The sequence below is a fragment of the Chelon labrosus genome, assembly GCF_963514085.1.
Source record: "Chelon labrosus genome assembly, contig: SCAFFOLD_79, whole genome shotgun sequence".
In the NCBI taxonomy this organism is placed as follows: domain Eukaryota; kingdom Metazoa; phylum Chordata; class Actinopteri; order Mugiliformes; family Mugilidae; genus Chelon; species Chelon labrosus.
This window is the reverse complement of record NW_028181560.1, coordinates 5,854-64,500: the sequence shown is the minus strand read 5'-3', so window position 1 is coordinate 64,500 and position 58,647 is coordinate 5,854. Positions and strand designations below refer to the sequence as shown.

Below are 58,647 nucleotides of genomic sequence, written 5' to 3'. Positions count from 1 at the left end.
TGTTCTATGTGGTCAATAAGCCATCACGTTCATCTGAGCACAATTGTTACTGTAGAGAAACAGAGGAGCTCCTTGTAACTGACAACAACAGCATCGTCTTAATAAACGTGTAATTCTTCCACTGAAGTTGAAGGTGGGCATGTAATCCCATTTCAGAGATCAATTGCAGAGGGAGCGGGAGTGGGAGGACATCTCATTGCATAGAGTGTCACAGAATGTGATTACCCCGGCTGTGAGGACTTACATTCACTTAATGAAGTTGAATGAAGTTGCTCATTAGAGCTTGACCCAACGCCCTTTGATGCTCTCTCTTCTTTTTTACATCGTAACGCGCGTCGCTGCAGGTGGTTTCCATGATGTGTGTTGCGTGCACGCTCAGTGTTTCAATTAAAAACACAACGTTGTCCAGATTTATTTTCTCCTCGTCATGCACGGTGGTGGGTCGGTCGCTCATTTGAGTTCTTTTCTTGGACGTGAAAGGACAAATCTGACCAGAACTGACCAGAAAACTAATTAATAAGCACACCTTCCACTGTTTTTATAACAGAGATGATACAGGTATATACATTCCCCTGCAAACGTACTGCAACAGTGAGGCAAATTTCTTTATTTTTGCTCTAGACTGAAAACATCAGAGCCATTGCCAACTGTTTGAAATGTCAAATGTCCTGAAGAAGAAAGAAACCACTGGTGTACTAAGTAACAGGCATCAAACAGGGGAGACCAAGGAAAACAACAGCAGTTGACAGCAAAAAAAAAATTGTGAGAGCTGTAAAGAAAGACCCTAAAACAACTGTTAGTGACGTCAGCAGCAACCTTCAGAGGCCAGGAGTGAAGGTATCACAATCTACTATTCGCAAAAGTCCAGAAGCTACGGCAGAAGATGCAAACCACTCATTAGCAAGAACAACAGGAAGGCCAGGGACAAAGTACAGAGACAAGCCTCAAACATTCTGGGACAAAGTTTTATGGACTGATGAGACGAAGTGATGGAAAGACTGAAGTTTGGAGAACAAAAAGGATTCATTGATGATGTAACACATCATGGCAGCAGCAAAATGAACTCAGAACTCAGAAGTCTACCCATTTAAAAAAAAAAATGAAACCGAACTGATTGGGAGATCATACATCATGGAGCAGGATAATGACCCAAAACAACAAAGGAGTTCATTGGGAGCAAAAGGTGGTTGGTTTTAGACTAGCCAAGTCAGTCTCCAGACTTAAAGAAGAGACTGAAGGGAGTAACCCCCCAAAACAAACAACAACTGAAAGCATACAAAGGATTTGCAACTAAATACTGAGTCTCATTCACTTTAATTTATTTTAAGTTTAAGTTTATGTTCCAGTACTTTTGCTCGCCTAAAATATTTGGCGTTCTGTTACAAATGATGTCATGTCTTAAGTCGTGTATCAGATCCAGATGTAAATACCCATATTCACATCTGTCTCGTATTCTTCTTTTGACGTCAAACCCAAATGTTTTCGGTCTGCAGCAATAATAAAGGAATTTGCTTCACTGTTCCAATACTGTTGGTGTTATTAAACTATTTGCTTTGCTTTGGTTTTCAGATTAGCTCTTATCCTTGATTGGTTTTTGCTTCGCTCTTTAGCTCATCAAGACTCTTCATCTTGCCCAGTTTTAATGAAGTTGATGGTTTTGTGGTGTGACAGCCAATGATTCAAATGTCTTCATCTCCTGGATGGAAGTGGAAATGTCTGGTATGGATCTTCTCTTTGCTTTGCCATCACATTCGTTAAGCAGTGCAGCCACCACTAATTTACAGACTAAGATATTTCTTAATTTCAAATGAACAGTCATTTCACAACCTAATAATATATATTTTCAGTTTAGATATAGTATGAGAGAGAAACGCATCAGATCCACACTACTGACAAGCCTGAAACAGCAAATGTGTGAGTGGGAGCTGTCCGTGGTGCTGAATAAGTACAAAGCTGCCATTAAACATTCAAACTCTCTAGCTGGCTGTCACTTTAAGGTTTAATCCTCCAAACACATTCATAAACATCTCAACCGCATGGAAAACTAAAAATAAAACTTTGAGTTCTTCGTGTTCGTGATGTCTCGTGTCCACCAACAGGAGGTCACAACTTCTTCTTTTTTGTTACCGCTACATCACCGCCTCGCAGCCAATGGGCTGGCTCAGAGCACACCAAAATGTCAACCGGATGACGTTGTTGCTGGCGTAGGGCTGCAGTTTGATGGCTCCTACTAAATGAATGCAGTGGGAATGGACGAGCAAGACACACTGCCGGTCAGACGGTGCGCACTGTTGACCTTCTTCACACGGCGTCAGGATTTCTTATCAGAATCTCACCTGAGGAGGATTTCTGCTTGTTGGCTTTTCTTTGCAGGGACACGCGCTGGTTGCTCTCTTTAACTGGTATTCTTTATTATAGGACACGAGTGGTGAGTTGCACAAAAATCGCCTGTTTTCCACTTTTTTTTTCTGAACTTCTTTGTGTAAACACTGTTTCTGGAGACAAGGGCTTTGCTTGTTCTGAATAACTGAACTTAAAACAACATTTTAAACTCTTAAAATCAGTTTTTTAAGAAGAGAAGATGGAGTTAAAATTGGTTTTCGGTGTGGGTTTAGATTTAAAACATCCACTTCATTCCCATCGCCTGCTTTAAGTAACTATAGAAAATAAAATATATTAGAGACTAGAGAAAGAATAAAAGCCTTTTTGTGTCTTTTCACCTGTGTTGGTCCCAGAGGACACAGCATGCTGTCGTCCCTGAAGACCCTGCTGCTGCTCTCGGTCCTGTGCGCACCGACCTCCAGCCTGTGCCTCCGCCTCTACCAGAGCCGCTCCGACCTCCTCTGCGACGACCAGATGGGATTCGGGGTCCGGAGCGACGAGAGCGAGCCGGGTTACTCCCCTGTGGACGGCTGGGGGTCCCTCCTGCAGTCCGCGAACTATCTCGCCTCCTCCTCCTCCTCCTCATATCCCTCTTCTTCCTCGTCCTCTTCCTCATCAGCTGAGTCCAGCCGGGAAAAAAGGACTTCAACTCCCACAAACTACCGCTTCATGAGCCGGACCAAGCTCAGAGGGCAGATGCTCCGCAACAGCAGCAAAGGGGACCGGAGGAGCAGAGTGACCCTGTCCCTGGACGTCCCGACCAACATCATGAACGTCCTCTTCGATGTGGCCAAGGCCAAAAACCTGCGCGCCAAGGCGGCTGAGAACGCGCGTCTCCTCGCGCAGATCGGACGGAGAAAATGAATCTCGGGCAAAGTTGAATTTAACAGACAGCCGTGATCAGTGTTGGCCCCTCAAAATGTAATTACACTCGTTTGCTTCTCCGGGGTGTCCCTCACTCATACAGATAACAAATAAAATAGGTTATAATGCAGATGCTCTCGTGGAAAAGCTCCGTGGAAATGTGTTAGTCTCCAAATCAAAGCAGTGTGAAAACAGGGACACCTATCCTCAAATTAAATGTTGGATGTTTTTGTTTTAAAACTAAGCTCCAAATTTATAAAGGTTAAAACATTAGGCTGATAAATGGAGTAGAACTTATTTCTGGCTTAATTATTCATCACTTGTCTTTTATTGAAGGCTCTGTTTGATTTTAATGGTGATTTTAATCACCTTTGTGGTGAAAATAATCCACAGCTTCAAATGAAGGATCAGAAATAGTCCCTGTCACGAATCAAGACAGAATAAATATGAAGACCAGTAAGTAGAAAGTCGTGCTTATGTTAAGATGACTGGTAATTTAAATAAGAGTCATAGTTTGGGGTTTGGTAGACTCATTTTAAATGTGAAGAAACACCTCTTTTTCATTGATTTATTACAGTGTCCTACTTTAAAGGGGGAATTCGCTTCAGTTGAAAATTAAGATCTTGGATTTCCCCTTTTATTGAAGTTGAATGTGATTTATTTATCATCAAATTGTAATAATTCAACACAAAAAGAAGAAAGTGGCTGATTATTAGAGGGGGTTTTCTGACATCCTGTTGAAATGTTTTGCAGTTGCAGGATTTGATGTACTTGCTTCCAGCTTAGATACATTTTCTCCATTTACTGCTTCATTATTTATTTATTTATTTTATATATTATGGTTTCTTTCTGATCAGAAGTTCACGTGGAAGCCCGTGATGATACCCGACTGAAGTGTGAAACATTGAGAGTGGCAAGAACACAACACTGACAATGAAATAATGTACAAATCACATGAAATACAGTAAAATGCAAATGCATGGGAATGTATGTGTTCATCAGATGTCTCTTATTTTTATACTCAAAATAAAGGATTATTTTTCCTCAAATAAAGCAGATGTAACTACACACATTTGCCTCTTTATATACAATATTTTGAGCAAATGGGAGTATTCCTAGAAGCAATTATTCCTTTTTTTTTTTTAATCCACAAACCTGCAGGCTGACCTTCAGCCTTTATCTTACAGATATATTTGCATCACTGTACGTGTAGCAGGTAATAACCAGCATGTCTGGGGCACAATTTTGAGAAAGTGGTGCCATTGCATAATTTGGACACCAGAAAGCACTGGAAAGTTGTTTATATTTTAAAAAATGTCCCATTTTAACCGTCTTGGTCACAATCATTCAAAAACCAAATTTAATAAATCCTCAAATAATGCTCAAATCACTACATTCCAAAATAATATTTGAGTGACCCTCTGATCACTTATACTGAGTTATAGTTATGTTATTGAGCTTATAAAACTGTCACTGCTCAATAATAGTTAATTTCTCCCTGTTTAATTCAAAACAAATACACAAATTATCAAAATCCAAAAGCAGATTTGAAATTAAAGAGTTCAGGACGCAGAACAATGTCAACATCTTGTGGTGCTTTAGGATTACTGCACCCCAGGTCCTGAATCAGATTTGTAGGTGGTGTAAAAAACCCACTGGCCTCTCTAGTAGGGCTTTACTGTGACCTGTTCTATATATATGTAGTATAATTTGACCAGTTGCTCCCATGTTGGACCACATTGCGTGAATTTTTGTCCAATTACCAACAACTCAAAGTGAGCAGCTGCTCCAAGACCCTAAACAATCAAGATCTTGACAGTATTACTACTACTACTACTACTACTATTAATAATAATAATAATAATAAAATACTTACTATTATTTTTAAATCAACACTAAATTAATACTATGTATGTTGCATGTTGTCGCCTGTGGCTGTAGCGTGCCAGCAGCGCCCCCTGCCGCTCATGACGCAGTACGTTTCTGACTGACGTACGTTCCGTCGACGTGGACGTTCAAACCGGAAGTCGGTTATCATTTTGGCTACGTGGAAGTAGCTTGTCCTATGTTCGAGGCTGAGAGAGCAGCTTTTTGCCCTCGTCCGTCTGCTTCATTCCGTCAAAATGATTAAAAAATTTGACAAGAAAGACGAGGAGTCCGGTAAGATTGTTAAGTTATTATTATTATAAAATACTGACAGCGTTTGGTAATGTCAAACGTACGCTGCACTGGCAAGATATTTTGGAAGCTAACGCGATGCAAGCCTGTTAGCAGACTAGCTAAAGTTAACGCTACCTGTCAGTGTATAGTAGATGACCATTAACTGTAGTTTGCTACCAAATATATGGACATTTAGTTGTTTTATTGGCTATTAATATAGTGAGCTACAGTGGCGTTTTAGTTTGTAGCTTTTGTTTGTCATATAACGGTGACAAAAAACAGGTTTAGCATTAGCCGGCTGCATTAGCATTACAAGCTAGGCAGTGTCAGCTGGATGTTGTCACGTCTCATTCTAGTTTTGCTCGTTAACAGACGACTTTTCGCGCAACGTGAGAGCAAAACAACGAACAAAACTTGCAGGAGTGCATTTTAATCTTAAGGAAGCTCTGAGTGCATGCGTATATGTGATTTTCTTTTAATATGTTAGCATAAATTATTGCAAAGTCTGCTTCCTTTAAGTGTCATAGCTTTGGACGAGGTTCAGTAAGTCTGGAGGTTGAATTTATTTCTGCTTGTCTTGACGTTTAGGAAGTGGATCCAACCCTTTCCAGCATCTGGAGAAGAGTGCTGTGTTGCAGGAGGTAACGTCTGCACTTAAAATGGCTGAAAACGTGTCACGCACTTCAGTAAAACAAATAATCTGTAATCTAACATCTCCTTTCTTGTTGTCAGGCACGTATCTTCAATGAAACTCCCATCAACCCAAGAAGATGTCTCCACATTCTCACCAAGATCATCTACCTCCTCAACCAGGTAGATGTTGTTGGATGCTCTGTATCGGTGTCTATCCACCCTTAGTATCGTCTTAACATCCTCTCACATCTTTGTTCCTTTAGGGAGAGCATTTTGGGACCACCGAGGCCACGGAGGCTTTCTTTGCGATGACCAGGCTCTTTCAGTCCAATGATGTAAGATGTCACCCATTTGTTCAGTCTGTAATTAACTGATTGAACACAGATCTTTATGTAGCACGTGTATGTCGTGTTTACATAGGCGTGTAGTCAGTTTATGTTTATGATTCTCTCTCAGCAAACCCTGAGGAGGATGTGCTACCTCACCATCAAAGAGATGGCCAACATCTCTGAGGATGTGATCATTGTGACTAGCAGGTTTGTGGCATCTCCTCTATGCAAACACAAGTTTATTTTAAACATTCTAGCTTGCGGAGTCTTTATTTCTTGTGTGGTATTTTGCAGCCTGACCAAAGACATGACCGGGAAGGAAGATGTGTACAGAGGACCTGCCATCAGAGCCCTCTGCAGGATTACAGATGTAAGTGCTCTTTCATTTTAGGTGTCTTCCTTCTCTTGTCTTTTGTCTTATCAGGCTGTATAAGAAAGATGATGTTCTCAAATTGACCTCATGTTTTCTGTATCTTCCCTACAGACCACCATGCTGCAGGCCATTGAGAGGTACATGAAGCAGGCTATTGTCGACAAGGTGCCCAGTGTGTCCAGCTCAGCTCTGGTCTCCTCACTGGTATGAAACAGCACAGTTCCCTATTTCTTTTTTATAAAATCTAAATCGTTTGAGTTTGTTTTCTGAAACTAATTTGTCTGTTTCAACTTTGCAGCACATGGTGAAGATGAGCTACGATGTGGTGAAGCGCTGGGTGAATGAAGCCCAGGAAGCAGCTTCCAGTGACAACATCATGGTCCAGGTGGGATGTTTGTGTTAGTCTGAGCCATTTATTGTGTGTGCGTGTGTTTTCTTTACATTATATAACATAATATGAATTTGATTGAGCTTGATTTTGAAGCAGCTATTTATGCGTTTCTTGTTCTCTAGTACCACGCTCTGGGGTTGTTGTACCACCTCAGGAAGAATGACCGTCTTGCCGTCACCAAGATGCTCAACAAGTTCACCAAGTCTGGTCTCAAGTCTCCGTTTGCCTACTGCATGCTCATCCGGATAGCCAGCAAGCTGCTGGACGAGACCGAGGGAGGGTGAGTAGACCCGACACACGGGGACATTATATCCGATTGTGATTCTGCAGGGTTGATGTGATGTGTTTTATCTTTGTGTTTAGTCATGACAGCCCCTTGTTTGACTTCATTGAGAGCTGCCTGAGGAACAAGAACGAGATGGTGGTGTACGAGGCGGCTTCTGCTATCGTCCACATGCCCAACTGCACTGCCAGGGAGCTGGCCCCTGCTGTGTCAGGTTACTATTTCACTCATTCTTAATCTTTTATTCTCTGCATCGGCATGATTCAGTTTTTATTGTGAACTCAGCTATTCTTCTACTCATATGAATTACCTGTAAATCTGTGTCTCCCTGCAGTGCTACAGCTCTTCTGCAGCTCTCCCAAAGCAGCCTTGAGATACGCCGCAGTCAGGACCCTCAACAAGGTACAGCTGCACTCTTTGTCCCTCCTCTACATGGATTGTTTCATGTTTTTAAGTTTAAAGGCTGAGTTATTTAGAAGGACTGATATTTTATTAAATAAAAGCAATTTTCAGTCCTTTTATTAGTGTGACAGTACTTTATTTTCAGCCTGTCATTTCACCTTTTAACAAACTATTATTACTAAATGATTGAGCAGCAGAAGATGATAGTAATACTACATAAACTCTGCTGACGTTTTCCTATTTGTCCACTAGGTGGCCATGAAGCATCCATCTGCCGTGACAGCGTGCAACTTGGACCTGGAGAACCTGATCACTGACTCCAACCGCAGCATCGCCACGCTGGCCATCACCACTCTGCTGAAGACGGGCAGCGAGAGCAGCGTGGATCGACTCATGAAGCAGATCTCCTCCTTCGTCTCTGAGATCTCAGACGAGTTCAAGGTCCGACACTTTTATTGTATTCTCTCCTGGTATCAAACAACATATATTTAGAACGAATCTGGAGATCTGCTTAAGTTAAGGCACTACATTTGGAATTTGCAGGAGCGTACTGAAGTGGGACTTTAATAATCTGTGTTATGATAAATAATTTAGCAACCATTATTAAATGAGAAAAATGTGCCTGAATGTTTTTAATCCCGTCTCAACTTCTCTGGATTAAAAGAAGAGAGAAAAAAAAAGGGATTAGTGTCCACAATGAATGTGCTCCCCTTTTTAAAATCCTTTTATTTCTGTTCTAAATCTGTCTTGTGATTTATTTCAGGTGGTGGTGGTGCAGGCCATCAGCGCTCTGTGTCAGAAGTATCCCAGGAAGCACAGTGTCATGATGAACTTCCTGTCCAACATGCTCAGAGATGATGTAAGCTCCTCATTTACAGATCACTGACTAGAGATAAATAACAGATCATGTCATCTGCTGCTGTCACGTTCCATTACAATGTGTTGACGGCTGATCTCTTCCCTCTGCAGGGTGGTTTCGATTACAAGCGAGCCATCGTCGACTGCATCATCAGCATCATCGAGGAGAACCCAGAGAGCAAGGAGACGGGCTTGGCCCACCTGTGCGAGTTCATCGAGGACTGCGAGCACACGGTGCTAGCCACCAAGATCCTGCACCTGCTGGGCAAAGAGGGCCCGCGCACCCCGCAGCCCTCCAAGTACATTCGCTTCATTTTCAACCGAGTGGTGCTGGAGAGCGAGGCCGTTAGAGCCGGTGAGACGAGAGTCTGGGAGAGCGTGTATCAGGGAGGACTTTCTTTATCTAGGACATTTAATAAGCAGCTGTTTGTTTTCTTCTTTCACCTCCAGCTGCTGTCAGCGCTTTGGCTAAGTTTGGAGCTCAGAATGACGATCTGCTGCCGAGCGTCCTGGTTCTAATGCAGAGGTATAAATTTACCGTCATGAAATACATAAATGCATCATGCATTTATACACAAGGCTAAAATGGATCGGTCTGTCCTCACAGGTGTATGATGGACAGTGACGATGAGGTCCGTGACAGAGCTACGTTCTACATGAACGTGCTACAGCAGAAGCAGAAGGCTCTGAACGCCGCCTACATCTTCAACGGTAACGACGTGCATATATATATATATAAAACCATAAATAAGTGTCCAAAGATGTCAAGTGTTAACGTGTCTCCTTGTGTGTGTGTGTCTCTCAGGACTGTCTGTGTCCATTCCCGGTTTGGAGAAGTCCCTCCACCAGTACACCTTGGAGCCCTCGGAGAAACCGTTCGACATGAAGTCTGTCCCTCTGGCTACCACTCCCATCTCAGAGCAGAAGACAGGTACAGCCTTATAGCTGTTGACTGATGTGTATCGGTAAATCTTGCCTGATTCGTGAGCTTCAGGAATCAGTTAAGGAGAAATGTTTTTGTTTTTTTAACCCCCACAGAAATTGCCCCTGTTGCTACAAGCAAGCTGCCAGAAAAGTTGGCCCCATCGCGCCAGGACATTTATCAAGGTGAGACTATAAAAACCATCCTTCACGTGGATTCATCATTTATAATATGTCGATTTATTAATGAAACGCTCACTTTTTTGTTTCCAACCATCCAACAGAACAACTGGCGTCCATCTCCGAGTTCCAGGGTCTCGGCCCGCTCTTCAAGTCGTCCGAACCGGTGCAGCTGACGGAGGCTGAGACCGAGTATGTGGTGCGCTGCGTCAAACACACCTTCGCCAGACACATGGTGTTCCAGTTCGACTGCACGAACACGCTCAATGACCAGCTGCTGCAGAAGGTGCGAGCATTTTTTGTTTTAAGATGAACATTTGTTTTATTGACATATTTCCGACTCTTTTATACTTAAATGTGAATTCTTTTGTTGTAGGTGTTAGTACAGATGGAGCCGTCAGAGTCCTACGAGGTGATACACTACATCCCCGCCCCCAGCCTCCCCTACAGTCAGCCCAATTCTTGCTACACTCTGGTCCGCCTGCCTGACGACGACCCCACCGCAGGTAGGAACACGTGTTGGTTCATCAGTGACTGTAAATGCAGCGTTCCTGCTCGCTCTAGGTGCTTATCAAAATGTCGTCTGTTTGCAGTGTCTTGTACGTTCAGCTGTACTATGAAGTACCTCGTGAGAGACTGCGACCCCAACACAGGAGAGCCGGACGATGACGGTTACGACGATGAATATGTGGTACGTAGTCGCAGAATATGGATAAAACTACTACGAGCCTGTAACTTGAGTGAATGTGCTAATCAGTCTTCTCTATGGTCTGGGTTTTAGTTAGAGGATCTCGAGGTGACGGTTGCAGATCACGTCCAGAAGGTTTTGAAACCAAACTTCGGAGCAGCGTGGGAAGAAGTGGGAGATGAGTTTGAGAAGGAAGAGACGTTTGCGCTGGCGTCTGTACGAACTCTAGACGGTACGTGAAAAATCTAAATTCAAAGTCTTTCTCTAGAAGTTCACACGTTGAATCGCAAGAGTGATGTTGATGTGATTTCTCTTTGGCTGTCTCGTTGTACAGAGGCGGTGGGTAACATCATCAGCTTCCTGGGAATGCAGCCGTGTGAGCGCTCTGACAAAGTACCCGAAAACAAGAACTCGCATGTCCTCTTCCTCGCTGGTGGGTATTGCAGGTTAAATATAAGTCACTGTTAAATAATATCCAGTAAAGTTAATCATCAAACTGTATCCAGGTGAATTAAGCAGCTATCTAACTCCTTCTTTCCTCTCAGGTGTGTTCCGTGGAGGTCATGACGCGCTGGTTCGTGCTCGTCTGGCGTTGGCCGACGGCGTCACCATGCAGGTGACGGTTCGCAGCACCGAGGAGACGGTCGTTGACGTCATCCTGGCCTCTGTGGGTTAAAACTTTGTGCCAACGCAACCGAAAGACCTTTCACCTCTGCACATCACTTCTTCACTGCTCTCGAATTAAACACGTTAATCTCAACCTGGACAACAACGTAAATGTTTTACTACTACTAGAATATATATATTAACTTTAAAAGTGTTTCCTCGCTGTTTCTTTATACGTCTGCTGGTCCTCATGTTTCTCTGATCTGTCACAGCTACAATAAATTCTGTCAATACATGACTTTACTTGTTGTTTTTTTTACAAAACTAATTTTATTTGAAGTTCACATTAACTTCAATCACTGAAAATTATATCAAAACGCAGCTGATTGCAACAAGAAAATGGAGGGAATCAACTCGCAGCTTCAATGAAAACATAAAAAGATCTTCACAAATCAAATAAAATGATCATTTCTGCCTTTAGCTCGCATTTAATCTCTTCAGCGACATTAGCCGTCACTGAACCGTAGCTTTGCTCCTGCTAACAATCATCATGAACGTGATTACTTCAAACTTTGGTCAAATTATTATTTTTTTTTTTTTGAACACGAGTTGCTCTTGAACGTCCCTTCAGAAAGAGTGAATGAAATTAAAATACGCATTTAGGAAGCCGTTGGGGTCCTCCAGCTGAGGGTAGTGACTGATGTGCTCGTCCAGAACGGTGAACGTCGACCTCTGGACCAGCTGCCTACAGAAACACACAGATTTGGATTTGACAAGATTACGACACACTAAAGCACTGACAGATATTTTAACCATAAATATTCAAGACAGTGATAAAAAAAAACACTTGATTCTTTTTGTCCAGCAAAATGTGCACCCAACTTTCCTAAAATACAAAAATAAAATTACAAAAAATCCTAAAATTTGTGTTGCATTTTGGAGACATGTTTGCAGTTTATCTTCTTGAATGCTTCCCAACTCCCTCACAAGAAGAAACTACAGCTGTCTCTGATATAAAAGAGGTCTGTCATTCATTTAGTTGTGGTTTCAAGAGTGGTCTGAGCTCTTGAGGACGACCCCAGAGAAACAAAAGAAGATTCTCAAATGTAAAAAGGTCAAACTTTTAATGTGTTAACTATAAAGATTTTCTTTCAACTTCTCCTCATCAACACTCATCTGCCCGGGGCTGAGGAGCGTTACTGCTAATCTGGGTTTTAGGAATTAGAGGAAGGGGCACTCACTGGTAAAGACGGATGAAGTGCGGATGGGGGTTGACTGGGTCCAAGGGTCCGTAGATCATGTGCACTGAAACGCAAAGAAAGAAGGGATGAAAGAGGAGCATTTCATTAATGTCAAAGAGATCTGGGAAAAAGTGCTCCGTGCATTTATTTATTTCGTCACTCTTGGACTCAGGGAAAAGGCTCAGAGCTGGGCTGCAAGACTTTTGACAAAGTCCAAGAGACAAGACTATAACACTCCTATCCTCCCTACTCTACACTAGTGGTCTGTTTAATTGCTTTTTAATAGATTTCCAGGTAGTTCGCTTTAAAGTGACCATGCAGGGCGACCAAATGTTTGCATCAAGTTTCTTTTTTTGTTTTGTTTTTTGTAAAATTGAAACAGTTAAAGCTGCAAATAAAATTTATTTAGTATATTTTAGAAACGTAATCATCTGAGAACCATGAATGTCTGTTTTGGATTTTATACCAATTCATACAATTTTGTCCGGAGCAAAGCAGTGGACTAACCGGGTTTTAGAGAAGCTCATTTGAGCATTTTCTCAGTCCCCAAAATCCACCAGTCTTTTGCTGAAGTCTTTTTTGCTGCATTCCTCATGAGCTCTGTGTCAGCAGCACACACACACACACACATTTCTACCCCCACTCCCTCATCCGGAGCTCTGGATCGCAGATGGACTACGTGGTCGCTCCTCACAGACTAAGCAGCTTAGCGTCAGCGGCTCTCTGGCTGAGGCTGCCGGGTTAACACACCTCAAGGAAGCATTTGGCCACCCTCTGATTTATTAACACACACGCAGGCAGGCACACGCGCGCCGGGAGATGTGTGATGCAACTGTGAACTTACGTGGGACGAACGTGGAAGTGAGCGCGCCCACCCATCGCTCTCTGTGCTTTAATCTCTGGTTGATGTACTGGAGGATACTAAGAAGGAGGAGGAAATCAGGAGAGAGTGAGTGAACAGGGAGTGGTAATTAAAGCGGCTTAAATGGAATGAAAACACACACACACACACCTGTCCAAGACTAAGTTGCCGTCGTTGTAGCGTAAACCCGTCCACATGTCCCAGAACTCAGTGTCGGTGGGCTGCGTGTACGGACCGAACACTTCTCCTATCCTGATAGACAAAGAGGAAACTCAAATCACCTCACTTCATAGTTTTACACAAAACAGGGATTTATTTTTATTATTTTGTGGCACAAACTAAGCTCGTCTTACCCCTTTTGGAAGATCATATAGTTGGTGATTCGGGTCAGAATAGGAGCCAGAAAACTGGAGTCCTTTAGAAGCTTTTAGGGGCCAAAACAAACACGTCTCTGTGAGAGCCTCAGCAGACAAGCATCAAGTCCATTCTTATCGGCGTCTTAAAATCTTACTTCACTGCACACGAGTGGAAAAGTAGGATGAAGAAAAACAAAAAAAAAAGTGACTCACCCTCTGCAGCAGACGTGGGTGGTGTGTTTCTGGGAATAATCCTGTTGGAAATTAATCAGAAGTGCTTAAGACTTATTAATGCACTAATTCTGATATTTTAGTGTGGACCTGCACCGTACCTCCGTTGGAAAGACAAAGGCTGTTGAATATCAGGTGACCCGTGCGATTTTGGTCGCTCCTAGTTTCGAAGCAGATGAAAGAAGAAAAAAAACACGACAAGGAGAGAGATGGTTAGGAAGTTATTGTTTTACCGCCTGAAAAAACAGCAATTCCTCAAATGACCACTTGGGGGGGGGGGGGGGTCTGCAAAAATGAGTTAATCCCATTTGACTGTAAAGATGGACGAACACTCTGTGACGTCAACCATAAGGTTTCAAAACTTGAGAACGGGGAAGGCTTAACGTTAAGTACAATTAAGGGAGTGCTCCACCTCTTAGCCACTAGTTAGATGGAGTCTGAGCTTTAAATCTGCTCTTCAGGAATCCTGTGTGTGACGTCCATCATGATATACTGTCTTTGGGTTTGACATCTTGCATAAAAAAAAAAAAAAAAAACCTTGGAACACAACCTACCTGTAGAGCAGCTCCAAGGCCACGGTGTCTCCATAGTCGTGAGACACCAGATTCACTCTGTGGTTGCTCAGACCTAAGTGGGCCACCAGGGCCTCTACCACACTGGCCTGCTCGAAGATGGAGTACCTGTGGGGCCGCTGGGGGAAACAAAAAAAGTTTTAATGATTTAATCTACAATAACTGATCCACAGGCTGATGTCCACTTCCTTTCATCTACTGGATTATCTTTTACTCACCGGCTTGTCACTGAAGCCAAAGCCAAGGAAGTCCAGTGCAATGACTCGATGGAAGCGCTGTGTGAGTGGGTCCCAGATCTGAAAGAAAAACAGACACGACACGGATTTAAAGTGCGCTACATTCCTCTGCTGTGCTTTGTTTTGTGGTTTCGCCTCTGAGCGTGTGCACTGCGTACCTTGCTCCAGTCGTAGCTGGAGGTGGGGAAGCCGTGGAGCAGAATGACAACATCAGAGCTTCCTAAAGCACCGTAAGAGTCTGAGGATGGAAGAGGAACACAATGAGATGTTGACGAGAAATGTAAAACATTTAAAAACCTTACGCACACTCTGTCAGTCTAACGGCACATTTAGGCAAATCTTAAAGTAACATCTCACCCCTGTAGAAGACTTTCCTGCCTCTGAAGTGGAAAACCTCGCCGGCGTTGTGCCACTTCTGCAGGGCAGGAGACAGCTGCGGGGGCGGGATGTGCAGGTAGACGGCCACCAGCGGGATGCAGATCAAACCCACATGAATCCACCACTCTCTCATCTTGAGCTCAGCGGTGGGGGAGTCACATTCCTGCCTCTGAGAGATGAGTCACATGCAGCAGCGCAAGACAATTAGAATATTAAAACGTAGGAGCATTTTCTCAAGATGACCCACGACAGACAAAAGATGTAAATTTCATGCACTGGTCATATTTCTAGATTTTGGGTCATTATTTCTTCCATGACGTATCTGCAACATGCTTATTTTAATTGTAATGTACTGTATGCAGATAATTAAATAGAAAAAAATCTGTTTTTGCATATACATACATAGGCTGCACATACAATTTCAGAGAGCTCACAATACAATAAATGTCTTAATTAAATAAATAAATACAAAGAGATTTCATGTTGACATTTGTTAGTTGAAGTAACTAATCAGAATTAATAATAATAATAATAATAATTTACTTTATTTATCTTTAAAGGCCAGATACTCGAATCTTCACTTCCATAGCACAACTTCTGTACATTAAACTTTCCAGCTTTAATCATATATTTTTCTAATATGTTTCTTTATTCTGAGGTGTTTTACAGAGAAATTTTGTCACATATCAAACTTGAATTTTTTAAAGAAACATTTTAGTCCTCAAAAAAAAGCTGTGGAGCGATAGAAACAGAAAAATTGTAAGGTAAAAAACTAAAAGTCAACTAAATGAAAGACACATTTTTAGTATTTTTAATGTGTGATAATAAGCGCATATTTAAACTTAAAAATTTAAATAAAAATTGTAATTCAGAAAATTATTGTCTTAAATTAATATATCTATTAGATAAAATAAAAATAAATGAATAAGTATGTTTAATTTAATGAATAAATTAATGAATAATGATAATAATAATGTATATTTTGCAGAATTCGTGGTGATTTAATTTAAAATAAAAGTAATAATAATAATAATAACGGTGCATGCATTTTTACGGTATGATCTCTATCATACTGATCTCTATTTAAGGTAACACTGACATACATTAGGCTTTTCTGTTTTATTTTATATGACTTATATTCTTAATGTTTTTATAAAGGGTTCATTCAGCCTGTGTTTTATCTATTTATTTATTTTTTCCTGCTCTGTCTTAAAAGGTCTTTATAAGAAGTTCTAGAAATGCTAAGTAGGGAATATTTAACTAGGTAAAACCTCATTTGCATACTTAAATAAAAAAAATAAAAAAATGTAATACAAACAAATATTGCCTCCATGTAAACAATCAACTAGGTGACTTGGGGGAGTCACTGGGTCATTTTTGCCTCCATGTTTGCCTCCATGTTTTCCTCCATGTTTGCCTCCATGTATTCAGGGTGGACTGTGATACTACGAATCATAATTATCTCTCACCTGGGCGCAGTTTTCGGGCAATAAATTATTAAAATGAAACACTGTGGATGACTCACAGCCACAAAAACGTGCAGTTAACTTAAGCTAAATAATCATCAATAGCTCGTGGCAGAAGGCAAACATTGACAAACGCGATCACGGCACTGATTCCGTGTCACGGTAACTTTATCAGACTCATACTTACAGAAATGTTGTAATGCTGTCACTGGCAGACCTTCGCGTTGTGTTCAGGATCCATTACTGCAGAAGAAACTCCTGTGGAGCGGAAACGAACCACTGTCTGGAGAGAGGGGGGAAAAGTCACGACATCTTACTCTGTTCCAATTTCCGCGCCTGACAACCGTTCATTGAAATTGATCCAAGGCCACGAGAGCCCGTGGGCTGTGGTTGCAGTAAATCATGACCGAGTAAGTCCTCACACAATACACAATACACAATCTTTGACGCGTTGCCAGAAGAGCGCAGTAGTGAAGTTTGCCGCCACCTGCTGGTCTGGAGGAGCAATTGCACTTTACCCAATATGAACAACTGCATTATTTATTGTATATATCTAAAACTACACAATTTTATTCTTTCATATCCTTTTCCTTTTATATGTATATATGTTTTTTTATATATATATATTTGAAGATAAATTACACATGAATCTGATATTTCAATTCGAAATAAATCATTCCAATTGTCAGGAAAATCATCTATAGGGTTTTAAATGACCTTGGCCAGGACTGGCAAATTTTTAGGCCAAGAACAAATCATTTGATGCAGAAAGAAGTCTCCAGGGACCCAAAAGTTCCCTCACATGGATCTTCCAAGTAAATCTTGCAACCGCTTACGTCAATATGCAAGAGATTGCACAAACTTGACCAGCATGGGAGGTACAAGGCTAAAGGCTTTTGGTATCTAAAAATAATATTACAGCAAATATCTAAAAGCCCCATTTGTCTTGTGATTATGTTAAAGTAGCAGGCGCAAATGTTTGCTTGTCCAAATATGGCAAAAAAAACTATTTCCAAAATTTGGATTTATACAAACAAAATGTTGGACAAGTTTAAAAATAAACATGGATGGCTGATATCTGTTCATATGTTTGTTTTGTTTTGGTATACCATGATCAAATTGTGAAATTTCCCAGTTTGGGATTAATAAAGTGTCTATTTATCTATATCTGGATGACTGAGAATCTTTACAAAGGTAAAACAAAGGCAACTGGACTCGTTTGTGGTTTTATCAATATGTCTCACCTCTAAATAACTGGTGGGGATTTTAGGTTTTTATTAGAAACATCTGAAATTCATATGACTAGGGTCTGTGAGCAACACAAAAGTCACTTGAATTACAAGATGTTGTTCCTGTGGACTGGAAAGTTTATTAGAAAAAGAGGATACCACCTAAGTTCATCTGAAATAAACCTTCACAGGAAAGTAAGAGCTTGTCTTCTTTGAAAATGAACTTGATCACACCACAGATTACCGGCTCAGATAGTGGTGAAACATTCCTCTCATTCTCATTGTCATTAACCAGAACCACAGCAGTTAGATGCTAGAATGAGTCAGTGTTTTTCTCAGCCCTACATGGTCCTTTTTAAGCCTACAACCACATACTCAAGTTTCACTGGACAAAAATGTTGCTTATTCACACCAACAAATGTTATATTTAACACCAGTTTACCGGCTCAGTTCATTAGCTGCAGTCTGGTGGTTACACTTGGCAGCAGCGCAGCTTCCTTAGAAGAATACTTCTCTGGACTTTCTGGTGGATGTCTGCTTGCCTTCCTGTAGAAACATTCACGTCAGAGAGCAGTCAAACAAACGCCGCACGATAAATGAAAAACATGGCCCTGCCGTTTAGGCTAAATACATTTTTTATTTTTAAAAACCATACACATTACTCGACAAGTTTCAAATGTAAATCCAATCACAATATCCATTTAAAATGCTCAAGATAAACAGACATGAAGTACTTTTATTTCCAAATGTTAAAAGATAAAAAAATAATAATCCATAAAACAGATGGAAAAACATTCATTCCCATTACAGGAAGAAGCTACAGAACAAACTCCTCACATGGACTCCTCTTCAATGTCTCGCTTTGTATGCAATCCTAGCTGCTGTTTTGTCATCTGTAAAACAAGGAAAACAAACTATTTCCTCAGAGAACGTCGTGATTTAACATTTCCCTCCCTGTGCGCGGCCCTCCAGGTGACGCCGGCCAGATGGCTGCAGGAAGAATCTGCAGCCCGCTGCCCCGGCGAGCTCACCCCCGTTGCGGCTGGCAAGCGCCAATCCCAAACATTTAATTAAGTGTGTTAATATGCGAAACTAAAACAGGCCAGTTCTCTTTCACATCATTTGCACCCTGAGATGAATATTCCAGAACAAAACACATTTTAGTGGCCAAAACCCTCCCCCGTAGAACGTGATTGGTGTCAAATCATCCAAAATCGGTTTAGTGCGATGAAAGGTATCATCAGTATCATCATAAAAATACAAAGGTACAATTTTCTTTTATTACGATTTGTATCAAAATTATTTTTTTCCCCAAGGAACGCTATGAAATAAAGTACCCTGTGCAGATAGATACCAGTGTATGCCTAGTGTTTATTCTTGAAAAATGCACGTGTCCAATTCTTTAGCGTTTCCAGTACATCAGGTGTCAAAAATATTTTACAAACAAACCAAATGCAGCGACTTTTATTTATCGATGGTGAAAGGAGGCTTATGGACAGGGCTGAAGGGACTTTTACTATTTTTTAAAAAAAACAAAAGAAAAAAAAGAAAGAAGCCTTTTTCCCCTTTTTGTTTTTGAATTTAAAATGCCAACAAACCATAACTCAGGAGGAGCAAAATTACCTTTTTCCTAAAGAGAATGAAATATGAAAATAACTGACTTGCTTTTTGACGATGTTTCACTATCTACATACACAAAGTCTGAAGTTAAAAGGTTCTTTCTTTACAGATTCCTTTTAAATTAAATACTTTTTCTATGCCTGAGTAAACAAATGTCTGTATTGTACATTGGCAGGGAGGGGGGGCTAACGTTTTGCTGAGAAAAAAAAAAAGAAAAAAATAAAATAAAGAAAACAGAAATTAAATGCACCATTTATTTTGAAAATGATGATCAGGGTCCATATTTATCAAGCATCCAAGGGGGGAGGAAATCAGTCCTAACTGGGCCCCGAATTTTAAGAGTGGGACTAGTTTGGTCCTGCTTTTAGCCGTAGAAGTTGTTTAGCTGCAAGGAGTTTCCTGAAGGTGTTAAATGACGGGACCAGGTTTTTATTGTAGCCAAGGCACATTCATGCTTAGTCTTACTGAAAAATAAATAGATGATGTGGTTATAGTTCACAATTACAGCACTAGTTTGAACTGAAGTGAAAAAGCTGATAAGTTATAGTGCTTTTGGCAAAAAACACATTTTTTTAGCCTTAACATGCATAAATAAGCTCATCAAACACCAACGAGTAAGTGAAGCTGCTTTCCCTTCCCTGCATCGGCCTGTCCTGAACGCAACTGATAACTACAAGATGTTTTATGGTCGCACAAATCTAAAAGAACTTCTACTTCCTTGCAGAGAGCTGACTGACCGCAGGTAAGACTCCGTTTTCCTCCTCAGCACGAGCGGAGGTGAGTGAGATGCTTGCTAAATACGGGCCCGGATGATTCGCTTAAGTCCCTTTTAATGACTGAACCTTTCAACATGTGGAAATTCTTGAACACAACATAATGAATGAAAAGAGAATCCAGAACTCCAGAAGGTTTTGTGCACATGAAAACTATTGAAGAAATGGAAGAAGTAAATATTTATAGCAATGTTAGTGGACAGAGGCCCTAATTGTCTTTCCCGTCCCGTCTCCTGTGAAAACACCTCGTCCGACGGACCTCTTTTCTATACAAGCCTTAGTGTTTATCGGTTTGGCTAGAAGGTTCTATATTATCTACAAATATATAACAAATAAAACTTGCAGGCAAAAATAGTTAAGTTTCAATAGAAACACCCTTTTTTTTCCTGAAAATACAGCAGTATCTGAAATAATCCTCTCATTCAGTTTCTTATTCTGTCCCAGTTTTCTGCATCATACATCAGGAAGCTCTTTTGCCTACAAACAGAAAAAAAAGTATCTACAAACTTTGTAAACAGACCTGCTTTTTCCAAAAACATAAATAACTCAAAATATTAACAGCCGATGGAGCAGAAATAAGTTTTGAATGAGCAAGGGCCAAAGAGATAAATATACAACACCATTCAGATAAAAGAGAAGCTAAAGGTTCTTTCGTAAATTCTTACAGACGATCTTCAAGCCAGGAGGAGGAACCTCCCCTTCTCAATTAAAATAATAGTAATAATAATAGAATAATAAAAACAGGTCACTTTCAATCAGTTTATAATCACCCCTTGTTACCGAGAAAAACAAATGTTACCAAGGAGGGAGGGGTGAAGACAGAGTCCTTGTGTTGCAGCGGGGTATTAATAAGAACCAAAAATAAAAGAAGACCAAAGAATCCACACCAAGCCGTACATTCCTCAGAATGTTTGCTGTTCTTTTAGTCCAGCCCAAGCCAAGCTCACACGAGACTCCGCTCTCCATCTAGCCCTTCGTCTCTCCTCTCCAAGTGTTCGTTCGTTCGTTCGTTCGTTCGTTTCGTCTGAGTTGAGCTCCTTGGTAGCGGGTAGAAAAGAGGTGGTGACGTGTGGAGCGGGGTCAGATCAAAGGGAGGTCTCCAGGCTGTGTAGTGGGCTCCCCGGGGCCGAGGGGGTTCCTGATTTGGGGCCCTCTGGGAGGAGGTGGTTACTGCTCTCCACAGCATTATTGTTCTGGTTTGGGGAGGGAGAGACCGGCGTGGTGGGGTCGATGGTGGTGATGGGTGAGGGTGTGGGTGAGGGAGGCGTGGGTGTAGCGTTGCGGGGGCTGGCGGAGTTGCGCTTGGTGGGAGCGTCGTCCTCAGCGTCGGTGTCGTCTATGAGGGGAATATGGGGCTCAGAGTCCTCTATCCGAAACTCGGGGTGGGTCATAAAGTTGTGGATCGATGATCGCGACTCGGGCTTCTCCAGCCCCTCATAGAGGGAGATGGAGCTGCGGAATGCATTCACCACCCGGATCTGGAGGGACAGGGAGCGGGACAGGCACGCCTTTAGTCACATTCTGTAGTGAAACACTTTTATTTGTTCACTTTAACACCTGGATAACGGCACAGATAAAAACCACTACCGGGTCAATGATAGGTGAGTTTTAGGGGCTTCAAAACCAAAAATCTGTGAGGGGGGGGGACTCAGAGACACGTGCAGGTATGCAGTTATTTCCAGTGGTAACTTTATAAACTAGTATTACTCATCACCTGACGCCTAGTTCATTATCTAGTCTATGTTAGCGACAGAAACCAGTTTAATCCTGTTTAAATGTGTAAACAGGGACAGTTTGGTTTCTGTGTTACCAACTACACATGGCTCCGAAAATCAACATGTAGACAGGGCTGCCTTTAAAGTTTAATCTCTGAAATTAAATCTATCGCACAAACTAGAAGTGAGATGTCAGGTAGCATTGATGTGTGACAGACTGAGCTGCTGACTCAAATCGAGCGTTGATGACAATAAAAATGTATCTGAGAGACAGAAAACCACATCCGCTTAGGTTCGCTGAAGACGAACTAGTCTTGGTAATGTGGTCTCAGGGAGGTTACAAACCAGCGTCAAACCCGATGTAATACTTGGTTTTCCTTTTTCTTTCTGGGTAAGTACGGTATTAGCATTTCACAAAACACTTGGTAGAAGATTGTGTCTGATTAATAAAAAAAAAAATGCAAAGGGGAATCGAGAGAGGAATGCTGTTCTTTGTACAAGAACGCATCCAATGAGAAAGGGACAGAGGCTGGATACTAGAGTTTACTACTGTTGGACATGCTTAGGAGAGAGCGAGACAGACAGAGAGACAGAGAGAGAGAGAGAGTAAGAGAGAGAAAGAAAGAGAGAATGACAGACAGAGAGACAAAAGAAGAAAGGGGTGGTCAGTTATAGCTCATGTTTGTGGTGTAAAAACAAAAAAGCTGCGGCAGCCAAGCATGTCTACAAGCTGGTATACATGTCAAAAACAGCACAAAGAGAAAAAACTCACAAACGAGACCAGAGACTTTGAACCCATGCAGAGCGCGGCGCTACCTTGTGTTCAATGGTAGTAAACCTTTGAGTATAGCCCATGACACATTTCACAGAATCTAAAGGAGAATACGTGGGGAGTCAGTGGTATTCATTGTTTTCTGGTCATTTTGGCAAGTGGTCACATTTCTGCCACACAAAAGTATTCACACAGAGATGAAGAGAGCGGGCTAGCTCTTTTAAAGAGCACCTGAAAGGAAAGGTTTGTGTCAGTCGGAGAGTTTGAGGAGTCCCACCTAAAACAGAGACCTCGGTATTACTGAAGCATTGTAAAAAAAAAAAAAAAAATCTTTCAAAACGCCACGGAAAAACAACTCTGGATTGGCTGTTAATGCGGGGAAGTCCCACATGTTTACAGCCCAGTCATTTATTCCATTAAGCTCTTTTTGTGACATCTGTAAGACATTTAAAATCCACTGCTGGTCAGATGGTCTGTCTGGTAAGATCTGAAAGAGAAAAGGAGTCATTGTCAGTAGGCACACGGTCCTTGTGAGGGTCAAGAGGGAGGCTGCTGGAAATACCACCATGAAATGATCCGTGTCCGCTCTCGACGACGAAGCTGAATGGACAGATGGCATGACTTTAAGGCTGCCAGACCTTGCATTCAAACAACACCAAACCGTCCTTATTATTACCACTTGGGGCAACTGGAGGCTTTCCCAGCTAAAGCTTCTCTTACAACCCTCTTTTTCTCTGAGCTGGAAAAGAAAACGTCATTATTTCGCCACTGACTGACGAGACATCCACTTGGTTAGATTTTTTTTTCCTCACAGATGTCCATTTGTTTCAATTGTTTTAGATCGTGACCATGGGCATATACTCAAAACATTTACCCAACTAGGGACTAGAGAGCTGCGACAAAGACCCATGAGTTCTACAGAGGCACAGAGCAGACTCAGGCAGCTGCAGACAAACCTGGTGACTGTCAATCCAGAACGTAATCTTTTAGCATATGGCAAATACACATCATCCCCCCCGAGATAACAGTATAAAGGTTTCCATTTCTTAGACCAAAGCAGAAGCAGAACAGAAAACATGATGACACAGAGAAAACACCTTGACGCTAGAAGCGACCTGGTTACAGGGTACATATATATAGATATATATACACAGCAGTGTTATCAAAGCAGTATGGAAGATGTGGTTTTGGTGTCTTTTTTGAGAAAACAGAGGGGGGAACATTAGGAAAAGCATGAGAGAGTAAAAGTGTCAACGTTAGGTGAGAAGAAGAGTGGAGGAGAAAGATGTTAGAAGAAGAAAGAAAAAAAAAAGTCTCATGCACTAGAGGAGAACACGCACTCACACCCCACAGTGGCAGAAGCGGTGTTGGCGGCAGTGGCAGTAGTGGTAGTAGTAGAAAAGGCTACATGTGTAGGGCTAGAAACATTGGTTACATCGTGCTGTTGTTGGCTGGAGTTGGAGGCCTGCCGCCTTAGAGCCCCCTGAAAGGAAGTTCCACTCTGGAACGCACTCACTACATCCATCTGCGAAGAATCAGACAGCGTGACAGGAGAAAGCCCAGAGGAAATAAAAACAACACAGCCAGAGGAGAGAGAAAAGAGAGAAAAAATAAAGAAAAGGCACCAGTAACCATAGAAAAAAATGTCACTTCGAAATTGGATTTAGGCATAGTTAAAAGAGAGAGGAAAAAGGGGAATGATTTGGTTTAAAGGCACTGATCGGAAGGAGCTCTGACTCCAAAAATCTGATCTCACTTTCACTCTTTTCTCTGCAGCATCCTTCCACACTTCCAGCTTTAGCCATGCCACTAACTCTGTTGAACATTCAGCTGCTCTACCGTGCTTTCCATCCAGTCCAATTCACTTGCTTCTCATCAGTACCTTCAAACTAGTCTTAGCAGATAGATTCAGACCGAGTCAGAAATATGCATAGGAACCTGCTTTAGCTCAGAAGCAGAACAGAAAAATTAGAGGAAGGGCTTTCGTTTTTAGGGCACAAGCCATTCTTTAAGAATGCCGAGAGAAAAAACAAAAACATAGATTTTAAGCTGGAAGAGCAATAGAGAGTTAAAGGGTTTATGGCTTTTGTTTCCCTTGGTGTTGGGTGTGGTGTTGAGCGGTACACGGGAAGCGCTGTGGATTGTTACCTGAGTTTGGATGCGATTGAGGCCTCGGAACCAGAGGATCTGGCCTCGACGAAGCTCCCGTTCAGCGTGGTCAATCTCATCCATGTCGTCCAGCTCCTCCAGCTCCTCATCGGGGATCTCCTCTTTCTGGGTGCCGTGGCCTGCCGTTTTCAGGAATTTTAAGCGGCTGGTGGGTATTGAGGAGATTACCTGGAAGACATCAGGATGTACATGAGCAACACTGACTTATGATACACCTCAATTCCTGACACTTGATAATGGCAGAACAAGACATGTCTGGGTACATGCAGCAAGTGTCCCTGCAAATAAGCTAGTGGTAAATGTGAGACATTCAGTGCAACGACATCTGGTCTGAGGCTCCAAGCCTGTCCCCCACAGGGAAGTGACAGACTGAACGGATCTCTACTGCTGATGAACAGGAGGATCCATATGCATGACTACCGACAGCGGTTCTGTGTTAGTAGAACTAGAACATATGACAAACAGCAGTAAAAGTACAGTACTGCTAATAAGTCAACTGATGATGAGTCATCAGCATTAAAATTCAGGTTGCGGCTGTGTTTGTAAAATGCCAGGGAAACACACCAGCTGGCATAGATGGTAATTAAAGCGGAAGCACATGTGGTGGAACGCACAGCCGAAGACGTCTAAGAAATCTTAAACCAGATTGGTTGTTTCTCTAAAAATCTCCGTCCCCTGACTTATCCAAGGAGGAGCTCAAAGCAAATGAGATTAGCTTTTTTAACTACCTGGCACACCACAGTACTAAAGCACACTTTAGCTGACACCCTTAGGAAAATGCTTCCCCTGCTTTTGACTCATCTGAACTCCTGAGGAGACGGAGACGTCGTGACACAGCACCAAGGCAAGTGTCTCAGTTAAAGCCCAGTGGACTTCTTCTATGCACTCAGTCCCAATTTATTCGTGTTTTGTCGAGGAACACCGGTGATTTTGGTCCCTTTGAACTGAACATATTACGTGCACTGAGCTGTGGGATGAATGTGGGCGGTAAGAGAAATCTAATAAGAGTCATTCAGTCATTCATTATAAACCTCCAGCCATCATCAGTGGAGCAGTGAGTAATCTCATCACTGTAACATTTCTTTGATAATGTAACTAAATCTGTATGTGCTGGCAACATAAAAATCTAATAACCATTTCTTGACAGCACTAGAACATATTGTACTGTTACATCTCGTCGCCATTGTCAGGCTCCCACTAGACGAAACTAGACTCCAACACAGGGGGGCAGTGTCACACCATATTTTTTTCCAAACTGAAGATGAAGCTCAGATGTATTGTCGTACCTGTCCCCATATAAGGGAGCCAAAGCCTAAGAAAGTGCACCACAGCCACTGGTCAATGGTCAGAGCGGTGCAGCTGAATGGCTTCCCTCCAAACTGCACTATGACAAACTAGAAGAGCAGGAAGAGAGGAATTAATCAGAGAGAGAGAGAGAAAGAGATTTAGCATTTGCAGGTGGATGTCTTGAGTGAGAGTAATATGCTTGTAGTCTTTATTCTACTTTACCTGGATAATGAAGGTACCAAAGACAATACTACAGAAGATAAGGTTGTTGAAAATGCCCTCAAAGACATTCCTTTCACCGTGGATCTTGCGGGCATTGATCTCATTGAAAAGCTGCATCAATACAAAGGTATTGAAGACAATGGTGTAGTGTTCGGAGGGTGGAGCGTGGAGAGGTGCGTCCCTGCCGCTGTCGATATCAAACATTTTCTCCCCTACAAAAAAAAAAAAAGAATAAAAAATGAGATGTTTCTTGTTTTTATTAAACGGACAAACACAACAGTCAACACTTGTTCAGATAAAGAGGGCTTCTCACCAGCAAAGAGCAGTGTAAAGATGATGACTAGCTGGAACACTCCCTGACCCAGGATGTTCTTCATCATGGTGCGAGAGATAAGAGGTTTGTTGCGGCCGTATGGCTTCCTTAGCAGCAGGGCTTCTGTGGGGGGCTCCGTGGCCAGAGCTAGCGACGCAAAGGTGTCCATGATCAGGTTGACCCATAACATCTGTACTGCTTTCAGCGGAGAGTCCTAGCGGCAGAGAACAAGGTGCCAAATCAGGTTTACATTTTTATAATACCTCATGGAAATTTAAAGCAAAGAAAGTAAAGACTTTTTTTTTTATCAATTCAAACTAAACTGCTTGTGGGATGCAAATTGATGTGGATGTGGACTATTTAAATCTGTTGCTGCCTGACGTACCAAGGCACTTACAACTCAATTTATGATTTATTTTTTAACCCTTTTTGGTAGAGAACAAAGTTTTGTTTTTTTTAACAGTCCGTTTACGCTAACCTGTGTGATGCAGGCTCCTGTAAATGCTACAATGACAGCCACCACGTTGACAGTTAGCTGAAACTGGAGGAATTTGGAGATGCTGTCGTAGACATTCCGTCCCCACATGACGGCTTTGACAATGCTGGAAAAGTTGTCATCAGTCAGGATGATGTCAGACGCTTCCTTGGCAACATCTGTTCCAGCAATACCCTGGAGACAAAAAGAGGATGATTAAGGGTCTGTCTGCATCTGGTCACAAGATATTTATCATTCTCAATCATCTACATGACCATTATTTCCCAGAAAAAAAATGCTGTGGTCTAGTTAGCAAATACGTTACGCTGACAGATTACTAGAAATAATGATTGGAGGAGCTTGTTCTTTATGACTAGACCTCTTGTCTCATTAAAGAATGTAAACCAGTAAACTCACCATAGCAAAGCCAACATCAGCTTTCTTCAAGGCGGGACCATCATTTGTACCATCTCCCGTCACGGCTACTACTTGTCTCTGTTCTATCACTGTGCTGTCAATAATACCTGAAATATTTAAAATAAATAGTTTAAAACAACAAAAAAAAAAAAACACTGTGGCATGCAAATTCAGCTTTTGTTGCATTGTTACTCATAACAGGAAAACATGACTACCTTTCACTAAGGTGTGTTTGTCTGTGGGGGAAGAACGTGCCAGTACTCGTAGTTTGGGCCAGATCTTGTCAATGCGCTCTTGTTCAATCTAGAAACATGACACAAAACCCTAATAGAATCCCAACAGCACATTTTCAACAGTCTCTGAGGTACAGTATTTTGCCGTTTCCCACCTCTCCTTTTTCATTGCGTATCCTGCGATTGAATTCCTTTCCCTCCAGGCAGAGGAAGTCATCTCCCGGCTGTAGGATGCCACACTTGGTGGCGATGGCTCGGGCTGTGTTAATGTTGTCCCCAGTCACCATTCGCACTGTGATACCAGCACGTTGGCATTTCTTGATAGCATCTGGGACCTGAAGGAAACACAAAGGAGGAGGAAATGCGTGTTATTTTTGCACACTGCAACTATCGCTGCTTTTTTTTTTTTTTTTTATTAAATTCCCTCCCAGCGTCATGTTTCCAACAGAAAATGACAGTAAATGAGAGACAGTGAAGCGTTTAGCAAGCTCATAAGTTCGCTTTCACAGATTATCAGATTGTCTCACTACTATACCTCTCCTTCTAAAATTATTACTCCAGTCATGGCAAGGATAATTTAAAAAATGGCTGAGAATGCATCACTCGCCTTTTCACAACTTCCCCGCAATTCCATTATACTGATCGATCATTTCAGTAACTTTCTGAAACTAACAATATGATATTCATACCTACGTCATGTAGCAAAGGGCCTGCTGTGCAGAGGCAAGCAAGAGGATAAGGTTCCCTTTCTATTTTATATTTTTATTCCAGACAATTATTTCTGTTCCTTTTCTTGTAAAAATAAATTAATAAATAAAAATAAATAAAAATGTGCAGCTCTATGAACGTCTTCCAGGAAGACCGTCTGAAAATGTGTGCTGTCCTGCCCATATTTTTTAGATATGGTCAGAACAGCACATAAACGTCTGACACTGAGCAGAGGATGTTTTATGACATGTGGAACTGATACAGCAGCGCAAATGTAAAATCCTGTGGTAAAAGGTTGACCTTGCAACTAGCTGCAAAAAATGTCAAATGCACAAACACAGTCTGTTTTGCTAACGGTTTTATCTCCAGTACTAAATGTCTTCACGCTGGTGAGATTGTGGGTGATTTTCATAATTCCAGTGTATGCACAAGCAATCAGAGCAAGCATGAATTTCTGGCACATACATCTCTCTACCTGTTTTAGCTGAGACAATAATTACAATGTAATGAGAGGTTTTTTTTTTGCCCTGCATGTGTACTCACTAACCTCTGGTCTCACTGGGTCTTCAATGCCAACAACACAGAGGCAGGTCAGTCCACTGAGGATATCATTTTCATTGTCCCAGTCAGGTTCTCCCTCAGAGACAGGAAAATCTCTGTATGCAAGGCAGATGGTCCTCAGGCCCTCGGAGGCCATGGGCTCAATCACTTTCTTAACCATGTCATCTCTGTCGCGTGGGCGGAACACCTTTGCCTCGCCATTTGCTATCAAGATTTTATAGCACCTGGGAAGGTGTAAAGGGCATATATTAAAACTTAAACTAAGCATATAGTAAAAAAAAGGAAGGGGCAAGCACAGGAGGATGAAATATCTAAAAAGAAATCCATTAAGAAGATGGAGTTGAGAAACATAGTTGAAGACGGAGATAAGTAAAGACTGATTATTGTAAAAATGTAAAGGGGTAACGGGAGAGAAGACAAAGCATTTGAACATTGAGCTGCAATAGTAAGAAGTCACACTAAGCCCTCTGTGGGTTAAAAAGAAGCCTGCTTGGTTAAGAGGCTTACAGAGCTGTTACCGGCTCATTTTCTCAGCGCCTGATTTTAAGTCGTAACGTAAGGGGCTTGGGTGGGACGCACTTGAACTTCTTAGCTGCTTAAGCCATTATACATATCATTTACTGCAAAGTCTGGCCAGCTGGAACAAGTAAAAAAAACTACGGAATAACCTTTCATTGAGTATTTATGTGGCGAGAACTTCATGAAAGCATGCCTCTTGAGTATAACATTCCAAGAGTAACACTGATACACAGCTCAAAACAAAAAGCATGAAAGATGAAAAGTTTTCTTACTTTTTTAAGAGAATTTCTGAGGCTCCTTTGCTGAACATACGGTAGCTGCCATCAGGCATCTTCAACACAGTGCTCATAGATTTGCGGACTGAGTTGAAGGTGTACACCTTGTACAATTTCTCTTCTGGGATCTCGTTGCGGATAGCCTGGTAGTCGCGTTTTAAGTCATTAGAAAAGCCAAGCAAGGCACATTCGGTCTTGTTACCCACCTGTCGTGGCAGACCCCCTTCTTTTTCTGGAGACTGAAGAAAGTATGACGACAATAGAGTAAGTTACAAAAGCCGAACAACGCGATTTGCATGCTGCTGCGCAGTGTATCTTACAAGCTTACCATTATCTTAGTAGTGTAGGCGCTGTTGACTGCAATGCCAAGAATCAGGAGGTCTAAGATGGACGAGGGGATGTTCTCTGGTTCAGGGATCTTCTTGTAGTGCTTTTCAGCTAGGTAGGCCTGCACCACAGTCATGCGGTTCATGGTGAGAGTTCCGGTTTTGTCGGAACAGATGGCTGTAGCATTGCCCATAGTCTCACAAGCATCCAAGTGACGCACCAAGTTGTTATCTTTCATCATTTTCTAAAGGAAGATAAAAAAAATATTGACATATTGACCACACCGCAATTTAATTGTACATTTTCTGTACTGAACACAGCTTTAATTTCTACAGCGAAGACATGTGAAATTAAAGTGAATTAAAAAAAAGCTCTACAATTAAAGTGAATAGCTCCATGATTGGGTGAAGCCCTCTGTTGATTAACAGCAGAGTAACATAACTAGGCTTTAATGTATCAGTTAGCCAAGTCTCAACAGCCTGGCCTTCTAGTTTTAATAGTCTGAACTGTAAGCTGGTCAGCTTTGGCACAGGACACTTGATTAGGAGACTTTACCTTAACAGAGTATGCCAGTGAGATTGTTACAGCAAGCGGCAGGCCTTCGGGAACAGCCACCACCAGAACAGTGACGCCAATGATGAAGAATTTCACGAAGAATTGAATGTATATAGGCGTGCAGTCCTTGGTCCAGCGCAGGTTCTGGATCCAGAAGGTGTCCACTACAAACAGCACTACCAGGATAATAACAGTGATGGCTGACATAACAAGTCCTGGAGGGAAAGAGAGAAAAGGAAGAGTTTCAATCAATCATGAAGACAGAATTCACATAACCGAGATATTTCTGAAGGCAAAACATTACAGAAAAAATGGAGACAACTAAATCACAGTAAACGCAGGGATACAAGATTACATAAAATGAGTATCTTCAGCATTCAACTGTGCCAAAATGGAGTGATTTCGTTTTGACTCACCAGCTTTTCCTATCTGTACCGCGAGTTTGGTCAGTTTGCCCTGGAGGACAGATTTCTCTTTCTTTGGCAGGTTGCTTTTCTTCTTCTCCTCTGCGTCACCTCCCTCATCACTGTTCAGAGGCTGCATTTCCATCGCAGCACCATCCTGTGCTTTAGCTGCAGCAAAGAGAACAAGACAAAGTTGTTAAATGAATTCTGACAAACACAATAATGCCCCAGCTACTGCTTATTACTAGTGATGTCTACAAATATAATTAACACAATTTGACATTTACACAAAGGGTGTTCAAGGATTTATGGTAAGTGCCTGAAATGAAAATGATTTTTCTGATCAAACCAGTTTAGCTGTTATGGAAAATCAGCATAATGCAAATAGAATACAAGAGCTGTTATTCATAGGCACCACATGAAGGCCATTTCATTTGCCTACTTCCTCACAACCTGAGGAAATAGGAACGTGGATTAAAATTCTGTATTCTCCACCTTGAAGCTGTGAAAGAACCACCTTTCTGTGGTCGAATAACAAAAAAAAAAACAACTTTATTTCATTTATACATTTCACATTTAATATTCAGAAACTGAGAACGATTTTTCTAGGTTTCTTTTTTTGATTATGCTAAGAAGAAAAAGTAAATGAAGAACAGGTTTGGACTTGATCTCGTCTGATGCAACTTATCTGATTAAAAAATGTAATGAAAATATTATTACCACCTTCCTCCCACCCAGAGCTTTAAAGAACAGATTAACAAGCTAACAACACAGGGGTGTGTGAATCACCTCCTCCTTCACCGGCAACCACAACAGTTGTTGCCAGTTAAATTCCCATAAACCTCTTTCATCTCTTCCTCAACATCCCTCAGGACTCTGCTCTCCCTCCTGCAAGACTGACGGGAGTCCCAAACCCACATCTAACCAGGTAACCTTGGAGATGCAAAGCCTCCAATGGCAAAAAGGAGGAGGAGAAGAAGAAGAAGAGGTGGTAGGCAGGTCAGCAGGGGCTGGTCTCTGTCGTGTCACCGTGCAGGGCACTGATGCTACTGCTGTTGCTACAGGACAACTGACACATATTCTTACCAAGGAATATCCTAAAGTCAGATATGCAGCACAGGCAGGCCCTCTCCTGTTTGGAAATGCTGAAGGCTCTATTTATACTACTTTGGTATGGACAGCAGCGTGGTATTGTGCGTGAATGTATGCAGAAGGAAGCAGGAACACTGGGCTACTGCAGCTGCTGTGGACTGTGGCTTGCTCTGCACTTACATGGTCGGTGTAATCTCAGTCTAAAGGATTACTGCTGATTCCTGGCAGGCAGAGGGAATCTGTGCACCAGGGAATAGCGCCAGGGTTGTGGTCACAGACCCAAGCACTACTGATCATAGTGTCCCAGCAGGACTACAAGCTGGCTGAGTTACCATTAAACAACCAAACTGTCATTGTTGTCTGAATTCGCACCAGCATGAGTCTTGCAGTTCGACTCTGGATAGTTCAGTTTGGGACATCAATAGAAATCAAATTGTAGTGACCTGAGGGAGAGTCAGAGATAGAGATGGGTGGGAAAGCAGATGTTCTGGCCCCAGAATTGTTGCATGGCTTTAATCTCCTCATCACTAATCGCTATAACTGGATTCAGTAGCACCTGCTGCTCAAAGCGCAATGTGCCAGGGAAGGACGAGAAAAGAGGAGAGAGAGACAGAAGGGAGGGCCAGACAGTACAATAGATAGCCAAGAACAGCCCGTACTAAGTATAAACTGACATGGGGTCAAGCAAAAAACGTGCAACTCCTCATTACTTGAATATAACCACCAGCCAATTACCTACACCCAGCTCTGTTAAAAGGCTAAAATTAAAGGTAGACTCTAAGGTGTATGGAAATTATTTATGGTTATGTGTGTCAGTATGTGTATAGGCAAGTAACTTACCTTTCTTGCGGTTTTCCACAGATCCCTCCTGCTTCTTGTCTGTGGAAAAAATGCACCATGGCGTCAGCAGTAGTAAGTATACTGTATAATTGTCAGGTAAGGTGAATTGGAGCAAAAATCCATTTATAGCATGCAAATGTCCTCTTCATACAGTAGTAAGCCCAATTTTACAGTGCCAGATTTAAACAAGCTACACTTTTCTGCTTTAAAACGTCTCAACAGAAGGTGATGAAATCCTTCTGCGAGATGCAGAAATGGCTGTGCTAACATATCCACCTGTGTGTGCGAATGTGTGTTTGCATGCTATTCGTATTGAGCAATATGATGTATTGCTCAATACGAATAAAAAAAAATAGCGAGGTCAAAAACTAGTGAGGCACACTAACTTTTTCTCTGCTTCTTCTTCTCCTCCTTTTCTTTTTTCTTTTCCTCCTCATCTTCTTCATCATCTTCGCTTTCCCCGAGTAAAGTGAAGATAATTCCAGTTTGGGAGTTGACACCCACAGCAGTGACCACCATTTTCCCTGAGCCTTCCATTACATGGGTGCCTTTGAAGAGAGCAGGAAAACAAAATGTCAGTAAAAGAAGCGGGGAAATGATACACACAAACGGCAACTTATACCATGCTTCTGTTTAGACACTGGCTGTAGCTTTGTCCCTGAACAAATACACATTCTTATCCTTTTTTTTTTTTTTATTTTGGTTCACATGAAAATGTTCAGCTAGATTCCTTTGCTGAGAATGTGGTTTAGCGAGGCTTTCAAGTGTTATATTCATCTATACACAAAGAAAAAAATAAATGCAGGTTTTCAAATGCAGGCAATAAATACAAAAGAGTAGGGCACTAGACAGTAAAGAGAACAAAACACAGTCACTAATGCAAATACCCTCCAAACCTTTAATCAACAGCCTTTAATCAAAAGCCAATTGTCAGTCTGGGTGAATTAATGGAACCCGGAGAGGCTATAACATGGTTATATCTCTGGCTCTCTGTTCCTCTCAAGACACAGGAACAAACACAGATGAGAATGACAGCTAAAAAGTTAAAGAAGTGAAACCCATAAACAAGATAGAAGCGGAAAGCATTTAAAAGTTCTGCTTGGGTTAATTAGGAGACGTCCTCCTTTCTGTCAGTCGCAAGAAGGTATACAGGCTGCGCTCAGGGAAATCAAAAAAAAAGCAGTGATGGAGCTGTGTATACATACACAAACACAATCACAAGACTCCTTTGTCTTGGAAGCGGGCCAATAGAAAGGCAGGTGAAGAAAGGCAGTGTTTCTCCCGGCACACTTTCCTCTGGTACAGCAATAAAGACAACACTATCTGACAGCTCAAACGCAGTGTTGAAAGGGCTTTGTGGACGAGGAACAGACTTGACAAGGGAAAATCTGGGACTATACGGCTTTACATTTGGGGAAGGTTGAACGGCTGATAACCAATTACACCGAGAAGTAAGATAAGACCAGTTCGCTTTCAATTTTAAGTAGACATTTCTTTAAAAGCTTAAGCATATTAATCACCAGAACAGTCTTCATTCATAAATTTGTAGTAGCAATAGCTAATTTGTGAATAATTAAAAGGAAAAATAGAACATTTCAATTCATGGTTTCACCTGTTCTTACGTGAGTCAAGTAAAATATTTGATTGTTCATACTGTATAAAGAGCATCTGTGCGAATTCTGAGCTGAAGACATAAAATCATTAATAGATTATATACACATACTAATGCGATTAATCAAAACACTTTATGGACGACTCTCTTTGATAATTAGAAGCTTGCTTTAAGAGATGACTTCCCCATCCCCTTCTGCGTGTATCTGTATCATGAAACGGAACAAGCTTTATCTGTCGTTTCGTTTTTAAGTAGCCCTTGATTTAATTGAAGATGATGTGTTTGGATGGATATTTATAAAATTCAGCCTGGCCAGTCTTAAAAAAGCTCGTTAATATAATACCATTTGGAGATATAAATAGAATTGAGGTTTCGTGTTACCTGATAACAGCATTGGATCTTTTTCTTGTGTTTTCTTGACATGGTCCGACTCCCCTGTGAGTGAGCTCTCGTCGATCTTCAGATCATTACCTTGGATGAGGACTCCGTCAGCAGGCAAGAGGTCACCTGAATCATACGCAATTTAAACGTTAAAAGAAACGTATTTTTATATATAAACGTTATTCTTTAATTAAAAACATCCTATTATATGAATAACGTAGATGACAAGCTCCTCTTACCATATTTTATTTGTGCAACATCGCCGACCACAATCTCAGCCACAGGGATTTGGATAACTTGCCCTCCACGGACAACGGTAAATTTCTGTTCCTGCTCAATGCGGCTCTGGAGGCCCCTAAACTGCTTCTCTTTACTCCAGTCATTGAACGCTGTCACCAGCACCACGCAGATAACCGACAGAAGAATGGCGGCACCCTCAATCCAGCCCGCCTCCGACTCAGTTTCATCCTCCACACCGCCGGCAGCTCTTCCACAGTCTGAGGCAACAGGAGCAACATGTTCATTAGTAAATACCACGTTGGTTCTTGCCACGCGTCCTCTCAGGTCAATTGTAATCAACAAACTGATACAACTATATTTATTTTAACAGGAGAGCATCTCTTTAGATTTATCATTAGAATTCAGATGACGAGCAGCTGACAAAGAATAGTTTAATATAAAATATGTTACCAGAGAAATATAAATGCACCAATATCCATTAATATTAAACAATATAAAGAAATGTGATTAAATAAATGTGCTTACTTTCTCTTTCAGCGTCTGGAGGTCTATAAAAAGAAAGGCCTAGTGAAACTATCGCTGCCACTTCTAGGATAATCAGCGTGACATCTTGTAGCGCCTCCCACACTAACTGTAAGAAAGTTTTGGGCTTTTTGGGTGGTATAAGATTTTGCCCAAATGCTGTTTTCCGCTTCTCAATGTCTGCAGGCTGTCCACTTAGACCTGGGTAGGGGAAAAACAGAAAAAAAAAAAAAGATATTTAATCAGAAATATTAATCCTGAATCCAACTTGAAATTGAATATTAGGCTAGAAAGCTTTAATTTGAGCACAGATGGGCGAGTTACTAAAGATATGTAGTTCACAGTAAGAGAGCTTGTCTCACTAAAGTATGAGTCAGTGAGCTGTGCTCTCATCCCCGGGCCTCCAAACACATGATTTCCAAAAAGGAATCAGCATTTCTGTCAGGACACTACTGTCGAGGAGACAATGCTGGACAACAATGACACACATTCTGTGGACATGTCACACATTTTCACCTCTTTCAGGCATGCCAGAGAATGTGAGACCGGAGTCAGCTCAAATCCCACAAACTTGCTTTTTCCCCCAACACAATGACCGACTGACTGACTACAGGTTGAATCAGCTTTCGAGAGTCACAGGTGCCCATGCACACAACTGTCCTGCTATAGAGTCATCCCTGTGACACATTACAGCACACGTCAAAGTTGGTCCGAGACCTATGCATCGATGTGCACCGAGAGCATTCTGCCGCAACCCATTTCAAATGCCTCCACACTCAAGCCACAGTGATATATTCAAAGGGGCCTTTGCACATTTGATGATGCATGACAGTTTTTCAGCTCTATTCGTGCTGACTGTGTGTGGGTGACTGCAGACTGGATGGAGGTCTGTGTGCGTGTGTGTGTGTGGCAGAGAGGAGGAGGAGGAGGAGGAGGAGGAGGAGTAGAATTAGGGGCCAGGGAGGAGTGACTGTGTGAAACTGCTACCGACAGGCAGATGGGGGTGGGTGTAGGTCGGGGGTGAGGGTGCAAAGGACCGAAGCTAATAAAGAGTAGAGACTCTGACTCCGGCTGAACGGAAGCTGCACTGGGAATAGAAGCGTCTTAATAAAGGAAAAGGATATGTAGATTCAGGCTAGGGACAGAAAGACAGAGGGACGGACGGCAGGCAGACACACGGACGAGACATACAATGCAAATGATGACATTACATTTGGATAATGAGTCTGTGACGTGACAACAGAACAGAATTATTCTTCTGGGAATGAATGAATTCTTCTCCTTCTCAAATTAACTTCCAACACAAAAACAAAAGTATTGTTTTAACGATTAAACGACGGCTGGAATACCTTCATTTATGAGCCTTCTTGACATTTATTAAATCACATCCGTTTTAACTGGTGCAAAAAAACGCACACATACACAATTTGTATGTATTGTGTACTGTATATTCATGTTTCTGTCCTTGAAGATTGCTTTTTTCATTTCAAATAAATCAGCAGTGACAGAATGTGAGCAGAGCAGATTAATCATTTAAACAGCTTTTAGGATCAAATGTCAGAAGTCCTATATTTTACAGCCGGCTAATTGTGTGGCTATCCTCGATTTCTCAACAATATGAGAAATTTTCAGTTAAATATTAAAACGACCGGTGTGATCACACTGTTTTGTCCTTGCTGATTTTTACTGCATTAATATTTTACGTGCTTATTATTAAATGCCATCGTTGACAACGGAATACGCTGGAACAAATCCTTACGGAGTAATCATTAAAGCTAACAGGTGCGTGTTGTGCGCTATCATGGGTTTACATCCAACTCAATTAAAACAGGGCCCTCTGCGTTTCATCTTTCTCGTTCCAACTCATTGCTCATCCTAATCGAGTCGATAAAAGCTTACGTAAAGGAGGCAAATAATCCTGTTTCACTAGTTACACGGTTAATTGACATGATTACAACCCAACACTAACAGATCCTTTTCTAAAAGAAAGGTGAGAAGGAGGATGACTCACCAGCGCAGCGCTTTTAAAAAAAAAAAAAAAAAAAAAAGAAGCTATGTAGTTTAATCCAGCATAGCTGCCTGTTGCTGCATCCTGGCCGTCTCTCACCGTCGACTTTAATTCTCTATGCCTCTAATGAAAACATGCTGACAGCTAGTACCCCACTCAATTTTACACCCCTTTGTATTAGAGTAATAAATACAACTGACAGAGAACCATCAAGGTGTCGTCTCGCCATTGGACAGACGAAGAGTAAATAGGTTGGCCTTGGCCCCTCACGTCATTTTTAGCACGCAGAGTGTGTCTCAAGTCAAGGAGCTAATCATTAACCATTTCATTTGGATGCTTGTCCCCAGTTGACCCATCTGAGTACTGTAATTTTAGCCCCCACTGAGGGGTCGGGGTAAACCGTTGCTGTGGGCCCCTTCACAATTAAGTGAAATAGGGCCACAGCCTTTCTTTGATTGCCTCCACGTGAACGTGTGGAGACAAAAGTGCCAGCACACGATATATTACAAAGAGACATACCTCAAAGTGTGTGAAGAAAATGCAGAAAAGATTATTTAACTTATTTCTCCAACATACTGTATGGACATTTATAGTCAATAAGTACAAAATATGATAAACCGTTTACTTCTCTTATTGTGTATTTGACTGTATTTTGGATGAATAACCCAACTGACCTTTGCAACTCATGCAAAAATATAAAGACAATGGTGTTTATGTTGCTGAAAGGTTATGGGATTTCCATAGCCTCTGCTCCAAGTCTCACTTTCATCATGTAACATCAGGCAAACAAAACGGAAGCCAGTGAATAGCTACCGATACAAAAGGGAGAATACATTCAGAAAATCTTTCCGTTATCAAGCGGAACAACAAATGCGGCATCAAAAGAAGACAATGAGTGAATTTTAAGTACTGTTAAATGCGCCGAATTGCATGTCAGCTCACTTTAAGAACCGAAAACATGACACTTGTCCTGCAATTTTAAAAAATTGCTCGTCTGAAATACTAAAATAAGGTTGTTTGTGAGAGCACCCATTACCTATCATTTCAACAGTTACTTCCAAATCGTTATTCTCTCCCATTTACAAGTGATCAAAACATTTTAGGTGTTTTTGCATATAAGACACCTCTGGGCTAAAGATTGTTAGCTACACTAGTGTATTACTGCGCAATTTCTATAGAGAGCCGAAGTCCCGCCCCCTCTACTTCCGGGTTATGGGACCTATCTTTCGAAAAAATATGAACGGCAGTCTATGGCGAAAGATAAATTATTTTCTGGTCCCGATCGACTTGTGCCTTGGATTATACATATGTTGTTTTTCAGAATAAAAAATGATTTTACATGTCAAGAATGTTACAGTTTGTCGCAAGATAGTTAAGTAAAACGCTATGGAAAATACGCAATTAAACGAACTACAAGTCCCGCATGCTGGCGCGTACAGAACCGACCAAAACTCCCTTCGTGTAACTACAGCTCTCGACATGACCCGATTTATAATGATTTTCACCTCGTTTGATGCTTCTGCCTTCGTCCTGGTAAAGCTCAACAAGGAGACAGTCATAGTTCTCTAGTTACGTACATTGTTCGAGGCGAGAGATGTAGTTCACTAAGCGATCTCATACAAAACCTAATGTTGTTCAGCTTATTTACGTCAAATAATTTATCTCTTGACGTGAAAAATTATCTTTTAAACTCACACACATCATATGTGAAATTCATGCCACAATTCGAACGGGACCAAAAAATAATTATGATCTCTCCATTGACTGCCGTTCATATTTTTTCGAAAGATAGGTCCCATAACCCGGAAGTAGAGGGGGCGGGACTTCGGCTCTCTATATACAATACAGTATGTATACGAGTAGCATCAACCATCCTACTCAGGAATCAGGGGAAGGCTACCGAATGAGATAATCCTGCACCCTGACGCACTGGAGAAGCAGCACAGACTACATCATGAAAAGGCACAGTGTCTACATTGACGCTAAATGTCTGCATTGTACTGAGGAATCAGATCAGGCGTTTATTATTCAGAGTGCTATAACTGAAACAAACCAACTCTCATCCAATTTACAGATTAAGGTTAAAAAAAAAAAAAAAAAAAAAAATCTACAATCCTCAACTCTGTACCCAATGTTATTAACTTAACACATAGAAACACAATAATCCAATTGTGCTCACGTATTAGTTTTAAAGCCAGAGATTGCTACGAGCAGAGAAGCAGGGTCTGGCTATATGCTACATCCACTCAGAGGCAAAAGTACTTCCAGTACTAGTAAGTATTAGCCTGACGAGCCAGACCCATATTAAATGTAGGGTCTGGGCACTCTCCATAGACAGGGCTCAACCGGAGGGGTGGGATAAACGGTTGTCTTTCAAACTCCCTCTCCACGCAATAGGATAGCGCTACAACCAATCAGAGCAACGGAGAAGGTGACGTAGTCAGAGCGACGGAAAAGAGAGTTCCTTGCATGTGTTGTGGAAAAAAATGATCCTAACAGATATTAAATAGTTCTTGTTGCATCCTGTTTTTTTTTTTTTTTTTTTATGAGTTCGCCTACAGGTTGAGTTTCTCCTGCATTAATCATTTTTAAGCTGTGGATCAAACTTTTGCCGTATCCGGTTGGCAAAACTCCAAATACATCCTTCTTTTGTAAGAACGACCTCAGTGCAGTTTCTTGTTCCTTTCTCAGAGAAAAGCTTAACTTCAAGTCTTTCAGAGTGGCGGCCAAAGCCGACTCGAAAGAAAGCTGTTCGCTAGCAGCAGCCATCGCTCTGGTAGTTCTAGCAGGATGGGGGAATTCACGCGTAATTCACAGAACTTATGGTCGCAGGTCAGTCGTCATCATGTTAAGCCCGCCCACCGACTCGTGATTGGCCCGGTCCATCTTGGATTTTTCGAAATCTCAAGTCAACGGAGAGTAACTAGACTGACGCTAGGGGCGCGTCTAGATTCTAGGCTAAGTAAGTATACCAGTTCAAATATGACCTCAAGCCGTATTACAAACTATCATTTAACAGTCTTAATATTCGCATTGAATGAGGGGGGGGGTGGAGTCTGGCTCTTTATGAATCGCAGTCCAATTGCTGGAGCCACTCAGCCCACAGTCGATCGGATCAATAGGCTGGAACCCAAATATTTGACAACACTGAAATCACAATGAACAAGCAATAATTGTGAAAGCGAGGAGTCCGCCAATAATATTGATTTAAAGTGGCCTTGTCTGTTTGATAAGCATCACTATGCAGAGGAATTAAAGGACTGCATTTGGAGAAAAAAATGCTGCAGTGTTAGTAACTGTAGTGGGATATATTGATTCTATGTGATGTGATTTCACCAACTCCCTGACTGGTAATTGTCCAGGATTTTCAAATGCCATCCCCGAAAGTACATAACATACACATATAGGCTTCCAGTAAAAGATGTGTCATCTCCAAGCAAAGGTAACCCTGGTTACATCATTCTAGGTTTTAACCAGTCAACCACAAAGGCCACAGAGAACAACAAACAACTGTTGTCAGTCCCCATGACACGTACACCGACCGCCGGGAGTTCCCCTTTACAGGTTTTTGATATTACGGTGCAGCTAGGGGGGAAACAAGACAAAGAAAGTTTACTGGTGCTGCTTACTGATATATAGAAATCACTAGCAGACATACTAGTAATAATAATAATAATAATCCATCTCTCTTTCTAACAAACACCTCTGTGGTAATAGTTTAGCTGGATAGATAATGGATGTTAAAACAGTTAGCTGTACTCATTTTGATTGGTTTTTATCTGCAATTAGTGCCTTTTACCGTGTATTTCAGTCCACTGCAGCACTGTGACTGGGTTAATGGTTTACGTTTGTCAAATAGATCCATGTCATATTTGAATAAGCCTTTGGCAGCGCTCATTGTCACAATTTAGAAAAAGCAAGGGAGCATAATGAACTCTTTTTAAACTCAGAGCATTGGTATGGTAATTGCTAAAAAAAAAAAAAAATCAATTTGAATCAGAGTGAATTGAAATCTAACTGAATAGAGAGCTCTATGGTGATATCCAGCCTCGTGCGATAACATGAAAAACAGCAGTTGTACTGACAGGATGAATGACATTTCGCCTAATCCAAATCGACTGCGCTTTTAAGTTTCAGTTTGTTCAAATGAGTGGAAGTAGAGCAATGCATACACGGTCCATGCAGGAAAATTAAGTCAAACTTCTTTGGGGTGAAAAGAAAAAAAAAAAAAAAAAAGAGCTTGGAAATGTGGAGGATTAGCAAAGGATTGGCTTAGGAGGTTGGAAAAATGACCAACCAACTAATTACAAATCCCTTTTCAATTGTCAGGCTCCTGTAATCTTAAATGATGGCTTAATTTCCCAAGCTAATGACGAATGAGCTGACTGAAGCCTTAAGTATCAAAACTCAGTGGCAGCAAACCAAGCGCGGCACCTGCTAAGAGGGGGAAACAAAATGTGGACCTAGTCATGCTTATCCATGCAGCGCAGTTGCAAATTTCTTCACGTATCTATAAACTGGGATGAGGCTGCATTTGCTTTGCACACTAGACAGACAAATTCATAAAAATACAGATTTTCTGTCTCATCTGAAATCGTAAAATTATGCAGAAACCTGTTTCATATTTCCAAATGTGTCTGCAGTATTCTGTTAACTTACCTTACACACTTGCAGAACAATCAAATACTTCTTTGTGCTTTTGACTAACCACATTCTTTTTTTACGACATACACTAAGTAAGGCTGAGCAAACAAGTAAGGGATTTACAAAACAGCCAATGTCACTCATGCTAAAAATATGACAGGACTCCACATACACCTACCTGACACAGCCACATGCATGTTTAGACAACTCGCGCTCTCTGAAAAGCTAAATTCCTATTCTGCAATTTCTCCTCACGGTACAGACAACAGGCTTGTACAACACTTGTGCAGCAAGAGACTGCCATGGTGTACCACTTACCATACTGTCAATAAATAAAAGGTCAAGAATTAAATCGTGAGGCAACCGGCCCTCGCTGGAATTGCAGATGCTTTGCACTGTTGTAAAGCACGGTATTTATCACATTCCTTTCGGTTTGATGAAGCCGAGGAAAATGTTTCCTCGCTTTGAGACACTCCATGCAGAGGACTGCTGCTGTTACAGTGAATATGTGGTGCCGTTTTAATCTGGGATCAAACTGAAAATCCCCTCCCATAAGAGTTCAGTCAAGGTCATACTGGCGATTAGGCAGGCTGTCTATAGAGGGACGAACTGAGACAGAGAAACAGTAGTAAAAAAAGAGAGGTGTTGTCGAATAACCCAGTGGGGCTTACTGTAGGCTTAACGGAAAATTTTCCAAAATGCACTGTGGTATTGTTCGGTTAAATATTCGGCGAGGGAAGATTAACAGAAGACCTACAGTAAAGATAAACTCAGTCCTTACTGCCTCCTGCTCTGTCCGCCACATGTGGGACACTGACCTGCCTACAGACTGGTACTGTGCCCAGGCAAACAGCTGGTCTGTCTGAAGCCTACACACAGAGACACGCACACACACACACACAGAGAGACACAGAGGTGAAAAGGGAGAGAGGGAGGGTGTGAGGGACATATCCACAGGCCTTGAAATAGAGCAGGACTGGCCCAGGTCAGAGCCAGCCTGCCTGGCCACCTGTCTGGCATATGAGTTTTTCCAAGGAAGTGATGTCAAGGTATCCATAATGTGGATGACATGGCCAGTGACACGCCCCCCTAAACTATGTCTGCACCACATTATCATTCTAACAGCACTCCCTGCTAGCACATCCTGTATTAATTATGTTACGAACGTAGTATAAAATTATTACTGTACCATCTACAGGTGATGTTTTTAACCGGTTGCAGAGTCCTTGAATATCCCCATAAGTTTCCCCAATTTTGTTTATCGCCTCAGCGCCCCTCAGTTCCATTAAGGAGCGCAGTTCTTTGAGCGTGCAGCCAAACTCTCCATCGTGGTTGGCCTCCACCATGGAGTTCTTCACCCCACTGTACGAGTTGTTCGCCATCGTGTCGCTGCCTCTCCAGTCTACTGCTGCTGTGACTCAACAGCGGGGGTAGTAATAATAAAAATTAAAAAAAAAAAAAAAAAAAAGTGTCTTGGAAAAGCTTAAATCCTCAAGAGTGCAAACACAGTGATAGTTTCCATAAACGGCTGACGGGCCCTTTTACAGGCAGCTGGAGTCATATGCCAGGTAGTAGGGCAGGGATATTACAAAACAAGCCATGTCCCTCGGAGAGCTGAGTTCCTAGTCTTTCATGGTGACTGAGGATCACCCACAGAGCCGGAGATCACCATGCGTGCAGATCTGAAAGGAGAGGAACAAACATACAAAAGAACGGTCAATAAATGACACTATCCACTGGCAATTTATGTACAATACGGGTGAGGATTGATATTAAGTGTGTGATAGATAATTGGAAATCCCAACTGTCCAACACTTTTTTTGACAAATATAAAAAAAGACACATTCACTTAATGAGGACACAGCTGTAGTGAAGATGTAATAAGCAATGTTAGAAGGTCAGTTTTTGATCTTGCAGCTTTGCAGATTACATGCTCAAGGTCTATACAGATTCTTATATACAGCCCAGCAGCTACAAACTTCTTCACCTCATAATTACATATTTTCCAATGCAGTTTCATTTCTCATACTGCTAATAATAATAATAATAATAAAAAAAGCAAACCCTATCTGCAAAAAAAAAAAAGGGAAAATGGAAGCCTTTCGACAAAACCACTTGGCTGCTTAGCCAAGTAGCAAAGTAATTACAAGAACATCACACAGTCACTGCCAAGAGATTTTGATTAGTTGTACTTGAGCAGCATTAACACAATAATAATTTTGTCATTTGTCAAGTAATGTGTGCTTAGCCTCCTGAACAAAGCACTGCGTGTATGCAAAGTGAAGCGTTTAGTAATCGCTCTGTTCGGATCTGCTTGAAGGGGTTTTTACCTGCAAAAGGGGAATTTAAAGGTAATCCCTTTTTCTCTCTGAGGTGTTTACAGTTAACACAAACTCAACACTTTTTTTGCTTGCAAATGTTTCACGGTTAAGGACTTCCAGCAGCATCTTCCTGCTGCCTGTGAATTGACTCTGTGTGTGCTATACTGCATTTACTTTTGGTGTTTAAAGGAAATGAGGCGTGAAGTGACTAAAACGATGATAATAAAAATACTACTACAAAGACGAGGGATAGCGATAATCGTAAAAGAAACCGATCAAGATATTGCAGTGTAAGCGAACACTCTTAATTGTTTTCAAAGTAACTTTTAATGCTATCAAACTAGAGAAATGTCCTCCCTTCGTCCTACATCTTTACATTCCCTTGGGGCAGAGTTGAACAGCTCTAAGTTGTCCCGCGTCCAACTCCCTCAGCCTTGCAGAAAACTCACTACCGACCATCAAATAAATTTCCTGTTTCAATTCTGTGTGAAAAATCCGAAGCACCTCACTAGCAATCACCTGTTAATCACGTGGCATCAGATTAATGCGTGCCATTTGGTAGCAAGGTTAGCTAGCGGGACGGCTAAAGAAGGAAAGTAGAGCAAGGAAATTGTGGGATCACTTCAACATTTGTTTATTCATCACAAGACATATTGTCATTACAATACTGGTCAAAGTCGGCGCACATTTTCCTACTAGGAATCTAAATAAAAAAAGCTACCAGCCTCCTGCAGAGCAACTGGTGGGGTAACGTGGTGAGCAACTGAACGATTACTTCGGGAAAAGCCTTCTGTTTAATCTAATTAAGACTATCTGTGGCGAGAGGGGGGGGCTCGACATGGGAGAGTCCATCCTAACGAGAGGCTGCTGTCCATTCAACTTTAATCAGTCTAACACAATGGGGCTGATTCATTCGTGTCAACCAGGTTGATAGGAATTTGTCTTTGAGCAGCTCAGACAAGCATGCGAAATCAAAATATAATCATGGAGGTTTAGCAGGTGCCAAACTCTTTTAGGGAGGACTTGATTTCGTAAATATCTTCCAAGAGCAAAAGCACATTTATTTCAAAACGTAAAACAAAATTAACTTGATTTCTAGTCTGAAACTATTATCACATATTGGACTTTCAGGTGGAAAGCCGTGTGAAGACTATAAACTACATTGTGCAGACTGGACTCAGATACTAGTGCAGACACAAACACGCGTTTAGACTAGTCTTCAAATACTATAATGCTGCAGAGGTTTTACACACTATTTTGGCCATATAACACAGATCTAATATAAATCTCCATCTTTGCAGCAAACAGGAACTGTGTCAAAGTCAAAAATATGTCTGAACTTTAAACTGGGACGCAGATGCAGAAGGGAGAGAGAGAGAAAATGTAGCCTCCACGATTGCTCGGCGCACAAACCAATGCTTGCAGCTTATTCCATTGAGATTCTTGGAAACTATTCTGTCACATGTTGAGTTTCTATTTGGAGCCATCTGCCATGGAAAAGAGGACAGAATTTATTATTTATTACACAGCATAATTGCAGGGCTGTGTTGTACTACTGAGGTGGGAGAGATCGTGGAAATCCCTTTACTGAGGAAGAAATAGACCTTTGCCATGTCTAGTGCCGTCTACTTTCGAATCAGGCGTAACCTTGGCCAAAAATGTCTGCGCTAGGGTCATCTCTTCATTGTCTAGGTTGAATTAACAGCAAGAACAAGGCAACAAATTGTAAGTTAGACTTTTAACGGTACTTTTAACGTACAAACTACTCATAACAGAGAGAACTAAAGCATACTGTATATGGCTGCTCTTAAATGAGGATACAACAGATGCTTAACTATGGCTGAATCCCAAACAGAGTCCTGCATCATCTTGGTGACACCCACTGTCGAGTAAGACGTGTGCTAATTCACCGACTAATGAGCCATAAATATTTATATATATTTTCAAGTGTTTAATAGGGCTGAGCAATAATTTGATTAAAGCACTCAACATTATTAACATCGTGTTTTAACCTTTAATCCTAGAGACGTATTAGACATCAGGTGTTACATGTTTAATAATGTGTTTAAGCTAACTAAAGCCTCATTTTATAGCAGATTTTTGAGATTTAGTAAAACAAAATGGAAATGATGACACTGTTCAAACATAGTGTATGCTATCATTTCCATTTCTAATTAAAAACACAAGCTGTCACTACTTAGTTTCACTGCTTCCTGACAATAAGGTTATTTTTCCACATTAAAAAAACAATAAGAAAACAAAACTACATGATATAAAAAGTACTGAAAAGGGACAGATTCATCCATCGTCAAGTCTACCGCCAATTCACAACTGCTCAAATTGGATATAGCCGAGGCTTTTTAGACCCTTCTTGGAACAGTTTGTCGGCAAATTACAATAAATTGAGACAGCTGAATTTCAGGGGCATAAAATGCATGTCATCTCGCACCAAGCAGTAAGTAAGTAGACTTATAGCCTAGAGTAATGAATATAAATCTCTTCATTCTCCATTTCTTTTATGTCTTACTCCAATAGCCGTCTCCAACATTCACACCCCACAACCCCACGCGCAGCAGCGGCGGCAGCAGCAGCAGCAACAACGCCAAGATAAAGAAAGTGCCAACATTTGCTGCGCTGCGTCAGTTTCGGGTTGCGGCGCAGGGTCACATGTCACAACAGTGGAAAATCATTGTGATTGGATCTCCAAGTCAACAGCTGGCATGGTATGGTTGAATGACAGAGGCTAAGGTTAACCCTTTCCACACTACAGCATCAAAGCCATAGCTCAGCATTAATATATGTGCTAGTTTGTTTTTTCACCCAGGGCCTCACACACACACACATCACAAGTCTCTCGATCTACCGAAGCTATTTAAGGCTGCTATCACACATCGGATGCACACCGAGTCCTCCACCCAGAAGGCTGCGACAAGCAGAAACAAGAAGTCAGGACAAAAAAGTGGTGGACATCTCATAAATATACTCGTCTTTGTTTCCCGCAACGAGGAAGGAAAGGAAACCCTCTGGCAGTTTGAACACCTCTACGTGCCAGCAACTCCGATGCAAGTCGAGGATAGCAATTCTAGGGATCCCTCTGCAATGGAGCTGCCTAATGCTAGAGATGGTATTTTTAGCTTCCCCCAGACTGCCCCCTCCCCCCCTTACTGCTAGCCGCAGCTGAACTGGGTCAGGCCATGTAAATGTGGAGGGTACAAAGCAGAGACACCCAGCCATCCTTGTGCGTGGCTTGCAGCTCAGAGTGCTACTTCACCCCACGGACTGGAACCTCTACACAGCTCTCAAACGCTGTCATGCTGCCAAGTTCATGGGAACGCGCAGTCAGAGGTGTCACCGTCAACACGCTTTTTTCCTCTCCAGCTCCTCTTACTTCACGTATGAAAGGATGGATGCGATCGTCTCTAAAATGAAAGTAATCCATAATCTTTTTCACCTGGAATTAAAGCCGTACGTTTTCGTGTGCGGGTTAGAAACAAATCGTAAAAACATACCACAAAAAATATAGTTAATAATTGAGGGAAAAACATGCATTTGAATGCACACTGCAGGTGATAGAGATACCTCTATTAAATGTAATTTTCTTAATTTTGAAATTCACTTTCAATCTATCAAAATAAAGCCGAGGTAAAAATGTATCAACAAACAAAATCAACATAAAATTAAATACTTCACTGGCGATAGAAATCAAATATAACCATCAACATCCGACTCAGTTGCTTCCCTTTTTTATTTTTTGCACTAGTGATATAACCAGATGTCTCAGCAGTGACTGTGAAATAATTAAGACATACTGTACTCGCTTTATAAATCAGAAAACCAAAAAAGGAACGGTTTCATCGAGCTGTCTCGTGTCCGCAGGATAGAGAATATTCCAAAAAAAATAAAAAATAAAAAATCACACACATCTTTCATTGAGCCACTTTGAAGATGAGAAGCTCTCTGTGTTCTTTGTCTTTCTTTGTGATTCTGCGTAGCAGCGCGGCAGCGGCCTGGGGGTCCTGCTGCCCTGCCATTATCTGCCTCCATCTGACCTTGCTATTTTAATCATTTCAATTTTAGGATACACTAAAATAGTGTACAGTCACCAAAAAGCCTATGACAGAGAACGCTATTTGTGTCCCTTTCACACATGAACTAATAATAAATCTACATTCTTCCTCTTTAAAACTATAAAATATAACCATCTATGCTTTCACTAAAACTACACACAAACTAATAAGAAAGCTAAATCCTCTACCCAGCCTTAAAAATATAGTTTTAATCACTGTCATGTCAAGTCGTGAAGCCCACCAGCTTTGCAGCAATGCCAAAACTAACATAAATGTCTGGCACGCTGACTCGTGTAATATTTAGAGTCTTGAGAACCGCAGAACTGTTTTAACAGGCAGGATCAGAGTTTATAATTAGTTTTGCCAATTTTTCCAATTACAGGCACTTTGATCCCCAGCAATGATAACATTAAAAGCTAATTAACAGTAGTCACACCTGTGTGGTTCATTTCTACTGCTTACTTTGGCAAGTTTTGATTGAATGTATGGTCTTAAATGACTCAAACACCATGTCACCTAAAACCTCTTCTTGGAATAACCTTGGCCACACAGAAAAAGAAAGATAAGCAAAACTCCATCATAAGTAAATAGTACAATAAATACATTATACTTAATCGTACATCACTGGACTATATTTAGCTTCCATGTTGGTTTACATGTTGTTCAATGTCACCTCAGATTAATTCACCGTAGCTGCCTTTTCAGTTAAATAACGCTTTATATTAGCCGATTACAATCATTTAACAGACAGAACAACTAATTACTTTGTTGATGCCTCACTTATAATTGTCTCCACTTCACAGCATGACAATGAAATAAGCGCACACGCCAAGCAGCTGTAAGGGAAACTCATCCGTAATGAGTTAGGAAGAGGCTTGACAAGTGATAACTGCCCGGAAGAGTATACTCCATATACTGCAGTTCTTCACAGACACTGCCGCTCTCCGAAAAACTCGTGTGCCGCAAAAGCAAACAGCCCTTAATTTCAGCAGCGAGCTACAATGATGGATTAGCAGAAATCGCATACTCTCCAGAATGTCTAATGAGGCTAATAATGCGATACATTAAAGGATGAAAACCTAGAGTTGTAGTCTGGAAAGGCTGCTGCAAGTAACACTACCCAGCCGGGCTGCACGGCTAAGGAGGTCAACTGATCTCGCCTCTGCGGTATACTAATTTTCAGAAACAATCTACGAAACATCTGACTCGTATTGATTAGTCAGGGCAAGGAGGAGCTACTGTCAATAGTCGGGCAGTAAAAAAAAAAAAAAAGAAAAACAGTATAGAAAGAAATAAGAAAGGATATTTTTGTCATTCTTGAGTGACAGCGACAGTCTAGGTTCAAAGGGCTGAGACACAGCAGCAGATTGTGTTACGGATGATTGAAGTGAATCATTAAACAAACTCTGAATTTCTATATGCTGAGCTGGACAGGCAGCTATAATGAAACATCACCGGAAAACATTTTTTATAGCGGAGTAAAAGCTAAAAAGGATATATATATATATATATATATTACCATTAGAAAAACAGAATCCCAGCACCTGCCACTGCATCTCGGAAATACTCTGCATCGAAGCATTCGCTCTACAATAATATAATATGTCCCCATGGAATTGCTTAGCTTTCGTTTTATTATGTAATAGGACTACAGATAACCCTCCATACTAAGGTGACTGACACACCTCGGGGTTATTGAATCAAATCTATCCGCAGTTAAGCTGAATTCTATGTCCACATGCATTGTGATATGATTACAATACCACTTGCAATCCGCTGTAGGATCACAAGTCATTACACAGACACAGGAAGACACCGCTGGCGCTGCAGCAAGCCGGGTGCTATTTAATTGGATAAGGAGTGATCCCTTCAACTAGACACCAAAAGGTGCTCAGTGGCTGCACTCCACATCAGCCTGGATACCTGCAGGTGATGTCTGAGCAGAGCGCAGATTAGAGAGTGTAAGGGCTTGCATGCGCAGTCGTCAAGGAATATGAGATATGTTAGCTTTGTATGGGGAAAAAGGAATTTAATGCTGCATTCAAGGTCTAGCGGCGCTGCCTTTGAATTTCAGCTGCCAGTTTTAAAATGATGCGCACAATTATAACATTTTTATAAACTTACAAATATATGGCACAGTGCAGTGTTTCTAAGTATATATATATAAGGTTAAGACTTAAGGTGTCAGGTTGAGCATCGATAAATTGAAGTAACGTACAAATGCGTTGAAAATACGGGCATGGATGGCACAGATAGAAGCGGAAACATAATTCAAAATGACGCCGGTAAATTATAATCCGCGAATGATTTATTTTTTTATTATTATTTTTTTTTTTTAACTTTGACAGCGCGGGAGTTTTTCGTCGACAAACGTCGCATAAAACCGCGTTTATTTGGCTCAAATGTGCGTTGACAAGACACACACACACACACAGAGGGGACTTGAATGTATCTTTATTACTGGGTGCCCGAGCTCCCCGAGTTGGTCCGCGTGAGCAACGGCGCAGCGCGTGCAGTCCCAAACGTTCCAGGCCGTTTACCCCCCACTAACGTTAGCTCAGTGACATTATCAACCTGCATATAACATGAGATCCACTTGACGTTAAGCACACTGGGTGACAAGTAATCATGTAACTCCACAATTTGTACGCTGGCTTTAGAAATGCAGGTAACTTTCCCCCTCCCCTCCCAACGACAAACACGGAGGTCCACATTGTGTTAAAGTGGACGCCGATATTACTCAGGGAGATGATGAGCCTCGAAGTCTAAACGTCAATCTGCCGTCCACCAGAGACGTTAAAAACAGGCTAGCGTATACCGTTAGCCGACTAGCTCCCATGCGTTAGCGGATTGTTAAGAGGTGAAATACACAAAAAGCTACTTCTTAGACATTGACAACTCGGAAAACTTAGCCCAGAGCGGTGCATTAGTCTAAGTAAACTAAACACAGGTGTAGGAAATCTGGCAGCATCCCGACTGATTAGCTACCTGGGTTGGAGAACGAGACGCCCAATGTCAGTATCTATCCAAGATATAACGTTAGCTAACGACGTTAGCCTGGTATACAGCTAACTACCCAAGGCAGCTACCCACCAGTGGTTGGCCCTCGTTGATCACTGCACAGAAAAAATTAAGAATATACCGGTCTAGGTTTCATATGCAACCTCGAAAGCGCTTGGAAGCAGCCCTTGCGTTGCGGTATTTTTTGTGGCGCTAGCAGAGAAATTGTAACCACAAATACTTACTCCGTTCTCTGAAGAGCACCCCAGGTCCCTTTCTCTCTCCTACTCCCCCTCAGTCTCACCAAAGACTAGACTCTCTCCCCTGATCTGAGGTAAAATCCCGCCCACTGTGCTGTCACAACCAAAGTCTCCAGCACGAACTGTCAAGATAGTTCCTGTCCCACTTTGCGCTCATGGAAACCCATGTTCACTAAACCGGAAAAATCCATGACACATGCGCACAGCGGTCCTAAAAACGGTTGGAGTAACGGTTAACTGACATCATGGTGGTGAATACAGTAGTCATTTGTAACGGACTACTTTAACACAGATCAGGTGCACACCACTTCTAATGTAATCCATATCTGGTAGCCTTAAATATAAAATATCTACGTCTGAAGCATTAACATTTAAATGAAATGATACTAAAGGGTTTGGAGATACAGCCAAGCAAAAGATAATTTCTCTAAAGTAGTTTTTTATTTTTTTTTTGCGAAGGCGGAAGTAGACAGGGGTGAATCATTTCGCCTCGTTTGGTGCCTTTCTGTCACAACACCGCCGGGGACATGTGATGCACGTCAAAAGGAGGATGGGTACGGACCGCTCGTGTGGATTCCCATTGGCTTAGCCAGCATATCAGTCGCCTATGGAAACGGTTACGTCATGATCCCCTCGTACTCCCTCTTTGCTCCCGTGTCGCTTTATAATAACAGGATTATTCAACAGTCTCCCCCCCCCCCCCCTCTCCATCATATGATGCAGCTTGCAAAAAAAAAAAAAAAAAAAGAAGAAGAAGTAAGTACCGAAGCCTCTCTGCATCCTCTATGCTGTGTGAACTCCACCTAGGCTACACAAGGCTCTTCCCTCGGCGCCTAATCAAGCCTGACGTCATTCTTTCCATGACGTAGCGCGTTTTTTTTCTTCTTCTTCTTCTTCTCCGGATTCAATGCCTGCATTATTTGCGATTCTTCAGTCCTGCTAAGTAGTCACACACATAATCAGCCCCATTACAAGGGCCAACTGTCAGTGAAATGAAAAGAACGGCACTGCATTGCAATGAAAGCAATGTCCTTTACGACTCCCTTAGGCTTCACAAACACACAAAAAAATGCTTTACAATTAAGGTGCAGCAACAAGTCAGAGGTGTAGAGCCCAAGCCGCAGAACGGGCAATGAATTGAAGGTGCATGAAATGAGTAAAAATATAGTATAAGCATTTTTATCCAAGATGAGTTTTGACTTTGCAGAGTTTTATGATTTAGCAGTGGACCCTGTGTTTTTTTTTTTTTTTTTTTTTTTTAAAACAAAAAAGGTGGTAGATGATAAACAGAAAAAAAAACACCCAGTTGAGGTCAAACCTCGGTGTAATATACCTGCTGTCTTGACATAATGGGATTTATCATTAACGCAAAAGCCCTGAGTGGACAGAAGTGACAACCTCTTCAGATTTGTAAACGTTGGGGGAACAGTTCAACACGCCTGGGCTTGTGTGCAACTTTCGGAAAATGTCGTTTAAGAATGTCTGAGTCAGATAGACGTCAAGTCAAGAAAGAGGAAGAGAAGAAGAAAATGAATGATTTATGTAAGTTAGTTGACTTGTGAAACTGTTTGGCCATGTGTTGACGTTGTTGCTCCAGTCAAATGCAAAATGAGGAACAATCAATAGATAGACAGATAAGGTTTAGACCACTACAACCAATAGTAATGCAGGCCTCAGCTGAGCTAGCATTAGCAAACTGGTTTTGGCCTACAAACCCTGCAGTGTCGAAAGCAGACGAGGCAGGCTCTATTTTTTTGGCCAGCTCTCTGTCTGTGGTTTCGGTGGCTTCTTGAATGGCAGCCTGCAGCGCTTTGTGTTGGCCAACGCTGAGCAGATGTCTCTCTAACGTGACACTGATGCCGCCCATTTCTCTCTCTGCCTGTCGGTCTGCGCATCCTCCCTTCCTCCATATCTTTAGTGACTGCAGAATTCAGGGGACACGCTTAAGAAACGGATGACAGGAATGCAAAAACAAGCAGCAGATTTTGTAGCTTCCACACTGAGCCAGGCTAGCTGTTTGCTCGTTTCCTGTATATATGTGCTAATCAGCTAATCATCTACTGACAAACACAACCAATCATCTCATCTCCCTTGACCACAATTGACCCCTTGTCGTCCTTCTGATTGGTCCGCTGACCACCAACCAGAGGGCTCCTACTCTTTGTCAAGCCCCAACTTCCTGTGTTACTGTCGCTAGGTTAGCCACGCAGGGGTCTATTCTCAACGTTAAAAACCTGTAATTATAGAGTGTAGAGGTAACACGGAGGTGAGGCAACCATGTTAATGCTGGCTGCCTTGCCTGCCATGCATGGCAGATTTGCTATAGTTTATCCACTAGTTTTCAGTATTTATTTATGGTTATTCCCTCCACTGTACCCACACTTGACAACTGTTTGTTTTTCACACGGTCTTCTGTGGGCACGGATTCCAGCATTGCTGTAGTTTGTCTAACCTAGCAAAAGTAGGACATAGGAAGTTCGGGACTTTACAAAAGGTAGGAGCCCTCCGGTTGGTGGTCTACAGACCAATCAGGAAGGCCAACAAGGGGTCGGTTTAAATGAGCACACGTCGGTCTAAAGTACAAACGACATATAAAAGAAGTTAATTTCACCATTTGAAGAATTCCTATGAAGCAAAAGCCAAATTATCACGGACAGCTCGCAGACTTTTCCGTGACGTTTCCTTCCAACTTGTGGCTGCTATTTATAGCGTCTATTCTGAAATTGACAGAAAATAAATTCTGCTTTGTGTCATCACCGCCTGTTTGTTCAGTTGAAACCACTTAATCTTTGTTTTAATCCATTTAAACACTTGGGGACCGCAGAAGTGAGCAAGAAGCTGACGCCCCACCCGAGTAGGCCTTTTAGCTGTTTACACAGCGATGTGAGAGCTGTTTGGCCTTTCGGCTCCTTAATGGAGACAGTGTATTATTCACTACTGGAAATTACAAGACGCATCTACAAAGAGAGTGTGGCAGTAATCTGGGAAACCAGCTTATTTCAAGTGATCCTGTTTCTTAATTCATTAGGAAATCAGGTCTCGGCAAACACTCTCGCACTCAGAGAGGCCTGTTGCGTCTCCACGTTGGGGAGACCAATCGTTTTCCCCACAGCTGTTGTCTGAGTCTTGCTGTTGACTCAGTTTCTCGGTGGAAATTTGCCATATGCTCTGGAGCATCTTGTGAACTACAGTAAATGTCAAGTGTCATTAGCCCCTGTGCATGCTAATGTGTTGTTCATGCGGTCTGAGTAAGCATTAATGATGAGGCATGCCAAAAACTCTCCCAAAAAGAGGATGTTGCCTTCAGGGTGACTTTTGCATTCATTACAGACGCACTCGAAACTGATTATTAATTTAGTTTTAAAGAGAAGATGTGGTTTCACAGGGGGAAGATATTAAAGAAAAAAAAAAGTTAGACAAAAGTGTGCGTCAGCTAGCTGTGGTTGTGTGTGTTTGTTCATCCCAACATAGAACTTTAATTACTGGGGTAGAGCTCTACACACCATGAGACAAGATAGCTTGACAAATAATTGCAGGTTCAGCTGAAAAGTGTCTAGCAACTGGCGCTGCATGAACGTGTCTGCAGCTCTAACCCAGAGGAACTTAGCTGCGGCGTCTTATCACATCTTGAGATAGCGGCGAGCAGATTAAGACGTTTGCACGAGTAACAATTCGAGTTGGAAAAGCCAAAGGGGATGGAAAGAATAAGTCACACAGAGAGATTATCAGTTATTTCCAAAACGATTTTTCTTTTTTTTTCTTTTTTTTTTTTAAACAAACACGACTGCGGTGAAAAGGCCTGTGGAGCACTTGGAGATCATGTGCCTCCTCAGCCGAGGCAAGTGGAAAACATGAAGATGTCTCATTAGTCAACTTACACAACCAGGTCCCTATCAGGCAGGACGTGCTGTATGAATATTGCTTCCTCCGGTCAACCGATCTTTCTACACCACTTTGTTTCTTGAACGGACATCGGATTTTCCACTGGCTCAGCACATTGGCAAAGAGTTTAGACGTGGAGGGGAGAAGGAGGGAGGGGGGCTTCCTCCTTTTGAAGAGGAAGAGGAAAAATAGTGTTGCATACTTTAGAGAAAGGGCCGCTGAACGGGGCTGATGATGTGTGAGAATTTTCCAACTGCCTCGCTTGTATTTCTCAGCTGTGATGATAATATGTCATCTTTGCCGGGCTTAGCGGTCGAAGGCGACGTTATAACAGTAGACTGTTTAGACCCATTATTCAAACGGGACGGTAGCTATATCAATCAGGCCAAGTTTATATTAGAGATGGGTCTCGCACGTTGTAATAACAAACCATCGTTATCTAACACGTCATTAGTCCGCCACAATTACTGTAATCACAAGTCCAAACATTGGTTTATGTCTGCTGAAAGAGACCCCAATTATATGATTAAGAGTCAGTCTGCTGACTGGCAAAACGGCCAAAGACACATGAATTATACCTGTGATGCAGGTAAACATTGAGGAGAAGATCTGAAGGGAGACCTTATGAAGCAGCCCCACGGACAAAAGACCCCTTGTGTGAAGGAAAGCTGAGCGAGAGAGGAGGTGGCTGTAGGTGAGGTGCCGGTAAGGAGGGGGTCTATCATGATTGAGCTGCCTGCCCTATGTTTGTGCATGTTTGTGTTTCCAGCTCGCCCTGGAATTTACTGCAAGGCACTGGCAAGGGCAGCCACAGAGAGGTGAATGGCCCACAGGATAAAGGCCAGAGTTGTTGGGAAAAAGAGTCGCCGGCGAAAAAATAGCAAGAGGGAGGAGAAAAGGAAGAGGGAGATGGAGCGCACGGACAAGGAGTTATTGTAAAAGGCAGGGAGTCAGCAAATAAGTGTGAACTGGAAATAGAGATGGTAAAACAAAAGCTGTGTGTGCACGCCGGCGTGTGTGCTGTGCGGGGAAGGAGACAGTGGTCTTCCTCAGCCCTGAGCCAGCAGCACAGAGATTATCTGGCCAAGTTTCCACTCGCAAACAATAATTCACCTCAAGTGCCCATTGAGGCCAGACTCCGCAAGGACGGCGACCCGCCCAGCGCAGTATGAGGTTGCGCGAGCCGAAGAGTCTGTGTATGGTTACGGCATACCATCCCCGCAAGTGAAGACGAGCCACAGAAGGGTGTTGGAGGGGTCGGGGAGAGAGCGGGGGGAAGAAGTTGCACCGCTGCCCTCCAGAACATGTTTTCCACAGTCTGTTTTCCGTCGATATCTCCTGTATTTACATTTGGCTCGGCGAGCGGTGGAGCGCTGCGTTTCAATTCAGGCCAGTGAACACTTTACATGTCATAAAATGTAGGGCATATAAATAGTCTTGATTCAATTACCGTCAAGGCAGAGAAACCACCTGAGATTTTGACTCGATGGAAAACACCGGCATCAGAATCCAACGGGGCCGAAAGCAGAAAACAAAACAAACAAGGCAAAAAGGCTGCAGAATGAAACACTAGCTGTGTGTGTGTGTGTGTTTGAGTCTTAAAAACAAGTTGTAATGAATTATATGTTGATGATAAGAAACGTTAACAAGGCGTTGTTACCTTTTAAGGTGCTGATGGATGGATGGGACGAAAATGAAAAGGCTCGAATGTGTTTAAATGTGTGCTAAGGGCTAGTTAGCTCGCTGGCAGAGGTGACTTTGGGTAAATTAGTGGCAACAGGCAGTAATTAAGAATCGTTTTCACTCTGCTTAGTTGTTCAGTTAGGCGTGGAGCCCATCAGGCCTATAAATCTGCTTTTTCTCTTCCCCCAAAGTCTGAGCAGTGCCACCAGAGACAAGGCAAAACAATTAATGGCACCTTAATTACAGCGTCACATCGGATTTGTGCTTAACCCACGGATTGTGCAGAGAGCAAAAGAGGGGCACACTGAAAGTGGTTGTTTCCTTAAGCCGACGCAGGGCTTTCGCAGCGTCCAAAGCGGAGTGGCATGGACTGGGCACAGATGGGGCATGGAGGAAGAGTTCCAATGGGAACTCGGTGCCCTTTACACCCCGTTTCTTCCCTTTCGCATGAGGGCTTTCCCCCTGGGAAAGGACGGAGGCACGAGGAGAAGGGGAGGCAGGGTTACAGACGAGGATGTAAGCTTCTGGAGCATATGTGTGAGCACACTCGAGCTCCACACTCAAATGCACACCTTGCCCTGCAGCAGGTAATAGCCTTGACCTTCAGAGGGGACAGAACAAGTGGACATATGTGTCTGGGAGAGAGGGAGGTGAAAGGCTTCAAAGTGAAGCAGTATGTTATGCGAGACAGGCTTAAATAAATCAACTTACAAATACAAATATACTTCAAATGCACTATATAGACCAATCGACCACATCTTTAAAACCACCAACCTGTGACCTGATCTCTTTACAGTGTAATGTCCTTCTGTAAAAACCTGGGTGCTGGCATTTATGTGGACGTACTGAGCGTTTGATATGCACCGCCAGCCGAACAGCGTTGCAGACCAAGTTCACGTTTTCCTTGGACCGCTTTTAATAGATACCGACCCCTGCAGACTGGAAACTCCACACAAGTGCTGCAGTTTTGAAGATTCTCTGACCTACTTGCTTGTCTAGCCATCAAAGTTTGGCCCTCGACAAAGTCCTTCCACTTTCACTGCTTACAGTTTGACATTTTGGTAAATATGGTTATTCTTGCAAAGAGTTAGACACAAAGATTGATGACA

The 58,647-nt window shown here is 42.0% G+C and overlaps 4 protein-coding genes across 6 annotated transcripts; 2 read left to right on the top strand and 2 right to left on the bottom strand.

The window, feature by feature from the left end:
- Positions 1–2,679: 2,679 nt before the first annotated feature.
- On the top strand, positions 2,680–3,246 carry ucn3l (urocortin 3, like; the record flags this gene model as incomplete). Its single annotated transcript, XM_084575317.1, has 1 exon — positions 2,680–3,246. The coding sequence occupies exon 1, from the start codon at positions 2,746–2,748 to the stop codon at positions 3,244–3,246; it is 501 nt and encodes a 166-aa protein (XP_084431443.1). The 5' UTR covers positions 2,680–2,745.
- A 2,012-nt stretch (positions 3,247–5,258) lies between these two features.
- On the top strand, positions 5,259–11,366 carry copg2 (COPI coat complex subunit gamma 2). The gene is made up of 24 exons (XM_084575323.1): positions 5,259–5,406; positions 5,995–6,047; positions 6,139–6,219; positions 6,303–6,374; positions 6,496–6,575; positions 6,663–6,738; positions 6,853–6,945; positions 7,040–7,126; positions 7,255–7,412; positions 7,496–7,629; positions 7,750–7,817; positions 8,070–8,258; positions 8,581–8,676; positions 8,787–9,030; positions 9,126–9,201; positions 9,283–9,386; positions 9,481–9,606; positions 9,714–9,782; positions 9,881–10,062; positions 10,153–10,282; positions 10,370–10,467; positions 10,558–10,696; positions 10,799–10,897; positions 11,010–11,366. Exons 1-24 carry the CDS (start codon positions 5,370–5,372, stop codon positions 11,138–11,140), a joined length of 2,622 nt encoding a protein of 873 aa, XP_084431449.1. The 5' UTR covers positions 5,259–5,369; the 3' UTR covers positions 11,141–11,366.
- A 67-nt stretch (positions 11,367–11,433) lies between these two features.
- Positions 11,434–16,681, bottom strand: mest (mesoderm specific transcript). Its single transcript, XM_084575324.1, has 12 exons — positions 16,600–16,681; positions 14,926–15,115; positions 14,727–14,806; positions 14,551–14,628; positions 14,315–14,451; positions 13,862–13,920; positions 13,743–13,783; positions 13,527–13,597; positions 13,324–13,425; positions 13,156–13,232; positions 12,312–12,375; positions 11,434–11,815 (listed from the first exon to the last, which is right to left on the bottom strand). The coding sequence occupies exons 2-12, from the start codon at positions 15,077–15,079 to the stop codon at positions 11,698–11,700; spliced, it is 981 nt and encodes a 326-aa protein (XP_084431450.1). The 5' UTR covers positions 15,080–15,115; positions 16,600–16,681; the 3' UTR covers positions 11,434–11,697.
- Positions 16,682–18,169: 1,488 nt separating this feature from the next.
- atp2b1a (ATPase plasma membrane Ca2+ transporting 1a) lies at positions 18,170–52,040 on the bottom strand. 3 transcript variants are annotated; one of them, XM_084575321.1, is made up of 22 exons: positions 51,959–52,040; positions 43,515–44,007; positions 35,677–35,874; positions 35,151–35,408; positions 34,912–35,037; positions 33,305–33,466; positions 32,919–32,957; positions 30,999–31,154; positions 30,583–30,797; positions 30,029–30,271; positions 29,698–29,939; positions 28,893–29,130; positions 27,793–27,972; positions 27,620–27,707; positions 27,405–27,511; positions 26,991–27,182; positions 26,513–26,726; positions 26,200–26,411; positions 25,977–26,084; positions 24,670–24,858; positions 23,957–24,046; positions 18,170–21,512 (listed from the first exon to the last, which is right to left on the bottom strand). In XM_084575321.1, exons 2-22 carry the CDS (start codon positions 43,705–43,707, stop codon positions 21,120–21,122), a joined length of 3,843 nt encoding a protein of 1,280 aa, XP_084431447.1. In that variant the 5' UTR covers positions 43,708–44,007; positions 51,959–52,040; the 3' UTR covers positions 18,170–21,119. The 3 variants fall into 3 exon arrangements, with proteins under 3 accessions (XP_084431447.1, XP_084431445.1, XP_084431446.1); XM_084575319.1 differs by lacking the exon at positions 23,957–24,046; XM_084575320.1 differs by lacking the exon at positions 23,957–24,046 and having other exon boundaries at positions 21,427–23,008.
- Positions 52,041–58,647: the final 6,607 nt, after the last annotated feature.

Bases quoted from the DNA above. Each gene is read 5' to 3' on its own strand.
- copg2 (XM_084575323.1), top strand. From the start codon at position 5,370: ATGATTAAAAAATTTGACAAGAAAGACGAGGAGTCCG. The intron at 10,283-10,369 runs GTAGGAACACGT...GTCTGTTTGCAG, and splicing joins TGACGACGACCCCACCGCAG to TGTCTTGTACGTTCAGCTGT. The intron at 10,898-11,009 runs GTGGGTATTGCA...CTTTCCTCTCAG, and splicing joins GCATGTCCTCTTCCTCGCTG to GTGTGTTCCGTGGAGGTCAT.
- mest (XM_084575324.1), bottom strand. From the start codon at position 15,079: ATGAGAGAGTGGTGGATTCATGTGGGTTTGATCTGCATCCCGCTGGTG. The intron at 14,452-14,550 runs GTGAGTAAAAGA...TGTTTCCCCCAG, and splicing joins TTGGCTTCAGTGACAAGCCG to CGGCCCCACAGGTACTCCAT. The intron at 13,426-13,526 runs GTAAGACGAGCT...TTTGTCTATCAG, and splicing joins TATATGATCTTCCAAAAGGG to GATAGGAGAAGTGTTCGGTC.
- atp2b1a (XM_084575321.1), bottom strand. From the start codon at position 43,707: ATGGCGAACAACTCGTACAGTGGGGTGAAGAACTCCATGGTGGAGGCC. The intron at 27,708-27,792 runs GTGGGAAACGGC...TCATGTTTCTAG, and splicing joins TACGCAATGAAAAAGGAGAG to ATTGAACAAGAGCGCATTGA. The intron at 26,727-26,990 runs GTTAGCGTAAAC...CTCTGCCGCTAG, and splicing joins CAGGAGCCTGCATCACACAG to GACTCTCCGCTGAAAGCAGT.